This window comes from Corvus kubaryi, unplaced genomic scaffold, assembly GCF_017639235.1.
Source record: "Corvus kubaryi isolate FWS band 111438036 unplaced genomic scaffold, C.kubaryi_AGA036_p1.0 132, whole genome shotgun sequence".
Taxonomy (NCBI): domain Eukaryota; kingdom Metazoa; phylum Chordata; class Aves; order Passeriformes; family Corvidae; genus Corvus; species Corvus kubaryi.
Window position 1 is genome coordinate 8,693,071 of NW_024580666.1, and position 71,277 is coordinate 8,764,347.

At 40.2% G+C, this 71,277-nt stretch overlaps 3 protein-coding genes across 9 annotated transcripts; 1 reads left to right on the top strand and 2 right to left on the bottom strand.

The window, feature by feature from the left end:
- Positions 1 to 1,604: 1,604 nt before the first annotated feature.
- CEP76 (centrosomal protein 76) lies at positions 1,605 to 15,778 on the bottom strand. Of its 3 annotated transcripts, none has more exons than XM_042031981.1 (13): positions 15,636 to 15,724; positions 15,405 to 15,477; positions 14,146 to 14,301; positions 13,739 to 13,820; positions 13,144 to 13,368; positions 12,444 to 12,629; positions 10,600 to 10,697; positions 9,799 to 9,927; positions 7,180 to 7,371; positions 5,070 to 5,236; positions 3,869 to 4,202; positions 2,420 to 2,637; positions 1,605 to 1,956 (listed from the first exon to the last, which is right to left on the bottom strand). In XM_042031981.1, the coding sequence occupies exons 3-13, from the start codon at positions 14,299 to 14,301 to the stop codon at positions 1,818 to 1,820; spliced, it is 1,926 nt and encodes a 641-aa protein (XP_041887915.1). In that variant the 5' UTR covers positions 15,405 to 15,477; positions 15,636 to 15,724; the 3' UTR covers positions 1,605 to 1,817. The 3 variants fall into 3 exon arrangements, with proteins under 3 accessions (XP_041887915.1, XP_041887907.1, XP_041887926.1); XM_042031973.1 differs by having other exon boundaries at positions 15,364 to 15,477; XM_042031992.1 differs by lacking the exon at positions 15,405 to 15,477 and having other exon boundaries at positions 15,636 to 15,778.
- Positions 15,779 to 15,832: 54 nt separating this feature from the next.
- On the top strand, positions 15,833 to 23,113 carry PSMG2 (proteasome assembly chaperone 2). The gene is made up of 7 exons (XM_042032054.1): positions 15,833 to 15,970; positions 17,647 to 17,818; positions 18,581 to 18,639; positions 19,456 to 19,574; positions 20,914 to 21,087; positions 22,273 to 22,393; positions 22,760 to 23,113. The coding sequence occupies exons 1-7, from the start codon at positions 15,902 to 15,904 to the stop codon at positions 22,850 to 22,852; spliced, it is 807 nt and encodes a 268-aa protein (XP_041887988.1). The 5' UTR covers positions 15,833 to 15,901; the 3' UTR covers positions 22,853 to 23,113.
- Positions 23,114 to 26,166: 3,053 nt separating this feature from the next.
- Positions 26,167 to 57,974, bottom strand: PTPN2 (protein tyrosine phosphatase non-receptor type 2). Of its 5 annotated transcripts, XM_042032031.1 has the most exons (10): positions 57,773 to 57,935; positions 55,136 to 55,226; positions 47,572 to 47,672; positions 46,789 to 46,887; positions 45,538 to 45,675; positions 37,332 to 37,541; positions 35,825 to 35,983; positions 33,181 to 33,371; positions 31,546 to 31,647; positions 26,167 to 27,000 (listed from the first exon to the last, which is right to left on the bottom strand). In XM_042032031.1, exons 1-10 carry the CDS (start codon positions 57,839 to 57,841, stop codon positions 26,979 to 26,981), a joined length of 1,182 nt encoding a protein of 393 aa, XP_041887965.1. In that variant the 5' UTR covers positions 57,842 to 57,935; the 3' UTR covers positions 26,167 to 26,978. The 5 variants fall into 5 exon arrangements, with proteins under 5 accessions (XP_041887965.1, XP_041887954.1, XP_041887946.1 ...); XM_042032020.1 differs by lacking the exon at positions 55,136 to 55,226 and having other exon boundaries at positions 57,773 to 57,972; XM_042032012.1 differs by lacking the exon at positions 26,167 to 27,000 and having other exon boundaries at positions 27,683 to 31,647.
- Between the last annotated feature and the right edge of the window lie 13,303 nt (positions 57,975 to 71,277).

Consider the following 71,277-nt stretch of genomic DNA (forward strand, 5'->3'; position numbering starts at 1 on the left):
GTTTCTCTCTTTAGCGTTCTACCCCTCACATGTTAAAGGAAACGAAAAATCTCCCGTTCGCACCGGCTCCACGGGGACCCGGGAAGGTGTGAGGGACAGCGCTGGGAGTGCCCCCTGCCGTACAGGAGCGGTACTGCCCCCGGCGCCGGCCCCAACCCGCCGGCTCCCCTCTCCCATTCCACTTCCAGCTCCCCTCTCCCCTTTCACTTCCAGCTGTACTGAACGCCGCTGCTGTTTTCCTCTTTCCTCTTGTGTAACGTACAGCGGCGCACATAAGACGCAACTGATACTTAAATAACGCTGTTAAATTTGGCGATATTCACCATGCAATATGATCCAGCCTTTCCAGCTACATTTAGATACAATTAAATTGGGGGAGAAAGTGTACTTGTGAAGCTTTCATCAGCATCCTGTATGCTGTGTAATAGCTAAATGAATACATTTTGATCTTTCAGGTATCAAAAGAAAGATAACACAAAACCAGACTTGTAAAGTTAGCAGCAGGGCCAGTAAGCACATAATGTACTAATTAGAGTCCTAAATTTAAAAAACCTCAGTGCTGCCGTAGGAAGCATTTAACACTTCTAAAAAAAAAAAAAAGGACAAAAATGGTGTCACACTGCCACACTGCTGATTAAATGTACATGCAAAATGCCAACATTCACTCCAGCTGAATGTGTTGCAAGCTTCTCTAGGATAAGGTAATTTTTTTGCTCCAGCACCAGCAGAAAGAGTTGCCTCTTTCTTAAAAGTAGAGCCAAAGGAGGTGGTCATGGGCTATCACTGACACAGAATGGCTTCTACAGAAGAAACCAAATAGTTTCAGATTTTCCAACCTCAAGAAGAGATGCCTGGAGTCCACATGGGGAAAAACCTGAGAGGTTTGGTATGGAGAAGTTCAGTAAGCCCAACTGTTTGCCTTTTGCAAAGCATGAAGACTTAAAGATACTCAGCAAAATCACCACCTACAGATTTAAGACAGACAAAACCAGAGCCAGGTAATTAAGTACAGATCTGATCATCAGAATTAGACAAAATCATGAATGGTTGTCAAGCAAAATGGCCTGGCTACAACTTCTACCTCAGAACCTTCTTAAGCTAACATGAGGAAAAAGGCATCAGGTTGAACTACTTTATCTAACTCATCATAGCTATTCAAATCTTCAGGTATCCAAGTCTTAATATATATGTTAAAAAATAAATCCATAAATGATTACATTCATAGATCTTCAGGTACCCAAGGCTTAATATATATTTAAAAAATAAATCCATATATTATTAAATTCAGAGATTAACCAGATTACCTTTATCTGACTGAACTGTTCTCAGAAGCTGAATGTAGAAGCTACTGCTAGATCCATGAGAGGCAGAAATAAATTTTGTTGTGCAAAGGACACATGCTTAAACATCAGCATTTCTGGATCTCAGTCACTCACAAAGTACACCCTATACACACTATAGCGAAAGGAGAGGTAGAACAGAGTCTCTTACCCTGCAGAGGCAAAGCAGACCTACTTCCAAACAAACTCTTACACCAATTCAGAACTGCAAAAATCAAGCCAGTATTTTTTGCACACACTTTAGTAACTTGACCCACATTCCTATAAATATTAAAAGTACATTTTATTACAAAGAATAGATTCTCTTTATAAATACAATCATTACTGTGTACACAATCCCCTTCAATACACACACTGTGGTGTTCAAAACCAGTGGCATTTATATCAAATACTATATTAGTTTTTAATTGAATCATTTTATACCCACATACATTACTTTGCAGCTCTAAAAAAGTATGAATAATTTGGGGTTTTTTTTCAAAGGACAGAGCGGTATTTACAAGCAAACATGATCCAAACAGCACATGCAGATTCAGGATATGTAAACACTCGTACACGAACTGCAAGTCGCACTTGGTCCCCCCTACAACAGATTATTTCTTCACAAAAAGGAGACCTATACAACAAAAAGAAACAGAGGAGTAACAGACAATCCTAAAATATTGTTAAAACTTTTAAGTACATAGTGCAATTTTTTCACATGTGACTAGCATTTAAGTAACAATGAATATCATGTGTCTGTCATTACAAATAATAATATTTTTCTATAGTGCAAGGGCTGTTGCCTTGGAGGAAAATGACACAACCGCTGATCACTTCTACCAAGTGCAGAGAAATTAAATTAACTCTTCGTTCTTCAATTTAATCCACAATAAGTCTATCACCACTGAATCACCAATGTAACCTAAAAGCTCTGTACGCCATGACCCATTACATATACCACACAACTCTTCCTCCAGTTCTAGCCTAAGGAAATTAATTTTCTTTAAAATTCACTATTAAAAAGATGAGTTGCAATTAGTAGTTAAGGATTACCATTTACTTTTAACGTATACCTGTATCTTTACATTTAGACTTACCGAAGACATGTGGCAAATGCTCTCCTGGCATTTCTGTGCACAAAATGGATGGGAAAGCCTTTGAAGGTGTGACCATCAGGTACCGCTCTCCTTACGGCATCCTGAAACTCTTCATTTCCTGCAGAGACACCTGTTGTGCGTTCAAGCTCATAAGCTGCTAATGCTGGTGACAACAGGTAGGAGAGCTGATCATCCCAAACAGTAGAAAGGCCAAGATCCTGGGAGGCAAGCCACAGAACAATGACAACTGTGCAGAAGGTACATCAGGATATGCCTAAACTTGCCTACTGCATAGATCCAAATAAATCCAAGTATCTTTATATTGATAGTTAATGGCAGCGAACCCATGAAGCAGAGTGAGATTTGTATATTGACTCACGCCAACTGGGAGAAGCAAACACCACCACCAGAGGCAAGCAACACCACAAGTATCAAACGTTTATCAAGGAATGAAGTTAAACTATTAGACTTAAACGTAAGACCAGCAGTGTTGAAACCAGATGTTTGAGCTACAGTACCTCTGCATGAACTATAAGAAGATATGCACAAATACACAGCAAAAATATGGAAAGGATCAACTAAGATTCACCTGACATTTTTTCAAATGTCTCATGGAAAACCCTTTCTGAAAAAATTATGCACAACAGCTCCCCAAAACACAAAGGCACCTTCTTTCTATCATCCATCTTCCCACCACGTACATATGCTTTCCTCCTACCATCCCAAACACAAAGAAGTAGAAAAATCTACCATGTATGCATTCAACACTGCATGAGACTCATACTCCGAGAATTACTTTGCCACTCTACAGGTTGAGCATCGTGTGGAGAGATAGAAACAATCAAAAAACCTCATTAAAAACAGACATAAGCTAACAGGGTCTTAAAATATCATTGCTTTCATATCCAGCACAGGAAGTATCATTTCTGGCACATTATGCCTTGTAAAAATCCTGGTAAAGAACAAAATTAACTTCTGAAAGTATCTCTGATTTTGTAAAGCAGTCAGAGTCAGATCACAAAAGCTGAAAGCCTGCTTTTATCTAGGGACCAGGAACATTTGTGCTGGATTGGCAAAGCCCACTAATAGCCAGATTTGATGTTCCTGGTGCTTTAACAGACCACTCATGGGTGGTCTGCAGATGCCAGTAAGCTGAAGATCACAGACCTAGAACAAGGGGCAAAGGCAGGGTGGGGGGAAGAGCCCACACGTGAGGCTGCAGATCACCACTGCAAATAATAAGTATGATGTCTAAACCAGCTCCTTACAGTCTTCTCAAACATTTCTTTCAGTTATTTCACTTTTCACATACCACATTTCTGCAAAAGCTGATGGAAAACACAGTGCGAAGATACAAATGTGTGAACTAACAGATGGCTATCCAAAACAAGCATAGAATTAACATATGAACCTCTATTACTAAGACAGATCACTGCCAATCTTTCTCACCTTTCTGTGTTCAGAGACCAGTACCCTCAGCTGCACTTCTATCTCATTGCTTGTTACAGCAGCATCTATTGTAGAAGCACACAGAGGAGGAAAAGGGGGAACTGAAGACGTTGCTCCCGGAGGACATACAGATTTTATTGCTTCTCCACTCATGGGTTTCCATTTAGATTCATTATGCAGGTCAAACACACACACCTCCACAGCATCAGAGGGCTGACAATTTCCAAAAAACTTTTGATGGTTGAAGATACAACCTATCGTGCGATATGGATACAGTGGCTTGGGTTGTTCAACTAGGGGAGGGTCATCAGGGTTGATAGGTCTGTGGATGTACCTAGTCAAAAAGATTCAATTTCTTACTAATACAGCTTATTTCAAGGCAAGGTAAAAATATTTAGATGGGACAGATATAGCCATTTTACCTTTAAAAATACAAGCCAAGTTTGTCATCAATTTTTCCCCCCAAAATGGCATTCGTTTACAGAAACATAACTGTACATGCTTTGGAGGCATAATATACAACCAAGTAAAACATAATTTTTAGTCTTTAGATCTAGAAAAATTAGCTGATTATTCGAGCACTTAAATTTTGCAACTATAAGAACATGCTCATACAGTTTCCCTGTTATTCATCACATTTGGAGAAACACACCTGCAAATGCTAATCACAGGATACACAAATAGTGGCAAAACAGAATTGCTTGTTTTGAACACTGGAAAGAACATGTTCCAGAAGCTTTAGTACACCAAACAATTACATGTGCCCTTCTTAAATGACTCAAGCAAGAGAAAATCTCGGAGAACTTAAAGAGATTTCTGCAGGGGAGAAAAAAGTAATGCAACACTGATTCCACTGATGAAACCAAGAAAAAAATATGAGTTCCTAAATAATCGTGTCAGATTTCATCTCCTTTACAAGTGATGGCAATGATAGCATTGATGGCAATCAGCTGCCATAAGACACAAAACAGTCACTATACAGTATTAAAGACACTGATATATTACAAACTGATGAGACACTTCCCCTCACGCTGAAGCAGTTATTTTCCAAGCAAAAGCAGTAGACAGAAAAAAGATTCAAAGACAAACATCACCTGGATTACATGACAGGGTGTAAAGATTAAAAAAAAACCACAACAGCAAAAATATCCTACACAAACCTCAATATACATTGTTGTTTTCTTATATTCTTTTTACTCACCTATGTCCTGTCAAGCTCTCCCAAAAAGTAATTGTTCCATCAGATCCACAAGTCATTACCCAAGTGTGGGGGACTCCTTTTGCTTTTGTTCCAACACACACAAAAGCTTCCAATCCAAACCCAAGAAGAAGGCTGCACAGAAGGTTAGCATGGTCTTCACAGTCACCCTAGACAGCAAATATTAATAAGCTGTTACGAGTATTAGGCATGGATAAAACCTTAAAGAAAGAAAATAGTGTTATTTCTCAAACCACCATTTAACAAGTCATGTTACTCTCCTATTTATCTAAAGCATGTACCAAAAGCCAGGATTTTACCATTTAAACTAGACAAGTTTTAGTTTTCTGTAATAGAATAAATCAGTTAAAAATGCATGTTCTAATGACAGATTGTTGATATTGTTTGTTCAAGTATAATGTACAATTAATATCAGGAAACATTTCTTACGGTTATAAAGATACCTTCAAGTAACCCAAAACCAGAATCTATTGACCTGTGACAACAAAAACAATGTTCCAACTAAATGTAAAAAAATATATAAGGTGAATACCTGAGGCAAGATTAGAAATTACACAGTATTTTCACACAGTTAGGAAAATTTTATCATTTAATAAAATCTAATTCTACTGGTATTTCACTTCCTCGAATGTGCTGTCTCAGTTCAGACAGTTAGACAAAGATAAAACCAGGTCCCCCACAGACCTAACTGTAAACCAGCTGGGAACCATGCGCAGCTGCTTTCTTCTTCAGTCAGAAAAACATTTATCTCATAAACATATTATTACCACTGATAATTCACAGAAAACAATTTCCTAACACAAAGTATAATATCCTTTGTCTCTTGAGCTCTTTGCAAATGTTTGCTGTAAAGTAAGAACAAAAATCGCTCACACAATGAAGGCTTCATAACACAAAGTACAGCATTCAGAAGCAGAATAGTAAGGCTCTTTAGTCAAATAACTATTCAGAATGTTGAAAATGTAAAATTCAGAGTTCTTGGATGTATCAAGACAACACAAGCTTCCCCTACCATAGCATCAAAGGGAAACACGCAGAAAAGTAGGTTCAAACAGATCTGCAGTGAACGTGTGTTATTTTAATAATGCCATACCACTTTCCACAAGAAAAGTGATAACAATCCAGCTGGTGTCTCAGGGACTAAATTCAGTTCTTTTCCATACAGCTTCCCACTTCTGCCTTGAAGGAACACCTTTCTCTGTGCCTCCAAACACAGTGGTCCTCAAAGTCCCTATGCCATGTCCATCTGAAAGCCAGTGGGTAGTCAGAGCTGCCTTTACACGGCACCTATGCATTATAAGATATTCAGAGACAACAGCCAATGCCTGTTCTGTGTGGTCTTGAAGGCAGGTCTAAAATATGGAATACAGCTCCTGCTGCCATGAACACATCTTTTAAATGCAAACGTAACAGTGACATTATTTTTGAAGGCAGAAGTATCTCCGTGGCAATGAAAAGCATTGACCACTCCAAAGAGGTATCACTGTTACTTCTACTCATACAACAGAAGAGCTATAACCCAGAAGAGTTACAATTTATTTCCCTTATTATAGTCATATGATACAAATGTCAGACCACCAAGATCTAGGCTGAAACTTTAAAAGAAAATCCCTATCTTGCAAAAATGAAACATAAAGATTGTCAGTATATTTTAGGCCATCTATTAAAAAAAAAAAAGAAACTAAAAAAACCCAAACAAACTAAAACACCAAAACAACAAAAGAGACAAGAGACAAAAGAGACTTTTCCTACTATTCCTGGATTAGTCCAAATTAGTGTCCTGCACAGTAGCAGGGATTCATTGGATGATAATGTGTTTGTAGAAATGCAACGGAAGAAAAGCAAATTCAGTGTCAAAGAGATACATTGAGGAATGGACCCCAACTACAGCAGTAAAGGAAGTTTGCTCTATAGCCTTCTTGTCTACTATTTAGCATCTGTTTCTCTTTAAAAACACCTCAAACACATGACTGTAACAGAATCTTCCAAAGCTGACTTTAATCCATGTATTCGCATCCTGCTTTAAATTCCTGATTTCGGTTAGAACAGGGCGCCTGTTCAGCAGTGCCACACAAGGGGCACTGTCACGCACCTTGTTCCTGCACAAGAAGGCGAGGAGGGTGCACCACTGCTCCTGTTTGCCGCTGCCCCCGCCGATGACCGGGGCTCTCTCGTGGCCCAGGACGCTGACGAAGCGCGCTGCCTGCCGCGGCGTGTCCAGCAGCCGCCCCGCCCGCAGAGGTCTCACGTAGGAACACACCGGGCGGTTCACGCCGTTTTCATCCTGGACATGTCAAATGTGGTTATTTGCCAGCCACACAAGCGTCGCAAAAATGTTAAGATTAACTTAGACTTTTTTCCTATGGGATGTATCCTCCCTGGAATAAGTATCACTCAAAAACAGTAAGACATAAAAATACCCCCAGAATTAGGACACAAGACCATTAAGACAACTCATTTAGAGACATCACAGTTAGATTTTATTCTGGCTCTGTCACTTACAGGGCATTCTGGACTAAATGTTTGAACACCAGGAACAGCACAGGCTGAAATTAATTTTCTTAAATGGGTGAGGAACTGTTCATGTTCTACCCACTATCAATTTCCACATTGTCATCAAGCATAAAAACAAGCCAGAACAAATCTTACACCAAATTCCACAACAAACCCAAAAAATCTCCCCCCCAAACTATTAAACACATAGCGACTGATTCTAGAGTTTTAAAAGGCGTCTATTTGTTTCTGAATTTGAATACTCTACCTCTTTTCATAACAGCAAGCAACAAAAATTACTCAAAATGAAGTAACCAGATCTATCTAAATTTAAGCAATAATACTAAGAATTTCCAAGTTCTTGGAAAAATGAAAAAATAAGATGACCTAAAAAAAAGGTCTGTTTTATTACATGCTGCAGGCAAATGCTATGATTATCACCTATTAAAACTATTTCAAGAAGCACAGAGCTCTTCTGTTCCTCACCGGGCTAAATTGGTACTTTTGCGTTCATATATTTTAAAAAGGGATCAAAGCCTTTTAAATCTCTGCAGCTTCAGGAAATTATGGTCTCTTATTTTTACTGTAGTTACATATTGTCCCTGCTATGGTCTTGTCAAGCTTTTCCAGCAAGCTGGTGGAAAAAAAGCAGCATTTATTTGAAGCTGACTGGAATCCTGTTGAAAACTATTTCACAGCTCGAAAGCAATAAAAAAAACCCTACAGGCAGGACTTATTTTTTAATATAGGCTCGTATATATAATGCCTGTTTCTGCATTACTCATCGGAAACCGGATGGTAACTAAATTATCAAACTAATCGAATAAACTCATTTCTGTTCCCAGAAAGTTTTACTAAGATTTGCTATGGCCCATGGGAGACTCATAAAAAGCTCTCTATAGGTACTGAGGTAGCAGGAGCCTAGTTCCTATTCTATTTAATTATAGACTTGTTTCTCTTTATACCCTGCCCTGAAACCCTTAAGCCTTTGTACTGGGTCTGTTTGGAAGGGAGTTTGTTTTGTTCACAGCAGCCCTCGTGGTGCTGTGTTTTAGATTTGTGACCAAAACAGTGCTGGGAACACACCAGTGTTTTAGCTGCTGCTGAGCAGGGCATGTACAGTATCAAGGCCTTCTCTGCTTCTCATTCTGCCACCGCACAGCTGTAGGTTCAGGGTGGACAAAAAGCTGGAAGGGGACGCAGCCAGGACAGCTGACCTGCTTTGACCAAAGGGATACTCCTCGCCATATAGTGTCATGCTCAGCAATAAAACCAGTGGGGAACAGAGTTTTTCTAAACTTGCCCCTGCTTGGAGACTAACTGGGCATCTGTCTGCTCTGGAAGGTGGTGCATGACTGTCTTTGCATCTCTGTTTTCCCATTCTTCCTTTCTTTCTTTCCTCCATTTATTAAACCATCTTTATCTCAACCCATGAACTTTTCCTTGCTTTTGCCCTTTTTAGTCTTGCCCCCATCCCACTGGGGTGGAGTGGGAGAGTGACTGGGTGGGGACTCAGCTGTTGGTTGGGATTTGGAAGTTCACATCACTCCTGCACACTCAGGGCACAGCCAGAAGGGAAGTTGTTGCCTCACCGAAGAGGAGGCACAGATTGCTTCAGGACACTACTTTGAGATAAGAAGTGACTGTGGTAGGAAAATTGCTACTATGCAGGGTAAATTCATAGCATGAAAAATGCAAGGATCATACCATTCCTTTTACTGAGGAACAGTTACTGAGGAGCAACTGACACAGTAATTTATCAGACTCCTGAAATTATGACTGTAGCTGTTGTGTGACATTAACCAGATTGCATTGCAGACCACACGGAGTTTAAATACTGTGTGGATCTGTTCTAACAGATCTAGGAAGTCCATTTCTTGTAACTGTTTTATCTGGTACAAAATTATTAGCAATAGTTGGTACAGATCACCTAAGTCTGCCACTTGTGAGTATTCAAGGAAAAGACCAAACAGACTTTTTCAGTTCATACACTAGAGGCAGTTGGAGCAACCCTCCTGTCTGCATCATGCTATTAAGCTTCAATAGACAAACAGAAATTCAATCTTTACAAATTTAATTCTTTTGCATGATACACCACATTTATCCCTGACCTGAACATAACCACATCATAACTCTGTACAGACTCTGCATAAACATGAAGTTCAAAATAAAATAAAAACATAAAGAAAGGATTGATCTATTTGTAAAATTTACAAACCTGTGCAAAGATCTTTACCAGCCTTGTGTTGTGGGTAGGCCTGATCTGCAGATATTCTCTCCACCACTGTTTGGCATACACAAGAAATAAACGTTCTTTTTCTGCTGTTTTCTGACGTTCCAAAGTGAACTGTAGGTAAGAAAAACAAAACCAATTCTACACATACTAATTCCAAACAGGAGAAAAAACCCCATAATCAGTAAGTACATTAACACCACATCCTGGCATATGTAAAATAAAGCTTAATATTTTAAGTGTGTCATGCAAATCCTTAATATTTTTAAATGGAAATCCAATTAAGAAAAACCTCAAGTTGTATTTCTTGTTTGTAGGTTCATATATTAGGCTTGACCGAAGAACTGTTATTTTAAGTAATGCATTTCTACATAGAAGGATTGCTCAGATTTTAATGTGCAGAAGATTTTAATCTGCATGTACCTTCAGGCCAACATTTACTGACTTTCCAAGCAGAATAGCTGACTTGAAATTACTGTTTCTCATGGGAAAGAGCAAGGAAACATATATACTACCTGAAGAAAATTAGGTGTATTGCATCTTTCTTTTTTCTTCAGGGGTTTTGATACAAGTAATTAGAAAAAACTAAGAAAGCAGTATTTTGAGTAACGTTCAGTATAGACAAAGTCATTTTAAAAAGGTAATTACATTTAAATTTAATAATAATAAAAAAAAAAGAAGTATCAAACATTCAAAAACCCCACAGACTTCTACATGTACAATTCTATACTAAGCTTCCTCCCCCGCCAACAAAAGAATAAGTTAGCCCTCCCAGAAATTACTTACTTGAGTACTAGTTATTTCTGAAGAAAGTGTCTTATTAAGCTGTGGATACATTTCCAGTCTGATGTTTAAAACACCAACAGAAACCTTAGACTCGGTACCTTTGAAACAAAATAAATTTTCATCAGTTCTCTCATATTCAGTTGGCTTGGATTATTTTAGCCAGGCAGGGGCAAATTATTAAAATATGTATGTTAGCCTTATATATAATCACAAAAAGTAACAAAACTTCTTTAAACATCAGCAAAGTAAGAATCTTTATTTAAATTTCAAACTCAAATGAGGCTGTAAAAAAGCATAATATGACAAAAAAAGAGCACAGGTGTCTAGATCCAAGACAATTATCCAAGGCCCTATTTGTAGCCAGTACTGGGACATGTGAGATGAATGGTATTCTAGAAATGTCTAGAATAGAAATGTAAAATCAAGTCAGAGAATCACACACTGTAAATGTGCCTACTCCTACTGATTACACAAGTAACTCAAATTTAAATAGTTGGAAGTAAGTGAAGTTCATCTTCCCCAAGACAGAGTTTATTATGAAGGACCCTGGCTGTCATACAGACATTAATCAACTTTAAAAAACTCCCCAAAACAACAACCAAACAAACAACAACCCCCTCCCAACTTAATGTTGTTGCCTAATGCTTAAAAATGCCTAATTTTAAGCATTAGGCAACAACAATAAGAATTACAAAACAGATCACAGATGGGACCATAAGTAATACAAGCAATGGGAGCCGTGCATAATAGTTTATCTATTTATCTGAGATGGCAGCATCCTTTGATGTTCTTGATGCATTTTGTACAATGACAAGATTTTTAAGAAGAGAAAAAGCACTGGATTCATTGGATTGATACTTTATTACTTGGAAAAAAGCTAATGAGAATTAAATTTAACTTGTTCCATCACCCATCCGAGAACTAAACTCATTCGCTATGCATTTCCAAGTCATTATAGAAAATTAAAATCAGAATGCCTGGGTTGGATGGGATCTTAGAGATTGCCTAGTTCCAATCCCCCTGCCATGAGCAGGGACACCTTCCACTAAATCGCGTTGCTCAGAGTTCCATCCAACCTGGCTTTGAACGCTTCTTGGGATGTGGCATCCACAGCTCCTTTGGGCAACCTGTTCCAGTGCCTCACCACCCTCACAGGAAAGAATTTCATCCTAATATCTAATCTAAATCTACTCTCATTCAGTTTGAATCCATCCCCTCTTGTCCTGTCATTACATGCTCTTGTAAAAAGTCTTGTAGGAAGTCATGAGAGATCTAGTCTTTACTCATTAAATCATAATATCCTAAAAACTTAGGTTGGAACTCCTGAGAAGAGGACTGGGGACAAGTGATATACAAAAATACACGTGTACTAACTGCTAAGCACCTAAACCAAGCAATTCAGAAAACATGCTTCCAGCTACTGGGATAAATGGGAGCAGAACAGAGATCCCTTTCTCCAGCAGTTGTTAGTTTGCTATGAAAGACACACAAGCTGAATTTTACTCCTCAGTGCACTGATCAGATATACTCCTGGAGACAAACTACTGGATTTTTGTTTGGTTGGTTTGTTTCTAAAAACTTATCCAGATTTTGCAGATAATCAATAGTGGGAATTCCCAGACATGAGGACCATTATTACATGGGATCTGGAATACTGATTTTTAGCAGCTTGGTAACAGAAAAATCTGACCATTAGGTTTTCAAGGCATTTTCTAAGGACACTTTACAGTTACTTCTGAATTGAATAAAAAGTGAACTAGATCTAAAATACTGCTTTAAGCTTGTAAGAAAGCACAGTACCAAATATTTTAAGTCATTATCACATACTTATTGTTTATCCTTACCTACACCCAGGAGTTCCACAGCAACGTTTGTTATGCCGTTCTCTGCAGCCAAGACAGACCTCCACTCCAAGAAATAGGATGCTACCAGTGTGGTCTCACCAAATGTGTCTGTTTTGATCAGAACTATATGCACTGGGTCACATATAGATAACATAGTGGTTGCATCCACCATCTTACTTCCGTCACCTGCCATTATTAAACCAAAATAAGACAGCAAGAATATTATCATCCCAAGTTCTCCTCAGAATTGAAAGAAAGTATGCAACAAAATGCAATGTATGCAATGTGTATAAAGAAAAATCTTGAGTGTAGAAGCGTAAGTAATGGTCCCTAAACTCAGTTTAGGACAGAGCTACAGAAAGATTACAGTTAATTTACAGAGAAGATAAAAAGATTTTTGTAGTTGAGTACTGCAATGCAACCAGTTCAGATACACAAAAAAATTAAAATGGAATTAACATTTAAGAATGGATAAAGTTGGTCAATTTCAAGTTATTTTAGAGTGAAAAAGAAGGAAAAGAAACAAGAGCAGAGAAAGATCTACAAGTGGCATAATCCAACACAGTAATCAGTTTCCTTAGGAAAACATCACAAGAAACAGGAAAGAAATCCACTAAATAATATCACACATATTTCACAATAATTCTTAGGTCAGAAAAAATCCCAACAGCATCAGCTTTAAAACCACAATACTCCTTACCTAGGCTGTCCTTGTGTATTTCAAGTAGAAAACCATCCTGAAAATCTGGCTCACAGGCACAGGGTACAGGTTTGGAACGGAAACGCTGGTTTCGAAAATGTAAACACAGAGTGAAGGTAGAACAGATTTGCCCAGGCAGAGGCTCTGGTTCCTGAAGATGTTCCAGAAAAGCTTTTCCACCCAAAACCTGAAGGTAAAGATACCTCCGTGTTGGGTCAATGTTAGCTGCAAAGTGTAGCAATAAAAATGAAGAGACTACAAACAGATCTTAGAAAACTTAATTTGTTATATATCAGCTAACTATCAGGAGACTAGCAAAAAAAGAAACTTCTCTGAAACAAGTGCTTAGGAGAAAGTGATTTTTAAATATATGGAAGGTATCTTAGCGTAGAATAAATGAAATAATAATAATAAATCATGTTTAATGCAGCACTGATTGCTGCTGCTTACATGAGTTTACTCCCTGTGGATAAGCAGAGGAAACATCCACCTTTATGCCAGTTCATACTGGATTACTAATTCAGAATGCAAAAATCATAGACTTCAAATTTGTTTCAAAACTCTGATTCAAACATTTAAATAAAAAGAAACATACTTTTTTTCAAAACTGGTGGTTCTCTGTCAACAAAATGTGTTGATGGTTTTGGAGCCGAAGTCCTCTCCTTTTCATTCACATCCTGGAATTACAATTAAGACTTTTTAAGGAGTCAAGGGATGCAACAGTGCTCTTACCATAGTCTTCCAAAAATAAAAGAATCCTCCATTTCATATGAATCCCATTCCTTAGGCATGCTCCCTTCTAAAACTGAACAAATATTTTCAGTGTGGTATTATCACCAAACCAATTTCAGCACATGCATTAATCTTCTCTGCTCCTTTAATGTCACAGATCAGTAACGCCCTTACAAACCTCCAGAAGCAGCATATTTTCACTTTGTCAAAACACCACGTGCTGTTTTGAGGAATAAGCAAAAACACTTTCCCTCTTCAAAAGCTACTTACAGTTACAAATTTAAGTTCTTTCATAACCTCATCAATGATTCCTCGCTGTCTTAGGGCTTTTATCAGATCTTCCGTGGACAACTGCTGATGCTCAGGCGCCAGCTCTTCTCGTATAGTCTCAGCAAGAACTTCTCGTATCCTCCCATGGACATCCATCTGAAAGAAAATTCATTATATGTTACAAACACCAGCTCTCTGTGTGGCAGCAGGTATGACTTGACAGGTAAGTCTGTAAGGTTAAGGGTGTTTTCCTAGGAACACAGAAATAACTACACCAAAATATGGATCCTTTCAGAACTAATCTAATGAGCCACTATCTTACAAAAGCAGCTCTCCCAGTAAAAAAAATTGCAAGCCCATTAAACTTGAGCATTTTCACTGCTCTTCAACAGCAACCCATCTTGAACTTCCCTCCTTACAAAAAGGTTTGCAAATCCATCAGTTACAAAATGGTTACTCTTCCAATTTCTTGTCTCCTTCAAAATTCAACCTTAATACATAGTTTCTTATCTTTTAAGGGAAAAAATACACTTTTATATACTTGTAGGTAAGGTACAAAAGTACCAGATCTTCCTTCCAACCTTTTCTTAAGTTCAAAGGGAAGTCTGAGAATGTCTGCCCATCATCTGAGCTGTAAAAGCAAATGGATTTATAGAGCTGACTCTCACACTGGAAGGATGTTAAGGACACAGCCACCGGGACCTGAAATAGAATCACAGAATGGCCTGGGTTGGAAAATACCTTAAATATCATCTCATTCCAAGCCCCCGGCCACGGGCAGGGACACCTTCCACCAGACACGGTTACTCAGAGCCCCACCCAGCCTGGTCTTGAACAATTCCAGGGATGGGGCATCCACAACTTCTCTGGGCAACCTGTTCCAGTGCCTCAGCACCCATCACAGTGAAAAATTCTTCCTAATATCTAATCTAAACCTGCTTTCTTTCAGTTTGGATCCATCCCCCCTTGTCCTGTCACTACACGCTCTGGTAAAAAGTCTCTCTCCATCTTTCTTGCAGGCTCCCTTCAGGTACTGGAAGGCTGCTGTGAAGTCTCCACTGAGCCTTCACTTTTCCAGTGAACAATGGGCTGCACAATCCCAGTTCTGACAGCCTTTCCTCGTAGCAGAGGTGCTCCCTTCCTCTAATCATCTTGGTGGCCTCCTCTGGACTCGCTCCAAGAACCCCGTTCTCCTGTGTGACAGGTGGGAATACTCACCACTGCACTAACAAGAGATACCGGAGTTACAGCCTCCGTACCTATTTCCCCGTCAGTTCAAGACCCTCGCTCAAAAAGCGACAAGGAAACGACAGAACGGCGCCTGGGAACCACCTGCAGCGACCCAAGTTGGGAAAACAAAACGGGGCGCGCCTCAGCGGGCGCTGCCGCCACCGCCACCCGCGGCGGGGTGGCACCGGCACGGGAGCCGGCACAGCCCCCCGAGGGCCAGGGGGAGTCTCTCCGGCGCCGGGCCGCGGCGCCAGTCCCACCTTGAGCAGCTGCTGGTGGATGATCTGCTTCAGCTCCGAGGCTTTCTCCGGCGGCAGCGACATGGCGGAGCCGGCAGGGAACAAGCCCCAACTGCCGCCCAGCGAGCGCGGGCAGCGCCGCCACCGCCCCCTGGCGGCAGCACGGGGGCACGGCGTCCCCGCCCTGCTTCCTTCCTTCCCTCCCTCCTTCCCTCCCTCCTTATTTCCTTCCTTCCTTCCTTCCTTCCTTTCTTCACTGCCTCCTTCCCTCCTCCCTTCCCGGCGGCATGTTCATTCCGTGCGACCGCGGCGGGGGCTCCGCCGCCCCCGATTTTAAAGGCTTCACTCTGCTCATGGTGAGTCACGCTCCTGCTTCCCCCTTCTCCCCGCCATCGGTGGGTTTGAGGGGTCGCTGCCCCGGGCCCCTGTGCTGAGGGCTCCGCTCCGCTCCTGTGGAACGGGACACGGGGGGCTCTGGTGTCTCTCCCTGCCCTGCCCGAGGCTCGTCCCTGGGTGCTTGGCCGCGGGATAAGCCGAGAAGGTGCAGGGCAGGCGGTGTGTGTGGAATCTGTGGGGTGTTCTTCTGAGGAAAAGGGGGTTTGGAGGGCTCTGTCTGCAGCAGAGCTTAGCGCGGTTTTCTCTGTTTCTGTCAGCTTCTCCCTCCTCAGGACCCGGGGTTTGCCCCTGTCAAAATGATCCGCGCCAAGCTGCAATAGCTATATGTTATTTTAGAGCAATAGCTATATGCTGTTTTAGAGCTATAGTTATATGCTGTTGCTCTAAAAATTAATGCGCCCTATGTGCATTTACAAGACTTGCAGCACCCGTGGGTTGCCACTGCAATAAAAGCTTGGGGTTTTTTTCATTTAGATGCGATATATAAATGTTTCCAATGTAAAACAAACAAAAAAAAACAACAACAACAAAAAAAAAAAAAAACCACAAACCAAAAAACCAACAATTTCTGCTATATTTAAATCTCGGTTAGGATTGTTTTAGGGAGTGTTTTTATCGCCTTCACACATGGTGTGACATCAGTGTCAGGTCATGTGCCCGAGGTGGCGATGTCCGTGTGGGACGAGAGCTCCAGCGCAGGCTGCGGCGGGGCAAACCCCGTGATTTCTCCCCTTTTGCTGGGTTAGCTGCAGGGAACCCCATCGCTTCCCTGGCAGGGCTGCACAGCTCGGGATGACTGTGCAGGCTGCGCAGGAAGTAATTCCCGGTCAGCTGACAAGCAGCAGGAAACACATCACTGCCGTGCTCCTCGCGTGGCACCGGCGGGGAGCTGGCTACCAGCCAGGGCGTGGGGCTACTCAGTACAGCCGCGACCTCCTTCACTTTGTGTCAGCCTCAGATCCGGTCTCTGTCCGCAATGGGCAGCAGCAGCAATTCGTAGATTTGATTCTAAATTAGAGGAAAGCAACCGAATGTTTTATTGTTGTCTTCCTGCAACAGTTTCTTTGGAAGGATACAGACTCTTGACTTTCCCTTTCCGTGCCATTATATTAGGTCGGTCTATTAGGTCATTATCTGCCCCGATTGACGACAATCCACAGCAATTCCTATGAAATGAATTCAGGAGCACCCTTATCATTTTCATCCTTAAAAAAATGAAAAACAACCTACTCTTGTCTGTGGGTCAGTCTGAGATTTAGAGGCTTAATATGTAATACCAGCGTTCTCTTTGGGTATCATGTGAGGTTTGCCAGTCTCACATCAGTTTTTTGAGTGGCTTTTATCTACTCTCAATCCAGAAATGAGGGGGAGGAGGTAGATTTCCAAGGTTTTCTTTCAGTTTACAATGAGACAGGATTATTCACAGAAGGGGCCAGGATGTTTTTGTGGAACAGGGACCAAATTCTGTATTTACCAATTCTTCTGGTAAGAAATGGTTATCTTTGCCAGAGGATGAGCAGCCACTTTTAGAAGTCATGTTTGACCAGATTTTAAGGAATTTAAGCTTTCGGTATTTGAAGAGCACCTTATGCCATCCATAAAGCACCCTGTAATTTAGCACATTCTGTTACTTCAGCCAGCAGTGTCCGTGGGAAATGTTGGTCAGCTGGCAATAGATCTGGTGATTTCCACACTTGACATGACTAAAGTTGGTTACTTCTACACCGATTGCCTGGTGCCAATGGTTGGAAATAACCCATATGCAACAGCAGAAGAAAACTCAACGGAGCTGAGTATAAACGCTGAAGGTGGGTATTGAATGCTGAAGGTATTTTGAGGGGCATAAGATGCAAGAACATCACATTTACTTTTTTTGTTGTTAAATTTTGCTGATGTGCTTAAATTAAGGTCAGTAATAACAACTGCAGAAACCTACAAATAGGAACGTATTTACACTTCACAGAGGAAACTGTTCCTGTTGTTATTTTGGAAACCTAATTTGACATTTAGAACCAGTAAGAAATGTTGGATTTCAGCCATATTGCAAAACTCTCTGCGGTGTTAATCCAAAGCAATATCAAGGGTGCACATACTTAAAATAAATTATTGGAATACAAGTTGAGTTTCTGATTTAGAAGGATACTTAACCACTCTTCTTCCTTCCTACATACCTTTGCCTTTCTCGCACTCCCCCTACAAATGCTTAGTTTCTTTCCCTACACTGATGTTTGCATTTAATTTTTTTTTTACCCTCTTAAATCACAGAAATCTCGAAATAATCTCTCAGTCTTTGCAGAGATTATCTGAATCATTACAGGAGGCAAATCTTCATATATCTTTCATAATTCAATCCTTTGAATTTAGTACAATTGAAATTAGGTCTGATGAAAATACAATGCACAGAAATATGTGTTGTTAACACAGTGGATGTTGTCAGGCTTTCCTGTAAGAATTGATAGCTGAAGGGTTTACTATCCTGAAGTTCGTAAATGGGATAATGCTTCATATATTTAAACCCAGATCTCTTTCTCAGTTTCTTCTTAACAAGACTTAATGATTTCTTCTTACAGTGTACTCCTTACCTTCAAAGAAACTTGTAGTACTGCAGATCAGATCACCTTTTATAAAGGTATGTATGTTCATTGATTGTTCTTACTTCACTGTTTGGTTTGAATAGTTCTGCTGGCAAATAGTTTTAAGTGGCCTGGCAAAATTATTTTTCTACTTCATGCTGTAACACCTTCTGCAATTGGCACAGTTTTACTGATTTCTGCATTCATTGAGGGTTGAGGTTTTGCTTTTGTTTTTCCAAGCTCCACAACAGCTGCCTGTGTTGGTAGATTTTAGTGTAAATATCTCCTTAGTTATTAAGAGTCATGAAAATACAAAATGGTCTGGGTTATGTCTGTTTATTTTTTTCCCTTACATTTATTTTTTTCTGTGTTCTTTGTAATAGCTTTGGTTTTTTTGTGTGTCATACCAATTATTTCTGTAGTATGCTATATCCATTTAAACTGCATTCATTATGTAAAAATGAAGAATTTAGTATTACTGGACAGTGGCTGTAATTTAAAGTAAGCAGAATGCCATGCCAGAAAAAAATTTTGTGGTGCAGTATTTTAGCAGTTCAAACTGTGGAAAAATACTGTGTAATCCTGCCATCCCATCTTGCTCTGAAGTTTTTTCCTTTGGTATTAATGGCACACAAAGCAGGTGGTACTGTTGTTGTTGTCATGGTCTTAATGCTAATTCTTATAATTCTATGTGTAGTTTTGATTAAGTAAACAACCAGGGCAGTTCTCTGCTTTTTAAAAATCTATCTGGGGCTGAAGACTAAGTGGATATGAACAATTAACTTACATCACTGCTAAATATACTATGTAACACCTAGTATTGTTAAGGACCCATTAAATTTTTCACTTTTTGTCTGTGTCTTTGCGTAAAGAACAAGTACAGGCCATTCTGTGAAACCCTGCTTTCTTGGGTGAAGAGCAGCAACTGTGCCAGGGTTGTCCTTCTGTCCAGCAGCCACGCGTACCAGCGCGACGATGAGCAGCTTCTGGGGTATGTTTGTGTCCCTAAAAGACCTAAATGATGTTTCTGGGGTTTTTTGGCTGACATACTTCCCTCTACTTCCATGTACTTAGTACTTCTCACAGGGTGCTTTTGCTTGCATATGTGTACGTAGGTCATAAAATGCTTAGTATACTATTAAAACATGATGTTATACAGGATTAATCTCTGAATTTTCTGGGTTACTACTGTCAAAAGTTCTGATCAAATGAAAAGCTGTAAGCAAATTGCACTTGGCCTGCACTGCCAGGCAACAGAGCCTCGGTTTTAACTTGTGGCTGCAAGCAATGTCAGGGATTAACTGCTGACATAGAGGTCACAGATTACATTTTTAACAGTTGATTACAATATTGGTTCCTTTCCTACCTCTTCTTCATCGTTCTGTTTGTGGAAGGTTTTCTTTAATACAGTAAGTTGTCATTCCTTTTTGTTTTTTTAATAGGAAGTTATCAGTTATTATTTGTCAGGAGGCAGCTGCAAGGTTGCAACTGCAATGTATTTTTACTAATATTACCCATTTAAAAACCAAGCATTTCTTGCTGATTGAAGGGCATCATAACTGCTGATTTAATGAAAAACAAATAAAATCTGTATTTCTGCAAATAAAACCAGTATTTCTGCAGTTGTTATGCTCAGGCTCTATAAATGTGTAGGGCCACAAAGGAGGTTTAGATCTATGCACGTTCCTGATGTAGTGGTAGATCCATACAATTTCAGGATGGCCAGCTAACATGGAATGAAATGAGAGGGACTGATGGTTATTTGATGAGGTCTGAGTCATAAATTGTGGTAATTTAAAGCCCCCCCCGCTCCCTCAGCCCCACAGAACAACTCCCTTATAGCAGATTTACCAAAGAGTGAGGGTAGTGCATTCAGAAAATACTTTTAACTTGACTGAAATCTGAATGTATTAGTAGTGTAAGCTTATTAAAAATAGTGTATCCTGGTGAAGTCCAAGTTGACCCTAACAGATTGTGAATTAATCACCTCCTATCTGAAGGAAGAAAAAACATGTTTTATTTGTAAATTATTTTAACAACTATAAGCAGTTCCCCTATTTATGTGCTTATGTATTTAGCACTTGTCTGTTATTTGAGCCCCTAAAAGTCGGGTACCTACATTCTATTTGTAGCAGAAAGCTGAGTAGTTTGTACAGTTCTGAGGCCACAGACTTACTTTCTAACTTCGACCTGAAGAGGGAGAGAATGTCAGAGCAATTCTTCATGGCAGATGTGAGGTCCTCAGTGCTTGCACCTTCTGTCTGCCACAAGTGGTAGCTGGGGTAGTGTCTGTCCTTGGCAGACTGAAGGCATCCTTGACTTGTTTCTAGGACACCACTGCGCTACCTGCTCACACCTGATCTGGAGAAAGCAGTTGGGGGCCGCATGCAGGAGTTGAACTGGAAAGAAATGGAAAAAGTAGCAGCTTACCCTGGAATAAGTGACACAGACAAAGTTCTGCATATACCTGGAGGAGGCATCACAAAACTGTTGTTCACTGAGAGGTGAGTTGCCTAAAGAGAAGCACAGAAAGATATCAGAAGTCACGTTTTTAGTACTTGGGTAAAATTGTCTTATAAACTGCTATGTTATAGGAAAAGAAAAGTCCTTCTTTTTACAGAACAGGGCTTTATAGGAATAGAACTTCATTCAGGTCAGACCCATAATTAAGAGGAAGAGAAGTAGAGAATTCTGCGTCATAAAGTTAGAATAAGATAAAAATATAAGGGAATGGGCTACAGGAAAGTAATAAAGCCTTTACAGTTATGATCATGATCAACCTGGAATCTGGTATTATGCAAACCATGATCTGTAAATAGTAGAATTCCTGTACCTGTGCTACTTTAACTAAAACTGTTTCCTGAGGCAAATGGTTCCAACATCAGTTATACAAAAAAAACCAAAAACCCACAAACAATTCTGAGCACTGAGTTAAGATTTCAGGGCTAGCAAAAAAATTAGATGCGGGGGTTTTGTTAAAATGTGTGTGTATCAGAAGTTGTGCTGAAAGCATACCTGACTTTTTAAATTTTGGATACTAATACTCATTTATAGCACAACTGTGTAGTTCTGCAAAAGATGTGTTGGATCAGGTGTAAAATTGACTTTTATTTTTTAACTATTACTTTTGACACCTGTCCACACTGTTGCATTCAACAGCAGCGAAGTTCCTAATGCCATGCTTACCTTTATACTGACTTCAGTATGGAAACAATATATAATTGCAAAAGAAAAGACCTGCCAGGACTTGGGGAAAAAAAAATTAAAATAACAATCTTAATATCTAAATGAAAAAATGAGAATATTCCAAGTAAAGTAGTGACATGCAGCCTGCAAAACTGCTGGTTTCAAATACACAGAAAGAGAAGGAGTGATTGTACCAAAGGATGTGAAAAATGCCTCACCAGCACAAAAATGCTAACCAAGTACATAAAAGAGGCCTGAGTACTCTTGCAAGATGTAGGATTCCTGCCTTGCAAAGTAAAGAAAAAATTCAAGACTAAGAAAAAGAGCATGAAGTGTGAAAATGTGATCAAGGAAATCTGGAGAGGGGAAAAAAAATATATATATATCTCCATACATTTTTCCTTTTTGGTTTTTGCTTTTCACCAGATACATGTATATTGTTGCTGCTCTTTATACATAAATATAATTGTGGATCTCAAAATGCATGCTCATTTTTGTTGCAGCTGTTCAAAGGGAATCCAAATGGCAGTTCTTCTGAAATTTTGCTCAGAAGGAGACAACATCCCTGATGCATTTGTTCTTGTTAACTATCTTAATGAATGGCTCCAGCTAATTAAAACTGAAGTAAGTAATGCTTGATCTAAATTTCTTGCCTCCATATTTTATATCCATTATTTTCATTTTTCTTCAGTCCAGATGGGTTCATTTTGGCTCTTGGTCATCAAGAATATGCAAAATTAAATACATATTTTGATTTAAATCTCACTGGGATTTTCCCCACCTGAAAAAACAAATCTGAACACCAGTTCTTTTGTTTGACAGGTGTGGGCAAAAATTGTGTAAAGGTTTGATTGAATTCTCTCTTCCAGTGCCCTTCTCTAAAGCAACCCACCGTGACACTGACACTTGTACTACTGCCCATTATTTTAATACCCGTTCCAGAGTTACGTTTTTACTACTTAAAACTTAATTATTCTGGGTTTGTTGCAGAGCAACAATTCCACAGATGCTTCTTCACAGTGGAAGATACCGAGTTCTTGGCGCTTGCTTTTTGGCAGTGGTCTCCCACCTGCCCTCTTCTGATCAGCTCTGAACTCGCTGTGAGTCACGCGTGCGGTCGCAGATGTCCCTTGAGGTAGTGATTACACAGTAATTGCCAAGGAGCAGCAGCTTGCTTTGGTGTCTACATAAATGCTTTATTTAAGAAAAATTCCTTTTGTGTATGTGAGTAGCTAAAGAAATTAAGATAACTTTTGCAAACTCACCAAAGAAATATGTTTTGTACAGTTGTTTATTGAGTAACTTTGGTTGGAAGTTTTTTCTAATAAAATATTTTTTAAGAAATCTTTTTCCCTGGTTAAGTGTTACTGCCATGGACGAGCTTATGGTGCTCCTTCTTAATGCAGCTGAGAACTGAGAGTGATATGTAGGCATGGATTTTCTTGGAAGAAAAAAGTTCCTAATGCCATGCTTACCTCCTCTGCCATGTCACCTGTGGATCTTAACTTTTTTTTCAAAACTTCCTGGTGAGTTAAGTGAAGGTCAGAAGTGATCTGGTTTTGCATTCTTTTCCCAGTGCTGTTGTGGTAGCTTCAACTGGGGAGATTGCAAGCAGTGTAACAGCCTGTTCTGTCTTTTCTGTCTACATAGAATGGTTTGGGTTGGAAGGGATCCTGAAGATCCTCTAGTTCCAATCCCACTGCTGTAGGCAGGGACACCTTCCACTGGAACAGGTTGCTCAGAGCCCCAGCCAAACTGGTCTTAAACACTTCCAGGGATGAGGCATCCATAACTTTTCTGGGCAACCTGAGCCTGTGCCTCACCACCCTCACAGTAAAAAATTTCTCCCCAATTCTCAACCTAAGCTTGCTCTCAGTTTGAAGCCATTTCCTTTTATCCTGTCACTACATACCTTTGTAAAAAGTCCCTCTCCAGCTCTCTAGTAGGCTCCCTCTGGGAACTGGGAGGCCACAATTAGGTTACCCCTGAGCTTTTTCCAGGCTTCTGTTCATTTCCAGAAGCTGCTAAGATGCTGAAACTAAAGTTTCTAGGTCAATAAGCTGCCTTAGACTTAACATGAATACAGTGCTCTATAAAATAATTAGGGAACCTTGCCTGGTATCAGGCAGTCTGGTATCTGTGTATTTTACAGGTTTAGTCTGAGACAGCAGTTACGTGATGGACAGTTCACATGTTCAGAGTTTGTGATGGTCCCTGTTGCATTACAGTATTTAGCAATGTGTTCAGTTCTGATGTTTTGGAAGTGCTTGGTCACATCAGCTGATTTAAAAGCAGCTTTGTATCATGGGTGCAAGATGGTCAGTTCTAGAGTTGAAAAGTGAGAATTAACCTAAATATATTTTTAGGAGTTCCCACATGTATCCTGACTAAATTGGTGAGTCAAAATGCAGATGCAGTCAGGGAATGCAGACAAAAGGCCATGTGTAGCACAGGGCAAGTCTGATAAGCCTAAAGCTAGTTGGAAAAAATAACCATATTCAAACTGAGCCAAGTGACTATGAGGTGTATATAGAGCAGGAGGGCAAATTAAATCTTGAAGAACTGAAGGACCAGACAGAAGCAATGAAAGGGGTGTTACTTGCTTTGCAGTATTTTTCTTAAGTGAGCCACAGATATTCAGTACCTCCTCGAGAGGCACAGCCGAGTGAAACCTTGAGAAGGGGAAGGGAGAACACTGGGAAGACTTTGTGAAAGAGAAAATCCTCAGGGCTTTCTTGTTCCCCGTGGAGAAGGTAGAGGGCAGTCGGATCCTTGTGAGTGGAACAAGGACGCAGCTTCTGCAGGGCCGGCAGTTCCGCGGGCGGTCGCCGCAGGGCGGGCAGCGCTGCCCTTGGCCCCGAGCCGCTCCTGCCTCCAGTGCCCGGGACAGGCGAGCGCAGCCCCTGCACACACCAACACCTTCCTGCAGGACAAGGCCGCGCCTTTGGCCTGATGTTCAGAGGACTAGGAAAAATAAAACGCACCTCTGCAACACTGCTCTTGAACATGGGGAAAAAACGGCCGTCAGTAAATCATAGTTTTTTCATAGCGAAAAAAATGCCTTTCACAAACAAGTCTGATCATTCTAACCCGATTTCTTTAAAGGCTGCCATTACACACTCACTTGTCCTTTCTCTCCCCTTCCTTCACCTTTTTAAATACACTTTCCCAGCAGTAGTCAAGAACGGGGGCCTGTGTAGTAATAACCAAACAAGTGCACTGGTCAGAAAGCCAAGATTTCTGTCACAAGGCAGCACTCAATGAAACCCGGCAAAGCCCTGGGTTTGGAACTCCTGTATCTTAATCTCCTTTGCCGATTCATCAAGTTGGCTGACATCAACTTCATTCCAGCATCTCAGTAGCTGAAAACCATTTACAAGCTAAGGGCAATTAGCATTTTTATTAGGATATTCAGCTGTCTGTGCCCCACAAGATAAACTAGTTGTGTATGTGATAGCAGCAGGTAGACTAATGAAGCACATGCACATTTCCAGTAGTCATGCAGTGCATGCTTACTCACAACCCCAAGAGGGGGAAAATAATGAAAACTTAAACCATAGCAAAAGGTAAAAGGCATGAACAGCTGGAAGCTTTACGCAAAGATGTCCCACGTGGTATAAACAGGCCCTGTTCCTGTAATCAACAATAGCAGGATTTATTGCAGTGGTTTTGGCAGAGCTTGATCTCTTGGTACAAACACTCCTGGTTTCACAGCTGCACCAACTTGAAAATGGAAACTGAATCAAGTCACAATGTTGTTCTCTCCTCCAGCATAGGCTCAGAACAATAGTAAACCTTGTAAAGAAAACAAAATTTGGACAAACCAGACTGGCAATTTAGACTATTTCAGGACGGTGTCAAGTGTGTCTTTAGCTCAAGTAATAGCATTATGTACTCTCTGCTTCAGCTTCCTCTTCAAGTTCAACACAACTCTGAATATGACTGCTTTCATGAATAGGCCTCAACACCAAATTCTGCTAAGATTTCAGGCTGCTGCCTTTTTTAGCAAAAAGTGCCTGAGTTGGCTGAGATTTCCCCCCCTTCCACACTTCACTTTCAGTAACTATATGACTTGTACAAAAAACTGTTACAAAAATATACAACGTGCAAATCCCACGTAAAACCCCACCACATGGCAGTTTAGACAGTCATAGTAAATATATAGGGGTTTTGTGAGTTTTAAGGTTTATCTGAAGCCATCAGAGAACATGTGCAGAATTGAGATCAACTCTGTTACCGAAGGCACAAGGCTGGAAACCCTGCTGACCCCACTGGAAGAACTCCTTTACACAGCACTGTGGCTTACCCATTTCCAATCTATCCTGACTGTGTCAAGGAGAACACTGACAGAAGGTGGGAGACATGGAGGAAAATACCGTACATACAACACACGGCAATGGCACAATCCAAAACCTGTTTAATTACAGACACCATTGACTTTTGTGCGCTTCAGTTTTGTTCCTCAGCTCCCGTTAACTACACAGGACCGTGGGTCAAGAGAGGTCAGGTTGTCCATCTTTCTTCCCTTTAGAGCATCACCAGCAGAACACTTTCCCGTCGCAAAGTTATTCTGAACATTTTGTGCATATTTTATAGCAAACATAAAAAGGATTACCAAACTGACTGGTCAGATTAGTAAAATAAGATTCTTAGTGGTGTATTATAAAAGAAATGTGCAAGAGTTCCTCCTAAATCAAACTACAATACTTAGCATTAATGAAAATACTTGCATAAAGCGCACTCTAATAATTTTGCCATTTTCCATTTAAGACAGGTATCAGGAAACCTTAAGGCAAACCCCTTCTTTTTCCACAACACACACTCTTTAACAGGTTCTCCCTAACATAACGCGCACACAACAGCACATCATCAAGTTAAAAAAATATTTAATGCTGCCAAAAAGTATAAAAATACAATAAGAATGGCAGTACAAAACAAAATATTTCCTAATTTATTTCTTTTACATCTTTCTACATTAATACAGGCATTATAAAAACACAAGATGGCAAATTATTTCGTTTTGCAAAGTAGCACACGCTGCTGGTGGTCTTCATCCCCTCGGTGCAGTTTACGCTGTAAACAGATAACTGAGGTCTTCTTGGTACTTAACAGACCTCACTTTTTGTTCCCGAAGAGGGGGTTCATGTCTCGCTTTGCATGTCAATAGTTTGCAGTTTATAGCTGCAGAATATTCACAAGTCTTGAAGGCTTAGGTGTCAGTCAGTCTCGGCCTGCGACATACAACCAAAAGAAAGTCACCGATTCAGTACAGAATACGGGGATAAAAAACAACAGCAAAAAAAAAAAAAAAAAAACCTAAGAACTGACAGTGGATTTGCAGCTCACTGTCAACACCAAACAGCTTCTCATGTGTTCCCTGGAGCAACTACTGCCTCTGAGCAAGTGCTCTTGGAAAGCCGTTGCTTTTCCAGAAGGTGTTTCCATGTTACAGTACGAGGCACATCCTTGCTGGAGAGTTTCAAGTACAGGGCTCAGTCCAGCAAACCACTTCCTCACACCTTTAACCACAAGCACTGCAGAAGTCTCCTTGGGCCTCAGTAGGACTATGGCAGGCTGCATCTCAGAACACATCACCTCTCACAGCTTTGTAGGCCAATCCTGCTACAGCGGCACAAAAGTAACTGTCTCTAGGCAAAGATTTCCTGTAGTGAGAAAGACACCCCAGCACTGGACACTTTTTTCTTAGGCAAGGCAAAGCTCCACTCCGAGCCTACAGAAAGAGACCTTGGTGTTCACAGCACCACACCCCCAAGCTACTACGGGTAAAATGCGTCTGAGTTCTGCAAGGACTACACTGATTCATAAAGCAGCTTTCCTCCACCAGTTACGACACATTGAAAGAGGGCTTCCAAATATTTATCCTTCCAATTTAAATAAAGACTCAGACAGAGATGCAATTTCGAACACGTTTATTTTTTGTACATAAAAATGAAAGACTGACTTAAAACTTTGGGGGCAAACAAAAAGGCCCAGGAAGACTACTGTGTGTCACATCACCTTTGCAAGTACAGTCCTCTGGCTTAAGCCACTTGGCCCTGCAGAAGACTTCCTCTTTTGTCATTGTTAATTTAGTTTCTCATGCAGTCCTCAAGTGTCTCAGGTTTTACTATAATGCCAAACAGCAAACTAAATAATTTGGTTTACATTCATTAAACATAAAGCTAACCAGGCTTTTTCATTGCCTGCATGACCCAGTCACACATACATGCATACATATTTATGCCTCCTCCCTTTTCAGGGGGACATAAACTGATGTCAGTAAACCATATTACTCGAGCTTTAACAGAATAAGCTACGTTTCACTGGCAACATCTCACTCCCATAACAAATCCAGAGGTTTATTTCCAAATTGCTATTTCACACTGAATTAAATTATTTTACTTAATACATTTCAAGGAAAATACAGATGTACCGTCACTAAGTGGACTGTCCCTGCACCAAAAACACAAATAGGAAACCTAAAGGATTAATTCCAAATTTGCAAACCCCTTGCAGTGGAGGTCCAAATGTTTGCTAGGTATTTTTTCATGAACACGTGCATGATTTGTACACAAGTGTTTATCTGAGACTCAAACACTGTTTAATCAGAGATGCCCACTATGCATCAAGTATTTCGGCTGATGCATTTCCAGAGAAGAGGGGAAGAACAAACATAGTAACATTCTGAATAGAGCCCAACAACATTTTAGAAGTAGCATGGGACCAGCCAGCAGCTTGCCAGAAACTGGGGAGGGGGAGAGAAGAGGGGTCAGAAGGCATGTCCTTCAATTTCACCCTTTAAGCATTTCCTATGACAGAGGTGACTGGGATTGACAGTTCTTCATTTTGGCCCATATTTGTTCCTATTTAACATCCAAGCTGTGCAAAACTGCTGCAAATTTAAATCCTACAGAATAACAAAGTATCACAAGGGCTTAGTGTGCAGCACAGAAAACAATCCTCCAGATTTTAGGTTTTAAGGATTAGTGATGGACCAGAAAGAAGATTTTTATCCGAATTATTTCCTGGAATGTACAAAGAGACCAATCATTTGATTTTCCTTACTATTCTCATACTGTCATGAACAATTCACTGTTCAAAACAGTTTTGTCCAAGGCTTGTACTGGTTCCTCCTCCTTAAATTATTAACAGTTAAAGACTCCCAAGGTACTTGCAAGCACAGAACCAAACCAAACTTTCACAGAACAACTGCTGCATGTGCAAGTCCTGCTTTATTGCATCAAGAAGGTAACAGAGTGTGAGGTGATCTGAATTGGCTGCCCCCTGCCCTGCCCCACCCTGAACTGAGGAATGCTTACTCAGGATCAAGAAAACTGAAAAGCCAGAATTTAGAAGATGGAACCAGGAAAAAAATCAAGTGACAACTTGACAAGCTGCAGTTAGAGCTCAGTGCCTGTAAGATCCTGGTAGCCCAGGAAATCCGTCTCATGCCAAAAGAAGGGCAATAAATGACAGTGTGGTATCAGTCTAAGTTTCGCCTGCACTTTTTCCTTAGCTGCTTTTAAGTATTTAGAATAAAATCTGGAATATTTCTGTTACAAAAGCATTTAAATTACATTCCGTGTATTTTTCTATAACCAAAATATCTTTATAAGGCACATACATTTACACCTACTATCAGTTGTAGCTGATACTGAAAAACCTGTCCTCAATTTAAAGGAAAAAAAATCTATTGACAGTCTTCTTGCTGGCTAGAAGTTACTGTGGTTGTAAAAATTGTGAAATGTCTTAAAATACATGAGCTGTGTGCCTGTGCTATGTCCCAGCAGTCAGCAAGTCATTTTGCTATTTGAGCTGGATGGTTGGTCAGCAATGCCGTGGAACAAATTGTCTTGTCCTACTGATGCACAAGTTCCCAAATCCAGTACTCTATGAAACTACACTTGTTTTCCTCATCAGGACCCTTCAGCATCTGTTTACTATACAAACAGCATAGTCCAGAATAGTATCGGCTACTGCAAAATGAGAATTTTAAAGAGTAAACTGTACTTAGCTTTGTGTAGTAAATGTCAGAGTAATTGGGCCCCATGCCTCGTATATGACTACCAAGCTTGGATGTACTGGAAAACTTTGAAGTCAATTCCTTTGAATAAGGAGCAAAGTAATCATCCAGCTCTTTGAGTATTTTTCAGCAGTAAATCCAAGAAGTGCTTTACAAAATGGGGGAGGGGGGTGGAAGAAAACCCCCAAGACCCCACACCCAACAGAAAATGGAAAGAGAAAACACAACTTCTCTGAAGTCACCCAACAAGGCAATGCTTGAATAAATAAAATTCACATTTCAAAATACAATCCAATCCTACACATTATTAGATTCTAACTTGAACAACAAGCTACATTCAGCCACATACCATTTCTGTATTCAAAAGTAATTTAAAGGGCAGAAAATGGTTTGTGTTACATTACTATATAGAAAGTGTTATTGCCCAAGTAATGGAAAGGGAGTGCTCAGTAATTTTAAAGGAGCTGTAGCACAGATATTCCCAAAATATTAGTCAAGTGTTTTACTAGCACGTCTCTCTAATACAGTGCTGGGGAACCTGAAAAGCAGTTCTAGACTTTGTGAAGCTACCAAAATGGCTCATACAGCTGAAAACACTGGGTATGGCAGAACACTACCAACATTTCTTTTCTATTAGAGCAACCCTTGAAAGTCCACCTACAGTTTCCTTTGATGTGCTTTCTACACCTAGTACTGATGAATTAATTTTATTTTTTCTAGCAATTAAAATCTATAGACACACAAAACATTATGTTTCACATTTAATGGAATGTCAGAACTTGAACAATGTTGGCCTTCAAACAGTAGCTGAAGTCTGAATTAATTAACATTAATCAACAGTATAATTTGCAGTGGGAGCTAAGTTCTCAAAAGCCTTAAAAAAATCAAATTTCTACGTCTTACTTAAATAATGAAAACTACAAAAAATAAATAAGGAATGCAAATTAACAGAGTAGAAACTGGCAAGTGCTTTATCAGACCCCTAGCTGCTCATTTCAAACGGGAGAGTCAAATATGGGGAATGGTTGCACTGTTCTTTTCATGCACAAATTATAATTACATTTAGTTTCAAATTGAAATTCTTTTGGTCAGAAATTTGTACAAACTGAGCTTTTGAAAGTACAGTGAACTACAAAAAGATTAAATATGCAATTATAAAATATATTTATCCTAGGTCGTAAGAATATAAAATGTTTATGTTCATGTCACTAGTACATTACACATTACACATATTTAAGGATAACTTCTTTGCATTAATAATGTAAATGATACAACACTGTTTATTGCTTATGTCAGGCATGTAAATTTAAATCCAGACAGCCTTCGGTAGCTAAACCTCCATGGTTCAGCATTTGCTGAAGATCTGGTAGAACACCATTTTTAAAAGTGTATAAACAGTTGCGGCAAGTTTGTACCTGCTCATATAAACAAAAACCATCAACTCTCTTGGGGGGGCAGCGGTTCATTTTTCTAAGTACCTGCAGGGGAAAGTCCTGAGATGTCGACACAAGATCAAGTTTACATCACTTCTCTATTGTATGTAACAGTCTGTACCCATTCCAGGAATAAGGAGTTTATGCTTAAAGTCACACCCCTACTCATTACCTTCCAGCAAAATTAGCCGTTGGAGAGGTCACACTTACTGTTTACTTACAAGGAATGTTATTGAAAATACATTTTCCAGCAATAAGCACCAACTAAAATCAGTGTACCAAACCCAATCTTAGTGAGAATAGGTTTCCAGTATAACCACCTTTTTCTTTTTCTTTCAGTCTCATTTAGCTTCTGCTTCATCTGCTGCAGCTTCTGTGCTGTGTTCGCTCTTCTATCCTCCCGCAGTCGTTTTCGGACAGAACTTAAAAAGAAAAAAACGTAAATCTTACACTGAAGAACAGGAAAAAAGGCTATTATCATATCCAACACTTCCAGTAGTTAACCCACCAGTAGCATATGACAGCAGTATATAAAATCCAAACCAAGCAATCTTTTATTATGTTTTAACCACCTTAATGTAGAGAATTTCAGATAGTGAAGCCCCATGAATAAGTAAATGACAGATGTAAAGATGTACATGGTACTTCATCTACAAGTTCAACAGAGAACAGAGTTAGTTAAATTATGTGAGCAGAGGCTTTCACCCCTGTCTCTGCTCCATTTGGTGGCTGAAATGTTTTGCATGGAGGCTGCTTTTATACGCAATGCCAGGTATGATGTACAAGCGTCACAGTACTTACACGGCGCCTCCACTGCAGAGTTCACACCAGCCTCAATGATACACTGACCCCAACCCCTACTCACAGCTGCATGCGGCTTTAATAGTACTCATCTCAGGATGTAAACCAGATCATGATAAAGGACACAATAAACCAGAGTTCAGTGTGGTACACTACCAGGACCACCTTGTAATTCTTGTCTCCAAAAGTGCCCTCACAATCTCTAAAACAGCATAACTCTGACACAAAAACCAACTTTCTTTGACTTCCAACACACAGCCACCACTCACATCCATACCCTCACTCCTGCTTGTGAGGGGTTCCTTCAAACATCTACAGAATTGCTGTCATTCTCTCTCAAAACACTCATGAATACACAGAAAGAAAGCCATAGGGGCATTTGGTGAGCCAGCTGTTATTTCAGAATTCCAGCTTATCTACACAGAACTGCTGTGTCTCATCTCGGGCTGCAGCCCTTTGGGACAGACACTGCCTCCTTCTGTTCACCACATGGCTCAGCTTGGCACAGCCCTGGCCCAGTTTTTGGATCTCTGGCCATGGATCAACATTTGGTGACCCGCGTGTTGGAAGACCCAAGTGACACACGGTGCCTTCCAGCTGAGGCATCAGCACTCCTAAGAGAAAGGCAAATTCACCTGACACAGCTGAGCCACAGGAACCTACTCTCAGCAGGCAGATTTAACACGAACAGAGGCTAATACACGGCTCCAGTGATACAATTTCAACCACTATACAGAAAGTGGTATTGTGATCAAACCTTTGTGTTTCTGAGGAACCATGTATTTTTTGAAACATAAGTTAGCATAGTATTTAAAAATCAGTATGAAATTATGCTGGACAATTTTAGGACCTCATTCACACTGCACAATGGAGTTCACTGACAATCTGTAAGAAAATGCTTTCAAAAGTGTGAGGTCTAGCTGGTTCAGTTAGAGACATTTGCTTTTCTTCTCTTGACCTCTGAACAGTAAAACCATATCACAAAGAATCACTGAGGTTGTATTTTTAAAATCATTAAATAAGACAGTCAAATACCACGTGTCCTCCCCTGCTACTGCAGAAAGATCTTGAAGGTTTTTTACAATAAGAAAAGCAGACAATAATTCAACCTTTTGAGAGAGTGCATCTGCCTTTTAAAAGTTTATCTTGCCTACTTTTCAATGTTCCCATCTGTGATATCTTGAACTTTAGTGGACAGGTCAGTGTTTATTTTCTCCATTTGATCTTTGTTCTCCAGGGCTATGCTGTTCCCATTGTACTTCTCTGTGGTTATTTTGGTTGGGTGTGGAGGAGACTGCTCGGAACTTGGCGCTTGGTCCTCCTTAGAGAGCTCCTTCCACCGTTTCTGAAAACAAGGAGAACATATTTCAAACATTCCCCTAACATTAAAGGGCCCCCTTGCCAAGATGTCTTCCAAAAGAAGAGTCACAGAAGTAGATTAAAGGAACTACCAGATCAAGAAAAAAAAATTGCTACATGAAGAAATAAAGTTCGGTCAAGATGTGTCTCATCCAACAACCATGAATGATCCTTTTTTCTGTTTCTCTGGGATGGTGCCACTGTGAAGGCATGAGGCCACTGTCTCCAGGGTCTGTACTGTCCACAGCAGCTCCACAATTAGGAAGCATCCTGTCTTAAAAATCCTGTGCTGTCCAGCACTTCCCATCTCCCTCTACTTGCTACAGGCCTGTGCTGTGCTCTTACCTTTTCTGGCTTCAAAATACAAAAGGACCTTGTATGCAAGAACTGCCTAAGAAGAGAGAACTGGGAAACTTTAACAAAGAGTTATCTATGCCAGAGTCATGGCCTACTATTTCACCTAGTGGCCCATTAGTCCAGAGATCTACTGCATCATAAAAGAGTTATTCACCTTGTTTTGAGAAGTAATCTGAAATGAGATGGAAGAAAAAAAGAAATTGCAAGTAAACCTGTTTTGCTATATCTCTGTCCTAATGATAAATAGTCTGAAGGACTTGCTGCAAAAACTTCATGCAGAAAAGAACCCTAGAAAGTGCACAGGAAGGAAAAGAATCAGCCCTAAAAAACAGTCACTTCTTTTCTCACACAAATCAGCCAGTGCCTATAAAGACATAAAATACCTTGCAGGAAAAAAATCAGTTACTTTTAAAAGTCTATGGCAAGGTAAATGAACTGAAAACTGACTCTTCTCAAAACAAGTGATAGATTCCTGTCTGTGGAATGACTTCACAACTGCTGGTCTAAACTAAATATCAAATTCACAGAGTGATATTAAAAAAAACAGCTACTTATAAATGGACTGCTGACAAAATGAGTTTTAACAATGAACCAACTCCTCCACTGCAAATGAAAGTTGTGTTTGCACATTTACTGACTTCCAAAATCCAAGGAGATGTCAGAGATAAACATTTGGCTAATGTTAAATTAGAGAGGCGTTCAGTAACTTCAGGCCCTCTCCATCACTAGCAGAGAGAAGTGAATACCTCTCACATTCTGAAGAGTACAACTGTTCCTTATGGAATAAAAATGATCTAGCTGACCTTAAAAGGAGAAATTTGCTTTTTAAGAACTGCCAATTGATTTTCTGCACATAATGCTGAGGCCTGAAGAGAGAAGCACCAGGACAAATGCCTGCACTGCAGGAAACACTGGTTTAAGAAATATCATCGGAACAATCATAACAAGAGAACAAATGAGAAGTGTGCCTTCCTAGGCATTCTCTTACTATGAATAAATAACACACTTGAACATGACAAGAAGTATTCGGAGTTGAATGCTCCCTCATATCCCGAAGTAAGAAATCCTGTGATCTAGATGGGTAAGTGTGGGAACCAGAACTGCTCCGTTTGGAGCAGTTCTTTTTAAAAAAAGGAAAGCAGAAAAATGTTACTGGACACAATACCTCATACCACCAGAAACAGCTTCCAGAAAATGAAGAGACTAAACTGCTGTTAGTCTTAGGATGAATCATGAAGTCTTCTAGACACAGGGCACAGGTGTCAGACCAGCAGCACACTATCTAGGTGTTGATTAGCAGTTGTGCAAAATTATTTCTTTATTTACACAGCAAGTCAAGAAACATTTGTTAAAGGGAAGAATCAGACCACTACCGGTACCACAAAGAAAGGAAATGTGCTTTCGCTTATCTGCCCTATTCGTGATTTTAAGAAATCAACAAAATAAAAAAGCCCTAGCATATGAAAGTAGAATTAAAGGTGTTTCAAAGCCTCTCCTCCCAGTTCTCCCTCCCACCTAGCCCCAGCCACTTAACACAGCTGTAAGCTGTTATGTCTGCAAGCCACACTGATAAAACAGTGAGATTTGGTAATCTCTTTGCACCCAAAATCATTGTATTTGGCTAGACTGTACTAACTGTAACACGAATTTTAAAGGTTTTTAAGAAAAAAGGCAGTTTTAACCAAAAAATGTTATCTGTAGCATCAGGCAACTTATCTGCTAGGAAAATACACAGCAAACATCAAGAGATTCTAAAAAAGATCCTTGCTATTTTCAAAGTGATACTGGGCATTACTTTTCACTTTTCAGTATTGAAAATACTGATTGAACTTTTTTTTTTAACATTTGGACAGAAAAATTATTTTTATATTTTATCTAAGAGGGGACATATACACAGGGTTATAAGTTTCATTTGATAGAAGGCACTGAACAGTGCCTCCTAGGCATCTACTAAAAAAGGCTAATTATTTAAATCTCACAAAATTACATGTTTTAAAGTAATCTGGAGCCTATTTTTTACTACTGTTGCAATCTGCTGTTCAAATACATGGAGCTAACCATGGAGCTAAACCAGCTATTTACCTGTATAGTTGAATCCCCCATTATAAATTTTGCTCCTTCTATTACAGCCATATATGAAAATCTTAGTTGATCAGGAGTCTGAATAAGTCCCATTCGATATTTTCTCATATCCAGTAATACCTTCTTAATATCGACAGAAAATGGGTCTTTTTTCTCCATCTGTAAAGCAAGTTACATTGAAAGTGTCAATGGTATATAAAAAATAATTACAAATAAAAATTAGTCATAAAATTCAATCTAAAAATTCATTTCTCCCTATTATGCTTCTATTAGTAATATGGAAGATTAACATCTCAAATGATTTCTAATTTGTTTTTGAAGGAAAAATGCAAACCATCTAATGAAAACTTACTATGAACAAGTCAAGGATCATGTATTAAACAAATAAATTAGTACCCTAATACTAAGTCTTAAAATTAAGACATTTAGATATGCTCAATTTCATTCAGGCTTGTATTCAGACTTTGAAATAGGACTGTAAGAATCAGAGCCATAAAGTAGTATTTCCTACTGCTTCTGAATAGAGCAGTAATTCAGACTGACTATGGCAGAAGTTCCCTTATTTAAAGGAGAATCCCTAACCCAAGCCATGCATACACTTGTCCCCACATTACATACACAGGGTGTTTTTGAAGTATACTTGCATCAAAATATACCCCTATGTTTTTCAAAATGTATAAAACCAAAGAAAAACTGAAGTAAAAAAAACCAACAAAAAGTAAGTTGAGAGGATCTAACCAAACCGGAAAAATGTGTCTCTTGTAATTTAACTGAAATCCTATTTCAGTTAAACCTGTGCTGTCCTTTTCACTATTACCAAGCAGAAAGAGAAAATTCTGTGCCCGGACTTCTAAGTCCAACAAAAATTTAAACTGATTTAAAATATTATTTAACATTCAAGGTTCACTCACACCATGAGCAACTATAGATGATGCAGTTCACTAAGTAATCAAAAAATCTATACATCCATGTGGCCCTGGAACTGGCTATCAAGCCCCACCACCCAGAGGGCTGCACAGCAAGGAAATTCTGCACCGCCCACAATTACACACTGCATGAGAATCAGGGGCATGCCTGAGTTCTCATCCTAGTTCAGATAACAATTTCTCTGCATCCTTAAGAAAAGGGCTCTTGAGCAAAAGACTTATAGATTCAACCATCTCAATATATATTCACAAGCTTTTTTCATATTAAAACCCAACTGATCCTCAACCTTTCCTAAGCACATCTTAGGTAAAAGGAAAAGAATGTTTACAATTTACTTTCCAGGAAGCTCTGAAAATATGTAATGTACTTCAACATGGATTTGTAAATGCATTTCAAGAGCTGTGTTTTTGCCATCAAAATATGTGAAGGGAAAAAAAGCATGCTGTCTTAATTTCAGTTTCCACTGGAATGTCATTAACTTCAATGCTTTTAAAGCCTTCTGACCAAAAAGCCCATATTGGGAAGGTTGGCAGGGTGTCAGGAGAAAGAAAGAGGTGACAGAGAAAATGCAAACACTTACCAGAACAAGACAAGTATCCACTAATGAAAATGTGCCGGAACGTCCTATTCCTGCACTGCAGTGAACTACTGCAGGTCCATGTTCAGGACTCAGTGAACCAGATTCTCTGACTTTAAACAGGAAGTTCAGGAATGAAGCTGGGGATTCAGGAACTCCAAAGTCTGGCCACGTAGTATAATGAAAATGAGAGATCATCCTGGACTCACCACTCTAGAAGTGAAAACAAATAAACAGTAGAACTAGAAAGCATTCCTCTTTGGCTCAGTTAGCGCACATTTCCCCAGTCGCAATCAACAGCTATTTTCTATTTTAAACATCCCCTTTAGACAAACAACCCAGTAACTTGCTTCAAGTTGGATGACAACCAACAGTGCAAGCAGAAGCAGTTTTATCTGAGTCAGTAACTTTCTCCTTTGTAATTATTACCACACACATTCTTTTTTTCTTCTCAAACTTCCACTGCTATGTTTGATTTGCTTTACTCCTTACTCCCAAATACCCTTCTTTTTCTAGCAATAATGCAGTTCAATGGCTGACAGCAGTTACTAGACAGCTAGAACTAACATGACTGAAAAAGCCCATGTCAGCATTGTATACACTCTGCACTCTTGCTCAGAGCAAGTTTTAATGCCAAGAGGTATTACATCTCCTTTATACTAACCACATTACTGAGAGGAGCAGGAAGCATTCCTTCCTGGAAAAGGCCTATAAAAATCCATACAGCAGGATGTCTAGCAAGACTTCTGCTGGACATATTCTTGTTTAGTAAAAAAGGAGGATTCCAAAATCATACAGCTGCTTTAGAACCCCTCTAGCAGAGTTTCTTCTCCTAACATGATGAACTAACCCCAAGTACTGAAATGACAGCATGAAAGTATGTATATAAAATCTGGATCATACTTTTATGGAACTCACTTCAGACCTGCTGTTAAATGCTACTCCTTGCCATGGTGATTCTGAGACAAAATGATCACCCATTTTAGCTCAGGAATTTTAGAAATATTCAGTTATTTTTACCCTCCCTCCATTACATCCAATTTTCCGCATAGACTGAAATCGACATAAACTTTGGCAAAGTTTAAACACAAAGGATTTAAAATATCAATGTATTCCAGAAAAGCTATTTTTCTTCTTCAGCAACAGTAAAATATAGCCATGAAATTAAAATAAATTCTACTGTTCTTCGTCTGCTCAGTCTGTTTCAACTTCTTATGAGAGACAACTTATGAAATTCCTTTGTGAAACTAAAATATGGTTTCTGCAGTAACAAAAACACTCTCCCAATTTGTCTTTTGCCTTCAATCTCTGATACTGCAAGACTCGCCAATACTTTCACAGAAAACAGTGGATATTAACATGACTCCAGTCACTCTCAAATGCACAGTTATCTTCCAAAAATATTTTGTCTTTTAGCTAGGTGATCAACAAGGACAACAAATTGTGATCTATGATATTGGGAAAACGAGTTCACACAAAGATTTTATAGGGGAAAAAAGAGTATCAGGCCCTAAATTGTATAAATATACTGGGGCTTCCCTTTGTCTGGAGCAAAGCATTAAAGAGTTTGCATTTTCTTTCCTACTGCTCTTTTGTACCTAGTTTTTCAAGTTAGCAAGCTAACTCACAAATCAACTGAAATGACCTGTTTGTTTAAAAATCATGGAGATATATTTTTTGTAAGAAATCTGGAAATAGCACTTAAGCAATTTCCTCTATTTCTAAGAAAAATAATTCATCACTTTAAAAACAAAATTAAGAAGAAAACTCGAGAGGTGAGCTAAAGGCATGTCATAGGTTAGCAAGCGTAGTCCCAGAAGGGACGTCCTTGCTAAGGGGTGCTTACAGTTTCCTCTGGGAACTGATAGAACCTATCAGCTGGCCAGTTTGAATATGGACAATTCTCTAAGCCACTTAAAGTTGTGATCACCTCTGTGATCCACATTTAAGAATAGGCAAACTCCCCCTCCAAGCTCTCTCTCGTTTCCGGCGCTGGGACAGGTGGCTGCGGGCCCCGTGTGGGGGCCAGCGGGCCCGGCCAGGCCCTGCTTGGGCCAGGCCGGGCCGGGCCACGGCCATCCTGGAGCCGATGGATCTGTTCCAGCCGTGGAACCCCCCCCACTGCCTTGCCGTGGGCAGCCGGAGCGGCTCGGCTCTCCCCCCTCTCCACTTCGATAAGAAAAATTCAACATTCCAGCTGCAAAGCTGCAAGGCCGAGGTGAGATTAACCCTTTTACTGCTGTGAAGAGCTGAAAACCTGAGGGAAGAGAGAGAGGAGATGCTTAAAGCTGAAAGTCTGTTGTGAAGCTATGATGTATCAGAGTATCCTGTTGTAATTTCATGAAGATATGGGGGGTGGAGTGTTCAACTCGTGAGCAAAAGCACCTGCGCTGAGATAGGCAGATGCTGACGCAGCTGTAATTTCATGAGAAGTTTGGACAGGGAGAGATGAACCAGATGAGGACTTTTGCTCCAAACGGGAAAGGAGAAAACCTCAGTCCCTAGAGATGCTCCCAGAGATAGTCCTAAAGATGAAGATGATGAAGACCCTTTGCTCCCAGGGAAGGAGAAGGGCCTCTGTTTTTGTTTCTGAATGGCTCAACCTTAAAATTGTACCCCAAAAAACTTCAAGAGTGGACCCTCGAAAGCAGTTGCGGGAAAAGCTGCAAGTCGGGGGAAGGGACTCAAATGCAGGCAGAGAGACTCCTCTTCCTAAATGGACTGAACAATATTTGGAAGTGGGCAGCTGTCTCGTTGTGATAATGTTTTCACAGCATGAGCAAGAAGAGACTTCTCTTTCTAAATGGACTGAACAAGGTTATTATGGAAGTGGTAAACAGACTGAATATCTTAAGGGTTGTCTTTTTACATTGTCAGTGGGAGAAGGGAGGAAGGTGGGGGGAGGAGGAGAGTTCTGAAGGTGGTATAATTTTTTTTCCCCCTCTTTTAGGTCTGTTAATAAACTTCTTTATATTCTTTCAAGTTTAGTGCCTGCTTTGCATTTCTCCTAATTCTTATATCACAGAAGATAAACAGTAATGAGTATTTTGGACCAAACCACTACACTAAATTGGTGTTTCCGCCCGGTTGCAAACCGAACCCGCGACAAGGCACGTGCTAAGTAAAGGTTAAAGTTACTTCTTCTGAATCTAGACAGTCTTTGTAGGTGGTAATCGATACTCCCTACTTCAAGATTCTGAAAAAGCATTCCAGATGAAAGCATCCCTTACACCTCAAGAAGGCAAAAATGCCCCTTTTTGTCATTTGATTTTTGTAATCTCAAAAAAGGTGACTTGTAGGGTTTGTTTGGGGAGGTTTGGGGGAGAGCAGGGGGGGGTTGCGTGGTTTTTTTCCCCCAATCCCATTCTGTAACAAGCACTAGCATCCTCTTCCTGAAGAAAAAAAAAAATATGGCCAACTGTCACCCTAATTGTATAGTAATCCGAAATAGTTATTTCTAAAAGAGAGATGAAACAGTGCTGTTGTACATGTCACTCTGCCCTAACCCACAGAATTACATTTTTCTTTCCTTTCTTGTATGAAGACTTTATCCAGCCCATGATTTTCCATCCCTTCAGCTCATTATAAAAATACCTAGTCTCTTCATCTCTCTACAAGAGTCCCATTGCAATGTGCTGGAACCAGCTGGTCATCTTTGAATTCGTGATCTCTAATCCTACAGCCAAATCCCATTTGAGTATTTCAAACCTCCCACATTGCTCTTTTAAACAGAATGGCTCTTTCAAGTGGTGCTTGGCAGTCAAGCTGTACAGCTAAAACACTGCCTTTGTGTGGATCTGTATGACCCCTTCTTAAACAACTCCCAGTCACTGGGCCATGCAGCACTTACATGAAGTGATGTGGGACTGTTACGAGAAGAGGTTTGGCTTTTTGGTTCACAGCTGTTGAGGGACAAAAATTCAAATTTAAATAACAACTAATTTAATTTGAAGTGTTACCAGGAAACTAGCTAATCTTTTAAAATAAAAGTCCCTGGACTTCAAGACTCAGGAACTCAGGAAGCAATATAAAATTTTGTATGTTATACACAAGGAACATATTTCTGCATGGTAACTGAAAACCAGCTTGTTCTATGGTAACCACAATGCAATCTTCCAAGATTTATTCCCTAAGACTAGCTACCAAAAAAAAAAAAAAAAATCCTTGAATAATCATGGACAACATTTAAATGACAATTTAAAAAAAAAAAATCAAACCATTCTAGTGGAAGTTTTAGGAACTACTGGGATAAGCTTTCCATAAATAACAAAGATAGCTAAAACTGATGCACCACACTGCACAGCTCTGCATTGGCTGCTGGAAGTAACAGCATAATCAAAGGATGATCAAAGCACAAGCTCCAAGTTACAAGCAGAGATCCACATGAAGACTTGAGCAGAAAAGTAATATGCCATTAGATTAGCTTCCAGTGAAACAAGCCTTGCCATAACCTTTTTACAGTGACTATCCAATCACTCAAAACAAAAAGGTACAAAAGTCTTAGAGTAACTTCAAGTTGTTCAGTCACCTGAGAGTATGAACATGAATAAAACGCTACCCAAAACGCTCAAAGGTTAAGTTGGTGCCTTCAGCGTCAAGTAAAACAGATGAAGACAAAAAAAATGCTCGTCTGTCAAGTTTCACACACTCCTTATAAAAGCCTTCATTTCATAATTGAAGTGCTACTGAAATGGTAAAATATATGAAGATATAACACACCTACAACCCCACAGTGGTCCCGTATTTAATGAACATGCCTTAAGTTCATTAACAACTAATTTGATCGTATAAAAATGAGAATGAATGCTCTAGGGGCACTATTCTACACACTGAAATTTGAAATCATAAATCAACTTCTAACAGAGCCTCCTCTATTTGTTCATTCACGATGGCCAAAATGTTTTTCAAAATTTAAATAAAAATGGCCCTGAGGATAAAGGGGCCAAATAATCATCACAGACATTCTGGTTCATCCACAGGATCAGCTAGTGAGGGTCACTATGCAGTCTTGCATTACCTTAATCTGACAGTCACAGCCACACAGAAGCTTAGTACTAAGTTGAGAATAATTTTACTAATGGGTCTTTCCAAATAGTTGCTATTTGTGGAGGATTCAAGATGCCACTTGGGATTTATTAATGGTCCTTACTCTGAAGTAGCACACCACCGTTGTCACATCAAATTCAGTTCATTTCTCCTAGTCCTTTCTCCTCCAACAAATATTTTCTTTGCAAACCTCTCCTACTGCTGTATTCTTACTTTCAGGAACCCACTCTGAGATACATTCAGAAAGGTTCCTTTTGCAATTCCAAATTCCACTGCTCCATTTCCTCATCCAAGCAATTCCTGGTTTCCCTGAAGATCTGATGGTCATTTGCCCTTGCATAGCTTGTCAGAATTCCCCAGTACCTATGTAATAGTTTTGCTTATAAGCATTCATTATATGTCATACATAAAGTTGTGACATTAAAAAAAAAAGCTAAAAGCAACAATAAATAATAATAATATAAAAATACATATTCAACACAAGGTGGAGTCTTTCACAAGTTAGTTGTCAAGATCTAACAATTTTCCCACGACATCGTCACAACACTTAGCAACCCCATCCAACAAAAGGTAATTCTACAGAATTAACAAAAGGCTTTCATACACCTGACTATCACTTCTCCAAAAAGGTGGGAGACTTCGCTTCAAATAACAGCCATGCAATAGTTTCATGTATGATTACAAAATTGTTACATGAGCACAGTATCTTCCCTCTATCCTTATTTTTCCAGGGAGGCACTGGTTGATGGAAGCCTTCACGGTAAGTCTATATTAAGGGAGAGTTCTGAATCTAAGTTATTACAGTAGAAAGCAGCACTCAACTTTCAGAAGAGCTGACAATTGACACCAACAAACCCATGGAGGATACACAATGAACCATGGTGGAAAAGCAGCTTCAAATGCCTGTACTCTAAAATGCAGATTGGATCAGGTAAAAAAATAAGGAAATTCTAAAATAATCACAGCAAAACAAAGAACATTAGGAATCTTTTCAAAACTTTTGGACAGATACCAATAAACACCATTTTCTCTCCAAAGCTTTACTGGACTGTGATAGTCCCAAGAAAAAAACCAATTTTTTCCTAGAACAGATAGAAAAAAAGAAGAGCAAACCAACAAATGCCTTGATCTAATCCTAAAAAAGAACAACCCCCCAACCCCACCTGTATTTCTAAGTAATCTTTTAACAAAAGCAACAACAAAACCAACCAAATATTCAAAGGTTGTTTCATTGGTAACAACATAACAAACACTTTACTCTTCATACCCATATCTTGTTTATGCCTTAAAGAGATTTACTGCAGTAAGACAAATGTACTTGAGCTCAGAATGGCTGCATTATAAAGACAACCTTGGTTTTCTCTGTTTTCAAGGAAATACTACAATTTAAGTATTCTTGGAATTCAGAGTATATTTTGTTCATGAGTCATCCTATATTCCAGGCACTGAGTGGCTAAATGTCTTACACTCTGCCTCCACCAAAGGCCCCTCCAGAATAACTTACATAAACACAGTTAAGCTCACATTTCAAGTTACTGTGAATACTCAGTTCCCACAAGTTTTATGGTATAATTATCAAATTCTTACAAAAGGCTGCATTTAATTGACAGTGTTAGTCTAGAAACTATGCAGCTTTTTTTGCTTGAGTAACCAAGTATGTTCTGCTTCTTCTAGCTGTTTTATGTAAAAATTATTCTTTGGAGTTAATATTCATGGACCCTTACCACAGTGCTAGAGAGTTAAAATAAAAATTCATTACAGAAAGATTGGTGAGTATTTGTGAAACTGATTTATATGACATACAAGAAACTCTGTACAGTGCTGACAGACCTGCACTGCTGCTCCAAAACAAACCCAGAAATTTAAGTGTTCAATAGCTCCAACTCAAAAGTCTACTATAGTATACATTGTTCCGTTCCTTGAGGCATTTCTGCCTTTTCCACTTAATGTTATGTTCAAACATACACGTCATGAAAACTGCATCCTTTGAAAATAGGAAGTTTAGAAGGGCCAACATCAGCCAAACAATTCCATGAAGAAGCCTTTTTGGTAGTTAGGAAAACTTGCCTCAGGTTTCAAAAGGAAGAGTTGTTCTTTTTCAAGCACTAGCTTGCCAGCATTACCCGTCTTTCTTTTGCCTTTGCTGTCAATAAACAAACTACTAAACAGAAATTCTTCAGGTCAGCAGGACAATATTTCATAAAGCTCTTCTAACATGGAGAAGACCAAGGAACAACATGCCAGGTTTTATCATGTTGATCTCATGAGGGAGGTTCTGAATTAACAAATATTATCTCAAAATACCATCAATAGTTACTATAAATTCAAATATGTGGGAACAAATATATCAACAGTTGTATAAAACAACATGCAGAACATCATCTTCAAGCTTTCCTTTCCCAAATTCTCTGACAAAAACAACCTTGAAAACTTGCCATACTAGCACTTTCAATTAATATAAGGCAAGATTTATAGGGAGAGAGAATATCTTACAAGACATCGCTGGGACAGACAAGCTCTTCAATCCTGTCTTCCGCTCTGAAACAAAAGCAGCAAATTCCAACCCAAGCTCAGGCCAGGAACAATTTTTTTGAGCTTAACTTGGTTAAATTGTGAAAATGCTTAATTTTTTAAGAGAAAAGGATGGTTGGTCCTGTGGAGCAAAAGGGGAGGTAAGCAAGAGGAGATAAAGTTACCTATCTAGAGGTGGTAATCACCCCTCCCCCCAAAAACAAGACATCTGGACTAAATTACACAGAAAACTCAAGTTCCACTAAAAAAAAAATCAGTAATTACTCAGTCGGGTTTCTGATATTCAAATGAAATCAGAATTTTCCACTCCTGTGCTCCTCCCTTTAGTTAATTGTTAACAGCTCCTCTTAGAATCACCACTACCATCATTTAGAATTCGGCACGTTAAGCTACTGCCAAATGGAAAATACAAGTATACAAATGCCAAAGATGTTATCTCTCCTCAAGTATAGAGTGAGGTCTAACTCACTCGCTTATTTCCACACAAACATCTTCAACATTCTCAGAAGCAAAGTGCATTAAAATTTCCAGTGTAAAAGCACAATCAAACCTGAAGTGACATGATGCTAAGTGGTTCTCATGATACACTTAAGGCCACGAATAGGAGCTGTACAGACTGAGAAAAGCTTACGTTGATATTTTCTAACTGCAGTAGATGTACTGTGTAATAGGATTTGACGTCTTCAGACACTAGCCTCACACGGAAACCTGTTTCACTGAACGTCATAACTTCCTCTTCTTTTGTTGGCCAGTATTGTGCACACTTCACCTAATGGATTTTTTTTAAAGAAAAAGAAGGGAAAAAAAAAAAAAGAAAAACCTTGTTAAATATTCTAGTATCTTGGACTTTTGCATGTGCAGATTCTGAGACCCCACTATTCAATAGAGTAGACTCATGTACCTGCTCCCACTTTGAAGAATTCTCGAAGTCCATAAGGTTTACAGCCAAGTTACTACAACTGTTTCAATAGCTATTAAGCATTCCAGCTTTATGTCATTCCAGCTTTATATCATCACATGGCTAACATGTTTTGAGATACATCTTAAGCTTTCTCCCCCCTCTAGTTCTCTACAGGGAACTGAGATCTCTGCTCAGCTATTTCAGCATTTCCCCCCTTTGTTTCTGACTTGCACACCTTCACGTTTACAGAACTCATCCATCACACCCAGTTCTCCCTAGGCTTTTTTCACTAGAACTGGAAGGTTCTAGTGAAACAAAACAACTAACAAACGAATGCAAAACTATTCTTTGTCCTGTATTCCTCTTGCTCTGCATTCTAACTTTCTGTAGGAAAATTTTTGCACAAGAAAACATGTGACTTTTTAACAGACCAGTCAATTTTTTTTCAGTAACTCATCTGCCCTGAATAAAAACCATAAATGTCAAATTACATACATTTATAACTAAAATCTGCAATGCTTTTAGACATAGTAGCAGAAAAACTCCACCATAACAAAAAATGTGTGTATTCTGCATGTATGCCACCAGTTTCAAAGAATCAAAAATAACTAGATCAGTTTGACAGTTCTTGGGCAGCAGTCTGCCTTCATTGTTACAGCTAACATCCCTATATAACAAATACATTACTTGTATACTTGTTTTCCCACTTTCCATTTTGTCCTAGGAACACCTTACACTGCCTCTACTCCTCACTATTTCTACCTGCACATCCTCCTTCTCTGAATGCTACTTTCACCTTTCTCAATGTACATTTGTTAGATACTATTTTCACCAAACTGAACTGTATGTCTTAGCTCCCTCACTTCACTGTTGTATTAAATACACATTATGCTGCCCACCAGGGAGAATGTTTGTTAGTCCTTCTAATGTAACAACATTGCTCAACTGTATTAAAACTGTGTGGCTTATTTTACAACTTACCGAATCTTTTTCAACAATCCTGTTCAGCATGACAACTGCTTTGGTTTGTTGTTGCCATATCATTAGCCAAAAATGACAACATGTATTAGGTAGTGGACCCTGTGTAGTAAAGAATACAAAAATGGGCATGAGAATGTATTGGCAAAGCAGTATTTGAACACAGTTAATAGTTCACTGTGGGAAACAGGAAAAGGTCTTCCTCTTAAGTTTAAACAAATTATTAATAGGATGATAGAAATGGCATGCAAGAAAGTAGCCACACTGCACAGATCATTCCAGGACTTAAAAGGGCTGGGGTTTTTTTAAGAAAAGAAAAAACAAAAACAAACAAAAAAAACCCCAACCCAACAAAAACAAAAAAAAAACCACCAACCCAAACAAAACCAAACAACAAAACAGCAAGAACTCAGGGAAGGGATATTTTGGTTTAAGCATCAATACTACTGTGCTGTTAGAAGAAAAGCTACTGCAGGCATGCTCAGAAGGTACAAGATGTACTAAGGGGTAGAAGTATTGTTATAACCTATTTACAAAAGAACTGAAGAAAAGAGCAAGAAATATTTGAGAAGCTTCATATGCAGTAAATTACTCATACTTCAATATTCCCTTTAGCTTTTCTTAAAACTTAAAATAATCTGTTTGCAACTACATCACACTAGCAGTTAGTAAGAGATAGTTGTAATTCATAGAGACAAGAAACCATCCAAATACAAATTACAACCGTACAAATCCTCCTCCCTAGATTCTCAATCCCTGTAATAACCCAGTAATTGTACTACTTACCTGTGTTAAAATATAGTATCTCTGGGCTTCTTCTATGACCACTAGGCTGGCATTGATATAGTCATTCTCGGTGTTCTGGAGTTTTACACGACTGTGATCATCTAAAATTCAAAGAAAATTAAGAATTAATGATGCATCCATCTCAATGAATACTCTCTAACAGGCAAGTTTAGGTCTGACAAGCAACTAGAACTAAATTCTGCGTACTACCCAAACAGCAAACTACAAATATAAGTGAAACTAATTTCTCACATAACTTTGATAACTGTCCCATTCTCCCCTCGGCATTCCATCAGAGTAACTTCAGGCAGCTATTAATAGAAGCTGCTCAGAAAACTGGAATACCTATTTTTCTTTTAAAAACCCCAACCAAACAAAACAAACCTTCCACACATGCCAAAAAGTTCTCACAGTCATCCCTCTACAGCTGCTTGACTCCCTAATCAACAGCACCACAACTCACTTCAGGCAACACTGTCTTACCACACCAGATGACTCCACTACATGATTTCCTAAAATTCCAAGATTTTTGGTGAACTGCAGTTTCAAAGGTTGAGGGAGAATCATAAAGTTAAGCTCACACAGCTAAAAAAAACCCCAACAAAATCTAATTGCAGTAATTCAAGCCAGGCTTTGATCAATTCAATTTTCCCTGTAAGTTATTGTCTAATATTACAGAACATAAAAATACTAAAAAGGCACATGCAAAACCCAGAAATATTTAAAAAATCATCCAATTAAATGAAGCCTAATCTAACTACATGGTTTCATCTCAAAATTACACAAGCGAGACGGACCATTCCCCTTTTTATGGCAGAGGCAAGCAAAGGACTGTTTAAAATTCTAACATTAATATGAGAAAGATTATCATACTGTCAAACTAAAATACTGCATAATAAAAAGTGATTGTGGTTGTTCCTAGAACCTTTTAGTATCTGATTTATGAACCTCTAGGAGACATCTAGGTAATCAGACTTGTTCACAGTAAGTAATCCTTCAGCCGTTTATCAGTCACTGTATTAAATAAACAGCACTTTCAGTTTAAAATTTGTACACAACTACAGAAATGAGATTCAACTGACTGTAAACCTCCTGAAGCTCAACACCTAGCAGACTAAGAAGAGTAAATAAAAAATAGCAAACTAAAAGGAATTTAAGAAACTTCAACATAATTCATGAAGAGATGGAAGAGATTCCATAAGGAAACTAACAGCAGAGTGAATTACGATGTAATACCAATTTTTAAAACCAAATTCACCTAGTCTAACCCACAAAACTCAATCAGGGCCCAGACTGCTGTTAAACTGTCAATCCACCCATCCTTGCACCAAAAGGCTCACTTCCTTTAGACAAACACTTTGGGAAACACACACAAAGCTGTGAGCTTTGACATTAGCAGCTACAAGTATCAAATTAAGCACAAGTACAATAGCTGAACTCACAGCCAGCCTGTACAGCACAAGGCTTATCTCAGAAATCCATAAATATAAATCTGGATAGGCAAAAAGCTGATGGCAATCAAAAAACAGTTACTGAATTAGACTCTTGTTCTACAGACTGCTTGTATGATTTAATATGAATACTTTCCATGTGTTTGGAAACCTGGGAAAAGTACATTTACTACATCTTGATCTGCCTTTACATTCTCCCTCATCTATCTGCTATTGGCAGCTGCCTAAGACGACCTTGCTCAATTCAAGTAAAGAAGTCAACAGTAAAGTAGAACTATTTTGCAGTTGCTGAAGCAGTCAAATTTGGGGTTGTTGCCCTACCTCCTTTAGCTCCTAACTTTTATATACAGTCACACACGAACAAGCAGAGAACAGAAATATGCTGAAAATTTATTTTTGATATAAAAGCATGAGAAATATACTGAGCTAGTCTGTTTTCATCAGCATTCCAGTCATAAGGCAACACCATTCTGACTTTCAGGAGTCTTAAAAGACTTATGATACCTCTGTGTGAAGAAAAAAATATTATCAAAGCCAAGACACAGCAAAATTAAGATGCATATGCATTTGAAAGTAAAATACATCTCCTTGTATTATTTTGCCACAATAGGAAAGCATTACTTTTTCCTTTCATGTATCACTTTATCTGAAATGTTTCTACTGGAAAGAAACCAAGACCTCTGTAAATATTACATGTCATTTGCCAACAGGAAAAACTTAAGATCTTGTTATAGTAAATCACACATACCGGTACCAGTGTTCTCGGAAAGGTGACGCAAGCAAGCACTGTTAACAGTTTAATACCCAGCGGCAGCTGCTGTACTGCTGCCAGGGGCAGACAACTGCAGCCTCCAAGGAGGTTTCCTGCTTTAATCCTTACGTTCTCAGCTTCATTTTTCCCCTTCTTATAAATTCTGCTTTGTAAACATGACAAAGTTCTGCAAGTTGTTTTTTTTAAAGTCCCTTTAACAGCTAATTCTGTGCACAGACAGAGCCTCCCTCTCTCTCCCCAGCTAAAACAGAGGAGATCCTGCAAGTACTCTGGCATGCAGTCCACAGGACAAAGAAAGCCACTAGAATATATTGATTTCCCTTCTTTCAAGGGATGAGGTTCTTAAAGGACACAATGACCTAGAAACCTCATTCAAACCCTGGCTTGCTCTTCTGAATTAAGTGAAGCAAGCCAATTTTTGACAGTGAGTTAGCTGTAATGTACTTCCCGTACGTATATAATTTCCAGTTACAAAGTACTTAAGATTTATATGAATGATAAACCCATCTTTAAGATAAGATTTATCTTATGTGTTGCCATGCCTACAGCAGCTAAAATACAGTACTCATTTTCTGAAGTGCTAATTCCCCTATTTCAACAAACTATGCAGCCTGAAAAGGAAGTGGAAACCTTGAAAATTATTCTCATTCTGGCTCCCTGCACTGAGAAAAAACACTCCCAGAATGACCCTGTCTGAGATAAGCAAACTCAGATTACCCATTTCCAGCGAAACCCTGTGTCACTAACAATACTTCCCATGCCTCAAATCATGCTAAGACTTCACACTGCCCATCATCGCTTCCTGCTTAACAGAAAATGACAGATCCAGTTAAAACCAAGACACAAAATGTTTGGCATTTTACATGATATAGTTCTTGCAGTTGGTTAATGAAAGGTTTTCATTTAAAAATAACTGTTTCTAGAACACTGTATAACTTCAAAATTATCTTTTATCCAGAAGATGTCTCTGGTCCCCCAAATATAGAGCTAGTAACAATAGAGGAGGGAGAAATGCTACTTAGTGGATTAAATAAAGTCATAAATAAAACATGCAGCTGCAAGTCATCCCAGTGACCCTGCCTGACCCTCTCCTGCCTACCAACAAATCCCCTCCATTTCACTAATCTAAATCTAGTCTATCTGAGCTGCTAAATTATTCAAATTGCAATACTCTGTCACTAGACTTACAGTCTCAAGTTTCAGAGGTAGCCTACGGCAAGGAAAAGGCAAAATTACTTTTCCTCACCACCGTGTCACCAGTTGTACGCAATGAATGCCATCACATCAGTCACGGCCTAGCTCATGACTGAAATGTATTCATACCAAAATATGTGTGTCACTGCCGCACAGGATGCTTACACTTGTAAGCAGGACCATGGAAAAGAAATCTTAAGATACATTTAAGTTTGTATCAGCATGTGCTATAAAGTTTCCCTCTTCCCCAACCCCAAAGAAGTATCTCCAAAAGCAGCACATTGAGTTTATTTTACAATGTTTCATGTGGTAAGATGTTTTAGAGAATCATTAGATAATGTCATAAAAATCATCAATGTCAGCTTCTAATATGGACAAGAAATGCAGCAGGGTTATTTTGGGCTGAACATCTCTCTGTTCTCAGCACATACACTCGAAACACAGGACAGAAGGAGAACATTCCTGCAACGGTAATTAATAGGCACCATGTGCAAAAGCATTCAAATCAGCTCCAACTCTGTTCCCTGTAAAGCACAATACTCTTCATGTTCCTCTCCTGTACTCTATGCCAGCTGCAAGCCTATGGTTGAAAGGTCTGACACAAAACCTACTCAAGGCCACAGGAAGAAAACATGAGAAATCTCTACCTTGCAAGATCTTCCAAAAGCAACATGATCTATCAGGGAGAAATGCTCAGATGTCCCAGGTTCTTGAGCCACACACCATATTACAGAGGAAGGCTGAAGAGAAATCTGTGTAAACCCCCATCTACCCTCCAAAAGCAAAAGGAAAAAAAAAAAACAAAAAACCCTGCCAATTTTGCCAAGGGGATTTCCTTCTTGCCTGTAAATCTGGGAACTCAGCTCTAAAGGTGTTTACAGTCAATCTGAGACACCAGACTCCTCTGATAACAACTAAGGATAAGATTTAGAAGGAAACTTAATTACAGAAATCTTTGGCGTTTCATTAAAATTATTAATAAAGAACAACAACCTCACAACTTACTTTCCTCTGTTAACAACGTTTTATGAGAAATGGTTTCATCTGTCCGGAAATGACTGGCTGTCAAACCAAACCTATTTCAGATTAACTTCCTGTTTCAATAGTACTATGGAGCCAAAATACTCCTCTCTCTATTCTAGACTAATACCAAACTATTAGACTTCTATTTTTTTTTCAGCTAGGCAGTAACTCTTGAGGGCTTTTACCAAACCAAACTTATATATGCTACAGCTCTTTAGCCAACAAAACCGGACACTAACAAAAATACTTAAGAAACTGGAAACACTGCGAAACTCAACTGTAATGGGCAGAAATGATTAGCCTTTCCCAGCAAACAGAAATCAATTTTTACCTAGAAATACATGTAACAGACACAAGTTTGTTTCAGTGTACTTGTCCCCGATATTGCAGGTCAAATGGGGCAAACCAACCCAAAGCATTTTTTCCTGTACTTGTAATTGACATATTTTCCGTAAAACAGAACAATCTTTGCATTTCCACCACCTCAGATTTTAAACTGGCTTGGCTGCTATCACAGTTAACAAACCATTTTCACACTGCTTTTGGAGAAATAAAATTCTTTCTTTAAATTATGTCTTACAGTATGATGATGTAGATAGATCTTAAAAGTCCAACAGCTGGTTCTGAAGGCCTCTGACTATTAGAGAATATTAATATCACCCATTTTTCATCTAAACACTGTTAAAATGCAGCAAAATTTGCAAAGTGAAGGACTGAGACATCAAGATTGTGTGAGACTGAGTCGTCTCGCATTTCTGCAACACCAAGTCCTTGCATACATGCACCACAATTAGATGTGTTCACCACAGTGACCAAACCATGCAGCTTTTATCCCAGCTGCTTTGAAATTTACGTACTGTTACCTTGAAATCTTATTTATCATATACTCCCTTTCAGGTGTCTTTCTCCTCCTCTCATCGTTACTGAACCAATTATGAGTCATATTTGAAAACACAAAAGTAAAATTCCAGAGGAATCAACTAGTTCAAACACAGTGTTTTGCTCTGTTCTCCTCATACAGCTTTGTTCCTAGTGCCCAGTTCTGCAAGCTATCTAGGTGGAGCAATTCAAACCATCTTTCTTTCATAAATGCTAAAAACTGACACATTCCTCATAAACTTCACCATCTTAGTTCATTCATTATGTTATAATTTATGTCAGAGTGTAACAGCTCTAGCCCTTTCCTGAGCCTGACTACTACTCCAATACTAGATTTTATCTATCTCTGCTTTTGCACTGGGCCCAGGAATTAATACAATCTTTTTTTTTTCCTACTGGGTAAACATGTTTCAGAAGCAGGCTTTGCCATGACTAAGGCAGAAGCATTTGATGCTCTTCACTACTGTAAAAGGCATGCCATGATTAAGGAAAATGCTGAGCTCCAAATAACTGCAGGAGATGAATACAAGTCACATCTGTAAGGTATTACTGGAGGCATTATTAAATGCTATTTAAATAATGCAACGTATTTTTATCTATTTTAGAAACACTGTTTTTAAACAGAAAGAAAAAAGCGCAAGTACTTCGAAAGTAAATTTTCATTCTCTTTGTATAAATTAAATCCATGTATGGGAGAAAAGTAAATGCATGGATACAGCTTCTGATTGTATAGGATGTTAGACCCAGGACTAGAACCTGCAACTTCTGGGTTCAAATCTAATTTCCTGCCTTCTCATCTTACAACCCCCATTGCAACTTAAGTATGAAGCAGAAAGTGAATAAAACATCTCCTTCAGCACTGGTAACATGCTAATGCCATGCTGTAACAGGACAGCAAAGCTGGTTCACCCAAGTCCCTCTGCACAAACATGTGTCCCCCAGAGGCCTGTCTCCATTTCCTCAGCCTACAGTGAAAGTCAGTGAGCCTTGCCTCATCGGAGGTATCTTCCTCAGAGCTGGACACCTTCTCCAGCAGAATGCCATGCAGACACAGCAAGGAGGCCATGCACTGGATTCCTAAGTTCAGTTTCATCAGTGTGCAGCACAAGGGTTCAGCACCACACCAGACTGGACCTATTTGGTGCGAATTCACTGTGCCACTGGAGCATCCTGGCAGCAGTCTAAGGAGCAGCACGCAGCACCACATCTGACTGGTGTGACTCAATCCAAGACCCTTTCCATGTCATTCTGAGAAGTGCTATGCACATGCTGTTACCACAACTTTCAACTGGAAACAAGGAGCTCAGCACTTCTCCAAATCTTAGAATAGGTATTCAGATCAGGCTCTTAAACAAAAAGTCCCAATATACCAGCAACCCTTCAAAAACTCTAGATCCAGTAACAAGGTGGCTTTTAGGACTCTTTAGTATTCTGGGAAACTTCAAACATGTTATCTGTCCCAGTTTTATTATACTGCAAAAAAATTAAAGCTGTACAATTTTTTTTCCCCTATCTGTAGCTCACATATCTTTTTGCAATAATTTTGGCTTAACAGTTTCTGAAATAATATGCTGATGAAAAGAAGCCCACAACATCTCTGTAGCAGAGAAGCTGGTCTAAAAAAAAAAAGCTCGTTTCACATGAGACATAAGATCATTATGTCAAAAAGACCATTTCACAGCAATTAGCAGAAGTACAAAGCACTCCATACCTTATTTACCACATACACAAAACCAACAAAATCTGAAGCATTTTTTAAAGCAACAGTAGAAATTGAGTGGCATTTATCCACATCACCTTGTAGATGTGCAGAATCACTCAGTCCAAAAAGAAAACACTTCTGTCAGTCAAGGCTTATTAACTTAAGCTCTATACTCATTTTTTACAATAGATGAAGCACTACGAAACAAATAATTTCTGTCTGAGAAAAATATCTCTAAAACATTATTTTGCAGCTCACAAACATTTACCTATACACTAATACCTATGACTTGCAACCATCTCTCATTCACCATTCAGCACAATGAGTTTAACCAGCAGACTTTTGTTCCTCCTGTTATTCACATTTGTGTATGTGTTACCAAAAGCCCCACATTTATCACAGGATACATGCCTACAGAAATAAACAAAATGCAAAATTTGCAATGACCATGATATATTACCCCAAATATTTTATTGTTTAAAGTCAACAGGGTAAGAGAAGGTCTAGTAAGTTTACTGCAATGACTGCAGAAAAGATACTCACATGGACTAACATCTCTGTATCTGTTTCGATTTCTGTTTTCTGGATATTTTGCAACTCTGTGAGGAAAGTCAGTGGATTTATGTCGGATTTCCTTAAAAAGACAAAAAAAATTGACTTATAGCCAGCAACCTGATTAAGATTACTGTTCTATACATACTACTAATTAAGTAACATTATTAATAACTAATATTTTTTAAACTGACTTTTACTGCCCCTAGTGTCATTTTCCCTCAAAAGACGTGTCTCATCCATGGCCAAACTGTTACCACTTAGATCTTCCTACATTTAGCTAAAACCACCAAACATAACACAAGTAACTGAGACATCAGGATCAAAGGGCAAAAAACCCCAAACCCCAGATATTTATTACGTTTACAGTTTACCTCAGAGTAGCACATTATCTCCCAAAGCAATAAGGACTCAGATGCAGCAGCAGTATTATGCTGGCTCCTTTACAGCGACTGGTAGCATAAAACCCCACAAAGGTAAGTGAACTAGTTAATGATTTTATGGCTACTATTAAGAGCCATAGGATTATTCTTGGTGGTTTGATGGCTCATCCCATACAGCTGTAGTTAAACATGAACCAATATGAAGAATTCTAGAGTCACAAATATCAATGTGAAATCAAAGCCTGCTTCTCCCCGTGCATTAATACAAACCTTCCAGTAATCTGTGAGACATTCAGACTCACACACTGTTTTAAGGACCCTACTGTTCACATGTTCTGAATGTTCTGCTTTATTAATTTGTTGCCTGAGTGCATCTTTTCTACAACTTCACTAAGATAATATACAGAATTATCTTATGCAGAAAACTGAAAACAGCCTTCAATGTGTTCTACTCTGTCTTTACATCTCTGTACTGACGCTGTCTCAGCAGAAATGTCGTACAGTACAGAATTAACAATATTTTTCTTTGAATTCTCCTTCTGTTTTTAGATTATGTTGCTACATTTGATCGTTATATCCCAAAGGGCATTTAAACTTCTTATTACAACTGAGCATTCTTTGGTCTTCTCAATGTTCCCACTATCTTTGCGCTCAAACTTCCTAAATAGTCTAGTCTATTCCCAGACAATGAACACAGCCAAAATGGGCATCAGCAGAAATACAACATACAAAAGAAAGCTCCAATTTTTAGCATTGGTTGCATGACCTTTCTTTAAAATGTAGTGCCAACCTGTAAAGAACATAAATCACAGTGTGGAACAGCAACTGCCAAGAATCAATACTCCACATATTTGTATAAAAATCTCTTTCTGTTGGGTTTTTTATTTTGATACAGCAAACTAGAACTTCTCTAGTTTACATGGCTGACAAGCTTTGGGAGCTTGCACATAGAACAAATGGATTCCTTCACACCCAAGTTCCCATGAAAGGTAAATTTTGTACTATTCTTTAACAGGATGCAACATATTTTGCTTTTTAAAGCACCTGCATTGTCCGTGCACAGAAACAGGCCTATACTTTGGTAAAGAAACACTAAAATAGCTGGAAATACTACTACAGTAATGCGGTGGGAGGGTAGGCTTGCTAAAAAGAATTAAACTTAAGAAAGTGTAATGCCTAGTTCTAAAATCAGTTTTCCCACATAATATCCAGCCATCACACAGAATCACAACATGTCCTGACCTGGAAGGGACCCACAAATATCATCAAGTTCAGCTCCTGATCCAGCACAGAATAACCCGAAGAACCACACCACGTGCCTGAAAGCATTGTCCAAACCTTTCCTGAACTCTGGCAGGCTTGGTGCTAGATGGTACTTACTTACTTGTAACACAGATATATCCAAAACTGTAACATCTGAAATACTGCAGTAGAGTGTATTTGAATCACATATAAATCAAATAAATCGCTAATTTAACAGAGAAAAAGTGTAATTTGAAATCAGTAAAGAAAACTTTGAGGTTTGGTTCTCTTTCCTCATTTGTGAGAGTGCTATAAAATATTGCTGGCCTAAATAACTGCTCTAGTGACACCAGCTGATACATAACGTCTGTTTTATGGAAGTGGCTGTTCTTGGAAGTTCTTAATTTCTTTAATAGAAGAAGTGCAAATACTGTATTTTATTAAGTGGCACTCGCGCAGGGCCCCCACAGCAGACGCCGAGCTGGCCAAGGCAGCGGGAACGGGCGCCGAGGAGGGAGCAAGGGTGCCTGAGGAGCCGCACGAATCCGCGGGAGAAAGAAAGGGGGGGAAACCTTGGCCAAATCCGTACTATCGGGCACAGCTTCCCACACCGCCCGCAAGCCGCGGGAGTCCCACAGCGACTGCCCCGGCTCGGACCGGGCCCCGCTCGGTTGAGCCCCGGGTGCAGCGCCGACCAAGAGCCAGCGCCGAGCCCGCGCACTCGCCCCGCCCCGCGCCTGCGCCCCGCTGCCCCTTCCCGGGGCCGCCCCGCAGGCGCATGCGCAGCGTTTGCCCACGGCTCCGCTGCGCGCACCTGAGGGCGAGAGTCGTGTTGGCCCAGCGACTTCCGCTCTCCCCGCTGCTGAGGCGGCGGTGGTGCTGCACACCGGGCACGGGCGCTGCCGGCCCGCGGGGCTCTCTCCCCCCCCCTCACTCCCTCCCTCCCTCCCTCCCTCCCTCGCTGTTGCTCCCCGGTTGGAGCCGACCACGCCGCTCGGCTCACCAGATAACGCGCCTGCCAGTCGTTCGTGGCGTCGATCTCTTGGAACTCCTGCTCGATGGCGGCGGACATGATGGCGGCGGCCGCCAGGGCGCGCGAGCCTGTCCGCAGGAGGCCGAGCGGCGAGCTCGCGCGCAGCCCCCCGCCTCACGGGAGCGGCGGGCGCGCACATACGCTCGCGACCGGGTGTCCCGCAGCCGGCGCCGGGCGCATGCGCGGCCGCTGTCCCGCCCACCGAGGGCGGCGGAGAGCACGCCTCCCCGGGAGCAGGAGGCGGGAAGCACCTGGGGTGACGTCACTGGCCTGGTGGGGGGCGGGACCGCGCCCAGGTGTCGCGGGGGCTCGGCAGGGCCGGGGGCTTCGGTCTCCAAATGGCCACGGAGCGCTTGTTTTCACAAAAATCACGGACTCAGTCCTGTTGGAAAAGATCTCCGATCATCGAGTCCAACCTGTGGCCGAACATCACCACGTCAACTAGACCATGCCACTGAGTGCCACCTCCAGGGACAGTGACGCCATAGCCTTCCTGGGTAGTCCGTCCCGGTATCACCCTTTCTGTGAAGAATTTCTTCCTAATGTCCAACCTGAACCTTGCCTGGCACAGCTTGAGGTTATGTCCTCTCGTCCTATCGCTGGTTGCCTGAGAGAAGAGTCCGACCCCCAGCTGGCCACACCCTCCTTTCGGGCAGTTGTAGAGAGCGATAAGGTCACCCCTGAGCCGCCTCTTCTCCAGGCTGAACACCCTCAGCTCCCTCAGCCGCGTGTCCTCACAGGACGTGTGCTCCAGACCCTTCACCAGCTTCATTGCCTTGCTCTGGAGACGCTCCGGAACAGCAACTGCCAAGTTGTTAATGTCCTTCCTGAACTGAGGGGCCCAGAACTGAACTCAATATTTGAGGTGCAGCCTCACCAAAGTGCGTGCAGGGGGACAATCACTGCCCTAGTCCTGCTGACCACACTATTGTTGATACGAGCCAGGATGCCATTTGCCTTATTGGCCACCTCCGCACTCTGCTGGCTCACGTTCAGCTGCTGTTCACCACTGGTCCTTTTCCACTGGGCCACTTTGCAGCCACTCTGGCCCCAGCCTGCAGTGCTGCATCGCTGTCCCGATGTCACGGAGCGGTCACAGACCCCGAAGAGGGCATGAGCGCTTCCAGCCGCCGGCGAGACCCAGCTCGGCTAAGCGTCGCCCCCGCCGCGCTGTGCCCCGCCGGCAGCCGCTGGTTCCGAAAAGCAGAAGTGCGGAGACACGGACGTGTCGAACAGACAAATCACGGCGGGGCTCGCTGTCCCGAAAGCAGAAACGCCTCGATTGCCTCACTGGGACAGAAAGTCCCTTAGGAGGAGGCTCGGCAGACGCCGGGCAAAGCCAAGGGTCGGGCCGGGTCAGAGAGGGCTGCGCTGCGCGGGCTGCTGCGGACAGCGCCTGAGGCCCCCGGGCAGGCGGGCGACGCCTCATGGCTCAGCACAGGTCGCTGGGTAATGCCCGGCGCCTTAAAAATGTGTAAATTAGCGCCACAAAGGGGAGCTGTGTAGCGTTAGCGCGTGTAAGTGTCTGAAGGGAGGGTGCCAAGAGGATGGATCCAGGCTCTTCTCGGTGGTACCGAGCAACAGGACAAGAGGCCACGGCAAAAAATTGATGCACAGTAAGTTCCACGTGGATATGAGGAAGAACTTCTTTATTGTGAAACAGATTGTCCAGAGAGCTTGTGGAGTTTCCCTCATTGGAGATATTCAAGAACCGTTTGGACGCAAATCTGTGCAACCAACGTGTTCTAGAATGACCCTGCTGGAGCAGGCAGACTGGATCAGATGATCCCTTCCAATCTTCCCCATTTTGTGAGAGATTACAGTGCCTCCCCGCACCCCGGTGCCAGTGCTGCCCTCGGCACCGCCGCCGCCTCCTCTCCCGCGGGTGCCTGTCCTGAGCCTTAGCTCCTGGCACACCCTTTGCGTGCCGCAGGCTCTCCCCCACCATCAACGCGGCGCGTCACGGACTGGGAGGATTCCGTGGAAACATTTGTATCTGCTCTCTCCCACGGCCGAGGGGCCTCCGCCCTGCTCTGCACCCCCGCCTCTCCCCTCGGCTTCCCTGCTCTGCCACCACCGGTCCCCGCTGCCCTGGGCTCCTCAGCGTGCCCGACCCCAGGCACGTACACACGGGCAGGGGCTGGGCGTGTCAACTGTGGTGTGACTGACAGCTGAATGACATGATGCCATCCAGAGGGATGGCATGGACCTGGACAAGCTCGAGAAGTGGGCCCATGGGAACCTCATGAGGTTTAACAAGGCCCAGTGGTCAGGTCAAACTCCAGTATCAATATAGACTGGGGTCTGAACAGATGGAGAGCAGCCCTGCCAAGAAGCACTGGTGGGTGGGAGGCTGGGCATGAGTAGGCAGTGCAAACTTGAAGCCCAGAAAGCCAACCACATCCTGGGATTCTGCCCCTTTACGCTACTGGTGAGACCCCACCTGGAGTGCTGCATCCAGCTCTGGAGTCCCCAGCACAGGAAGGACATTGACCTGTTGGAGTGAGTCCAGAGGAGGGCCATCAAGTTGATCAGATGGATGGAGGACCTCTCTTATGAGGAAAGGCTGAGAGAATTGGAATTGTTCAGCCTGAAAAAAAGAAGGCTCAGGATTGACCTAATTGTGGCCTTCCAGTACCTGGAGGAAGCCTACAAGAAATGTGGAGAGACACTTTTTTACAGGGGCATGTAGTGATAGGACAAGGGTGAATGGCCTTAAACTGAGAGTAGATTTAAATTAGGTATTAGGAGGAAGTTCTTTGCTCAGAGGGTAATGAGACACTGGAACAGGTTGCCCAGAGAAGTTGTGGATGCCCCATCCCTGGAAGTGTTCACAGCCAGATTGGATGGAGCTTTGAGCAACCGGGTCTAGTGGAATGTATCCCTGCCCAATGCAGAGGATCTTTAAGATCCCTTCCAGATCATGATTCTATGCTCTACAGCTCCTGTGATAATGAACATCACAATGCTGGCTGTGCCATCGCTGTGGTTCCCCACATGCTGTCATGGTGCAGCCCCCCTGCCCCCTGTGGGCCTCACCTGATGTTTAAGCACAACAACAACAACAACAACAACAACTAATATTTTTGAAACAGACTTTTGATTCTGACATCCAAATACCTGCATGTCCTTTCTGCTATACAGTGCTCCAAGTCCACTGGCTCACGTGCTCCCCCAAGTCCTGGAAGAAAAGCTGGTGTCCTAGACACCATGGGACTGTGTGATGCCTCTGAAGCACAGCTGATGGGGCAGTATGGATCAATAAGTTCATAACAAGTTTTTCCAAGTAACTCAAGGAAATGTTGCACAAGATTTTCTTGAACTATGGGTTCAAGCTTTGAAATCAATATAGGGAATGGCATTCTTGGATTTTTCTGCCTGCAAGACTGAAGCACAGGTCATGTCTGTAGTTTTGCAGGTGCTCTCTAGTTAAAGAGTGTTCTATGTGTGATCAGTTATGAAACAAGAAAATAGGACAACATTTCTGAATTATGTTTATGATTTAGGAGTACAGAAAAGAATCCAAGTGTCCATCCTCAAGGTAATGATTGGGTTTCATTTGAAATAGTTTTATTTCATGTTTCAATGAATAAAATTGTTCTTTACCTCAGAAAACTTCCCTTGCACAAGCTGGTGCAAGAAAGTAAATAGATACGTAGAAACAAATAACATATATTATTAAAGAAATGAAAATAGACACCTTCCTTGCTGATTTTAGTATTTGGTAGGCTTTTTCCCTGTATATAAGCTTGCTGACTGATCTGTATTTATAGCATTTATGACATGAGAAGCTTGTGCTTGTCACTTGTGTTTGTGATATTTGGGGATATTTGGGTAATTCATACTGGGACAGCAATGTAATTGTGTTGTTAGAAAAGGGAGTTTTGTGGTAGCAGCTACGTTTAGTATCTCTAACACAGATCAGTGCCCAAAGATATCTCATGGAAAGCTAAAAATATTTATTAATTGTGATTTAGAGCTGGCTTAGAAAAGCAAAAACTTGTAAACCAGGGATTTCTGAAGAAATTGCTGTTGTCCAGTTTTGGGTTGGTTTTTTACTGCTGAAAATGCAACACCAGCTCTCTGGTTTTTAGTATCTGAGCCCAGGATAGGCCCAAGACTACATTTCTAATGGTCTGTGAAAGAGAACTGTATATACAACATAAACCAAATGCACTCGTTAGAAAACTTTATTCTGTTGCCAGTAATATACTCTCATCCTGCATTAGCTGTGCAGACAAACCCAGATGAACTACTACATAAAGTCTTAAGCCCTTGAGACTGCGTGAGACATACACAGAGTGGGATAACATAGTTGCTGGACAGTCTGGTATATTGTAGTGTTTTCTGTCTTAATATAAACATAAACAAGCAATTTTTTTTATTAAAATCTCTGATAGTTTGAGAAGCCCATTTCTGTACTGACAAAACAGTCACCCCAAAGTAGTTTGGTATCCATAGAAGTTCTGATTTCAAAATTGACTTTGGTGCCCATGAACACCAATCGAGTTAATTTTAAATGTTTTTTGTCCAGTGACCTTGGTTGAACAATTATTCTAGTACCAGTCTGGAACAGACTAAATGTTTGTTCCTCCATGTGTACTTTTTTGGGTCATTCACTGGAACTACTTAAGTACCATTTATTGGAAATGGTCTGGTTTGTGCTGCTTTTCTGAGAACCATTTTAGATATTGGGAGATGAAGAACAAATTCTTCCCTGAGGTGGTTTTATTCACAAATATACTCCACATCAATTTTTTTCTGTTGAGGAAGAGAGCTATAATGTGCTTAATCTTCCCACGATGTGAAAGGAGAACATATAATTCCTGATTTAAGCCTTATAGCCCAAGGCCTGAAAGAGAAGAGGATTCTCCCTTCCCTGATGAACTGGATAGGACTTGAAACCCAGAAGGACTGGCCATTCTTCTGGCATCTGGTAGGGAGTAGGAGAAGCTGAATGGAAAGGCCCAGTGGTGAGGATAAAGCAGGTTTCATTTATGGTGTACAGCTACAGTGCAGTCTTTGTATTTCAGAATTTTGGAAGCTGTATTCCTTGTTCAAGTGAATGCTAAAATTCCCATTACTGAAAGGGGGTGTCAGCGCAAATACCTTTCCTTAACTATATTATTGCTTTCCTTCCCCTGCCCAAAATTGTTTTGTGGTATACAATAAGAGGGGGAAAAAAACCAAAGAAAACACCCCAAAAACCCATAGCAAACCCTTCAAAATATATGTAGCAAAATGCAAATCCTTGTAGCAGCAACAAAAGCATAAGTACAAGGGCCTCAGACAGGTTTGTTTTCAGGCAAGGAAGTCTTTCACATCAGTCAGAAATCCACAACAGTGGGATCCTCATGTCCAATACCTGATAAAAAACCTCTCTGTAGTAAAGGTGATGGGATTATGGAAGAGGAGGACAATACAGCTCTGCCCAGACTATAGAATTGCCCAAACTGTTGCCTGGAGTTCTGTGTAGAAGAAATTCATGGCCAGGGACGGAAGGAAATAATAAGAACTATTAAGGAAGTCTGTTTCATAGTCTAGAGATTTGTGCCAGGGTGTACGGCACTGGACTCCCATGGTGAAGTTGAAATAATTGTGGAGTATGAAAAGGGTAACTGGCAGAAGTGCTGTCATGAGTGAATGGACACACCAACTGGCAGAAAAGGCAGCTGGTCAGGATGTCTGGGGGATAAAACAACTTTAGGGTCTGCTGTGGCTTTGTGAAACAGCCCTTCCAGCAAACTAAGCTGGGGTGTGCAGTCAGCCACAAAGCCTAATGCCTGTGAGTCAGTGCAGGGGGAGTTGGGTATGGCTATGGGAAGAAGAAAAGAGCCAGTTGCCAAGAGAAAGACGACTCTGAGTTATTATTTTCCTCACTTGTAGAGAGGATCTTGCTTGCTGGGGATGGTTTTTGTACATTACTTGACTTTCTGTCTCTCTTTCCTTTCCACCCCTAGCTACAGTGACATTTACTGAAATCATTGTTTGCAAGTGAGAAACTCTAATTCACTGAGTGTGGCTTGGTGTCATTCCATGATCCTGGTCAGAAGGTCATATTTTGCTAGAAATGGCATCTATAGTAACTGCCTACAGCTGACATAGAGTTTTCATGTTGAAAGTTTGTTTGAAGATCATGGGTTTATTAGACTTTAAAATTGCCTCACAGACTGAATAGGGCTGTTCCATGCTTAGACTCTTTCTAATCTCACAGTTACCATTTCAAAACATTACTTTACATGATGGCATAATGGTTAAGGAGAAGTTCTGGAAACACCTTTATGCTGGCCAGTGAGCCTTTCATTCAAGTTCTCTTACAATTTTGAAGTCATAGTATCATGATCTTGTAACTTGTCTGTAGCACAGATTCTGTATTTTAGTGGTTTCCAAGCTTGATTATATGTATCTTCATCTATATTCAAGCTTATCTTCCAAATTACAAAATTGAGGGCATTTTCTGAATTACAGCTGGAAAGATTGTGATGCACCAAACCACTGTTATTTGCTAGAAGAAGTTCTGGTAAGAAAGCACTGTTTTAGCAGAAGAAGACTTTCTCCTGAGGAGTAACAGTAAATGTTTCTATTATAAATTTGTATTCTCAGTTTTATGTTCCGTTTTTTCTTTTGGTTTCCCAGCATCAGAACAAAGCAATTATGACTATTTTCATGGGTGTAACAATATCCAAATTGCTTTTGCCTTTTTTTAGTGGCCCCAATAGTTCAAAATAAGAGTCTTCAGATTGTAATCCATGTTTGTAATTCATGCTTCTGTTAGACAACCTGAAGTGCCAATAACAGGAAAGGATTTTCTTGTACTACTTGCTGTAATACCGATTTAAAATATCTTATTGTTACCAACTTCATAGATACTTAAATTTACCATGTGGTGGTAAGCCTTTAATGTATATTACAATAATTACTTCTGTCTTTCCAGTGATAGCAGAGGTAGGTCTGTGCAAGATTTGTGATATCTTTGCCTGGTTTTAAGTTGACATTAATATATCGAATTTCATACTATTTCCCGGAGAAGCTTGTCCTGTTGAGATAATGAGCAGCCCTGTAGGAGCCACATTCTCTGAGTCACTGTTTTGATGGCAGAGTTCCATGAGTGTGAGGCTCATTTTGCCTGCTGAGACGTCCTTCAGTATGTTACAAAGAACAAGGTGTTCACACTTGTGTCACTGTGGAAAGGCACTGGATCTTGTAAGGGCTGTGGAACTCTACATCAGAATTTGCATTGCTACACTTACTTGGCAAAGCAGGACTGTGTTAATGCACCTCTCTTTTTACCTTCAAAGTAAATCAAAAAGCAAGGAGGAAAATAGATTTTGCCTGTAGGTGGCAAAGAGCCATGAAGAAATTGTTAATTTTTCAGGCAGTGTGATTTCCTAACAAAAACAAATTAGTAGTGCATGTGAAATTTATCTTTCCTTTTTTAATTTGATAATGTCTCTTATAAGAATGTCTTTGAAACTAATCTACTAAAGTAAGGAGTCTTAAAAATCTGCTTTGCATAGCAAGTATAACAGAGCTTTTGAATGCATGCTATGTTGCCTTTGGTCCAGACATTTCAAACCTCTAATTCATACCCTTGTGGCATATAAATGGGCTGTAACTGCTAAGTCAATTTGTTTGTTTTCTCAAAGAAAAGAAAAACTGAATGTAATGTACTGAAAGAAGGATCCATAACACACGTTTTCCAATTGGAATGCTGTCAAGGCCTTTAACATCTTATTTTAGTCCATGGAACAGTTCCAGCAGTTCAAGTCATGACATGACCACTTACTGGAATTAACAACCCAGGGAGAAAAGTGCCCTTGTGCAGAACGTGTCCAGTATCGAAATGGGTGTATGAAACTCTCTGGATCTTTTGAATTTTATACTTCTTTTTTTTCTTTTTTTCTCCTACTCTCTCACCGTGTCCAAAGAGACATCACTAACAGGCACTATTTTCCTTTTAAAAACCTTATGTTACCACTCCTCAAGCAGACCTCTGCAAGTTCTTTAGTGGCAGACATTCTAAGACAGATTTCCAGTAAGGAAACCATGTTACAAAGAGATAAAGAAACAAAGTATGTTATTAAAATTGTATTCGTCAAGAAATACCTTACAGGGTCACTTCAGCATCTCAGGTAGCTTCTAGCTCCCATTCCCTTACACTAATTTTGGAAGCTCTATTCACTTGAAATTAATTTTCATTGTCCAAGATGGCTGTTTTCTTCATACCAGCCCTCTCTGAAGCCCTGAGCAGGAAAGGTAAGGTGCAGAGCAAAACCAAAGATGTTTGGGTTTTTTGTTTATTTTGTGCTTAAGAAAGACCACCTCAGTTTTCCATTTTGTTTTTCTTACTTAAGAAAGAACATTTAATTGAATCTGGTGACCAGATTCCTGAAAATGATATTGCGGGGAGGGGATTAGGAGATAGGACTGCTGTAAGCCCGTATCTGCATTCCCTAAGAAGTTGTTACATTACATTTATATCATAACCAGAACAGTCCAGATTTCCCATTGCTTCTCAACACATTGGTAATACCTTATACATACTATTATCAGAACTTAGAAATGCACAATCTAATTTCTAGATTCAGAATGTATTTTGGCTGGTAAATGCCATATGAGGAATAATATGCTGGCAGCAATGGTGAATGAGAAGTGGGATGTATTATTTGTGAAACTCTGCCACATGCATGGTCTTTGTCCTAGGGTTTTCTCTGGGGAACATCACAAATCATGTGATGACAGCATTTCTTTGTCTCAGAAGAACTGGTAAGGATAGCTCTCATCTAATTTCCAGAGTTTCAGCAACCTTGGAAAGCAGGATGAGGCAGACAACTGAAGGAGGGAACTGCATCAGTCATTACAGTTAATTCTGCTGTCAAATATGCATCAACAGTGTGCAATATTACTACTGAATTTACACAATTCTGCCACAACAAGTGGAATAAATCCTGAATATCTTTGGACTGGAGGTTCCAATGAAAAAATGCAAGGATTATGTTTCTAAAACATAAATATATATGCCTTTCAGGGTGACATTGAAACTTTCCCTTCTCTTTTTTTTTACCTCTCACTTTCCTGAGAGAGGAAGAAGGTGGGGGTGCTTTGCTCACACAGAGGAGTGAGTCATTAATAGGCCTGATAATTAATCAGATTAATGAAATCTATGCTGCAAGTTGTAGCCCTCTGGCTACTCTAACTGGAAACTTACATGCACAGCATTTTATACAATTGTTTTTCTAATGGGAATTTCCTAGCTGTATACCTTTACATATACCATTCTAACACAATTCGATACAAATTAAATTAGATAGCATTACCAAGCACTGAATTATATTTTTCTTGATAATTTAGAAATATTTCTGTAAAAAGTAAGGTAGATACTTTTAATGATCATGCAGATAACTGCATGATTAACTCTTGGAAGTTTACTTCTTTCAATATCAGAATATAGCATTATCGGGGGAAAAATGGAAATAACAGTTTTGCTTTCACTAATCTGTGCAAGTCAGCAGATGGTGGCTAAGTAGTCTCTGTGCACTGTTCAGTGTTCCATTTGAGTCCTTATACTCTGTGCATAATACTCGTGTATATAAATATCATCTGCTCCTGCTGTCCTCCCACAGAGCACTTAAATGTACTGTGTATTTTCTTTGTATTTCAGATAACTCAAGGGCAGGGGCTCAAAAGAGATGCTCAGCACTTAGCGATGGTACATAAGCAAAGATACACACATCTGAAATCATTCTATTTCAGCTTGTTCAAAGGTGTAATGGTAGGGGAAATGTTGAATAAGCTGCGTGGGTAGGAATTATGTCTTTTAGGCATACATTGTTTCCTCCCCAACATAGCAATGGCTTACCTTGGGCAGAAAGCAGTTGCTGGCAATTAGTGTCACTTATCTGACCTTGGTTGAAAGGAGCATCCCCTGTACAGCAGTTGCTAATAGGCCTCCATAATAGAACTGCGTGGGAATGTTCAAAGTGCCATTAATCCTAAGGCATGACGTGAACATTTCTTAAAATACTCAAGTGCTCTTTTCAGCATGTTCATATGGTGGATGCTCTCTCAACTTTGGACTGTGTTTGCTTTGGCATGTGCCTTGAGTTTTCAGTTTAAATATCTATCACAACACAAACATCTCTTATTCCTGTAAGGCCAACTAACCATGCCAATTTGTACAAGTCTGTAGAAAAGAGATTTAACAACATGCAGACTTGATTCTTCTCTTGCAACAGATCTTGAAATTTCAAGAGTTAGAAATAATTTAATTGAAAATATGTTAATGTAAACTATGACCACACAGTTTACACAGTAACAGTTTAAAATAATGTAAATTCTTTACTGCATCTAATGATTCCCTTGAGTAATCTGTCCTCATCAGCAGTTCCTGTTGGGAATTTCTCCTTGTTATGATTCTGATCTAACAGCATTGCTGAGTTGAGATATAAGATGAATAAAGTGGGTGGTGATTAGTATGAAGGCACAGTACATTTTCTCTTTAAAGGGAGTCACCCTCACATCTGACAGTAAGGTAGCATTTTTGTTAAGTGAGCACAACAAAACATTTTCAAAATTTCCAGTGAATGGCAAATTAGCTTTTGTAGTCATGTGTCTTCCAGAAATTCAAGTCTGCTTCCCCTGGAATCTTGTCTGGGATTTCATTACATGTTCTTAATCCAGATGTTTCAAATGCTTTGGAAACAATGAACTATAATTATTGTCAGAATAAATTCATCACATTTCCTTTTAGAAATGTCAGAGGGAGGAGGAGTGCTTAGCACATCTCTAGGGAGCTGTTTGGTGCTCTCTCTACTGGAGTCTGAAGCCTCCCTAGAAAGATAAGTTTAGCTTCTCCTAATGGAGGTCAAAGCAGAAAATTACTCAAGCACTGCCCATTTAATATATGCTGATATATATTATCTGGACTATGTCCCCAGACTGTTCCTTAGTTAAATTTACTCTGTCTTGGTATGCCTCACAATGATTATATATAAACTATATATAGCAGATTACATTCCTAAATAGGTGATTCCAAATCTATAACATAATCTCCCCATACACCTTGTGGAAATTTAGTTTGAAATCTGAGATGGAGAGACAGGGTCTATTCTCCATAAGAAGAGACTGAAATATCACCTAACAGTTTGAAAATCTTGGGTATGCCCTTTCAGAAATATTCCTTGAAGTCTGAAGCTGCCTGAGCCACTTGCCCTGTTACCTCCAGAGCACATAATAGGTCCTTATTTCTAATGCACCTACTTTTAGATACATGAAAATGGCTCCAAGGATTATTGTTTTGCGGAAAGACAGAACTATAAGGCTGGTTTTGGGATGGAGCCTGAGTTTGTTAAGCTGCTCTGCTTGTAGCAAAGATATGTTAATGTTCCCGAACAGCTGCTTAAGCAATTTTTTTTTAGAATGGGTAATCCTGTTGTGTTTGGGGAATATGTGGTTTTCCTAAAACACTAATTTCAAAAGCTCTTTAGCCTGTTATAGCTAAATAGCATTTTAATGAAGCATGTTTGTTACACTTAACAACAACAAAAGTATTGATCCTGTAATGAGTAATAAACAAGTTACTTCCATAGTAAATACTTCACCGTGTTGTTATCATTCTTCAAACTGCATTGTACCAGCTCTGCTGCACTATAAATACAGACCGCTATCAGACAAACCTTTAGATTTTATGCTCTAATATAAATCTTCATTCTTCTTTTTCCAAACGAAAAAGAAATTCTTAAAGACATTTATTGCTGAGGTTTCCATTTTAACTTTAGACTTTTTATTTTATTTGAACACACAACAGTAGGGCCAGCTGCAGGTATAGGCAATGTAAGCAGGTTGCCTATGGATGCAGATATTCAGGGTGGCACAATGGCCCCAGTAAAGAGCAACCAAGTTCTGCTCTTTCCTCTGTCAAGGCCTTTCTCCTGTGGATAGGAAGACCATGCATTTGAGCTGTTCGTATCGTGTGAGCAACTGATCTCTACCTTCTGACAGCAAACTCTCTCAGCCTAAGTAATTTATACTTTTATACTGTAAGGACATATGTGTTACATTGTATGTGTGCGTGTTTTATACTCACTCGAACAGTGAGTATGCATCAGCGACACTAGCAAACCTGACCTTCTGACTCAGTCCTATTTCTGCCCCTTCCTTTGCCAGAGCAGCTGAACCCTGGCAGCAGTGGAGGAGGTGTAAATTACGAGATGTTTGCTGCTTGAGAGGTAAGGAGTGTGGGCAAGGAGAGGAACAATCTTCTGAAACTGGAGACTAGAGGGCTGGGATCCAGTAATTGATGAAGTAGGTGTCTTAATTCTGCTCCTGATCATCCCAAACCTCACTGAATGGTCTTGACAATGGATCTCCTTGCACCTCCCTCTCCTCTTTCCTCCATGCTCTTATTCATGCACATCCACCTTCTACAACGTCCATGTTCTTTTGTATAGACTCTAGTACTGCTACAAAATTCAAATTTTTCTGTACATGGAGAAGCCTTGAGTCAGCTCCAGGAACAAACCACTTGAAATTTTCCAATCTATTAAGCAGATCACATCAAGTTGTATGCTCACTTCAAATATGCGAGAAAGAAAAACTCCAAATGAAGGAAAAAATAATCTAAAGATACAGTTGTGGTAAATGAAATTAAGTTGCATTTGGAATGGATGGCATCATGGTGCATATCTGGCATCAAACAGTACCATGTGTGCCGTGGCACAGCCCTGCTTTCTGTGGCCCACCACGGCTGTGCCTCTGCCTCTGTCCCCACAGAGCAGGAGGACTGCCATCCTGCAGCTCCATCCATGGTGAGAGGCTGAAGAGGAAAGGCTGCAGCACATGCTCCTTCCCTCAGCACTGCTCTCCGCTCCATGAGCAAACTGCTGAAGGAAATGGGAGTTGGCTCATCTGTGAGGTCACTGAGAGGCTATGAAATCTAGAAGGCAGAAGTCCTTCTTCAAACACAGTTCACCAAACCCTGCCTGACCCCACTGTCCAGATCACTAAATATTACTGTGGTAACTGGTGGTGCAGTGAAATATTTTTATAAGGTAGTGAAAGATTTGTGTTACCATCCAACAGTAAAGGCATTAAAGACTTCCTTACCTTATAAAAAAGCATACACAACCTTTCTGTTAGCAACAGCTATAATAATGCTTTTGATATTCTGTCATAATTGTAGTCGGCAAAAATGATTTAACTGGTAACTTTGTCAGCATTTATACCCTGTCTTCTAGTTCTGATGTTTCTTTCCACACTCCAAAACAGATGAAGGAAAGCCACCGCTGCTAAGTTTAGACTTTTCTGTCTGTTCTTACTGTGAAAACTCTCAGTGCCAGCTATTTTCTACTTTTTCTCCTACAAGCTGTTTCTATTTCCCAACTTAAGCTCACTAGTTTAAAGATAGCTCTGATGTAATTATACCATCTGAGATCAACCTTCATATTCATCTGTTAGGAAGCCATCAGTATTCCCTC

What these genes read in the sequence shown, in the direction of transcription:
- PTPN2 (XM_042032004.1), bottom strand. Translation starts at nt 57,941, where the DNA reads ATGTGCGCGCCCGCCGCTCCCGTGAGGCGGGGGGCTGCGCGCGAGCTC. An exon ending in GGATTGTTGAAAAAGATTCG is followed by an intron (nt 45,676 to 46,788) that starts GTAAGTTGTAAA and finishes AAAATCCATTAG; the next exon opens with GTGAAGTGTGCACAATACTG. An exon ending in ACAGATGGGAACATTGAAAA is followed by an intron (nt 31,648 to 33,180) that starts GTAGGCAAGATA and finishes TTTCTTTTTAAG; the next exon opens with TTCTGTCCGAAAACGACTGC.
- CEP76 (XM_042031992.1), bottom strand. Translation starts at nt 15,698, where the DNA reads ATGTCGCTGCCGCCGGAGAAAGCCTCGGAGCTGAAGCAGATCATCCAC. An exon ending in CCTTCTTGTGCAGGAACAAG is followed by an intron (nt 5,237 to 7,179) that starts GTGCGTGACAGT and finishes TTTGCTGTCTAG; the next exon opens with GGTGACTGTGAAGACCATGC. An exon ending in GAGAGCTTGACAGGACATAG is followed by an intron (nt 4,203 to 5,069) that starts GTGAGTAAAAAG and finishes CTTTTTGACTAG; the next exon opens with GTACATCCACAGACCTATCA.
- PSMG2 (XM_042032054.1), top strand. Translation starts at nt 15,902, where the DNA reads ATGTTCATTCCGTGCGACCGCGGCGGGGGCTCCGCCGCCCCCGATTTT. An exon ending in GCTGAGTATAAACGCTGAAG is followed by an intron (nt 17,819 to 18,580) that starts GTGGGTATTGAA and finishes TTCTTCTTACAG; the next exon opens with TGTACTCCTTACCTTCAAAG. An exon ending in TCCAGCTAATTAAAACTGAA is followed by an intron (nt 22,394 to 22,759) that starts GTAAGTAATGCT and finishes GGTTTGTTGCAG; the next exon opens with AGCAACAATTCCACAGATGC.